Genomic DNA, 62,786 nt, shown 5'->3' with positions numbered 1-62,786 from the left:
TCACTTATATATGGAATCTAAAAAGCAAAACAAATGAACCAACAGAAGGAGACTCATGAATACAGAGAACAAAATGGTGGTTGCCAGAGGGGAGAGGGGTGGGGGAAAGAGCAAAATATGGGAAGGGGATTAAGAGGTACAAACGTCCAGTTATAAAACAAATAAGCCACAGAGATGAAAAGTATAGCATAGGGAATACAGTCAACAATATTATAACACCACTGTATGGTGGCAGATGGTGACCACATTTGTTATGGTAAGTCCTGCATAATGGAAAGAATTGTCAAATCACTATGTTGTACACCTGAAATTAATAAAGCGTTGGACGTCAACTATACTTCAATAAAAAAGAGGAAAAAAGAATGACTAAACATACAAAATGCTTCTGTTAACAGAGGGACTAATGCCAATATAAAAATCCTTAGTCAAAAGAAAGGAAAGAGTGGGGAGTAAAGCTAATATAGAATAGGCAAGAAAAATGGAAAGGGACTAACATGATGGATTTAAACAAAAGTATCAGTTTTTACATTAAACGAATGGGTCTACGTAACAAAGAGAGTCTGCCTCCATTTTTGGAAATTTCAGTGCCGACAGGTCTTAAGTCTCACCCTTCCCTCACCCTCCCCCACATCCAGGAAAACTGATAAGCTGGTGCTCTCTCCTTTGGCACCAGTAGGAGATGCAAACCACGTAAGCCCCCAACCCAATACTCTAACCACAGTCTCCCTTCCTTGCTCTCTCAAGCCATTTCAGACCTCCTCTGGGAGCCTGACGTGTTCTCCCAGACAGCTTCACTTATGTAAGTGATAAACCTTTTCATATCCTCTGGCATATATGTGTGGTGCCAGCAGCCTCAACGTCCAACACATTTTGCGTAGGGACCTATCATGCTTCTTCAGTGTGGCTAAGGCAGTTTACGTATTCTAATTAAAAAAAAAAAAATATTATGACACCTGATTTAACAATACAAACCCCAACTATATACCATTTATAAGAGATGTACCTAAAACATAGGGATCCAGAAAGGTTGAAAGTGAAGGAATGAAAAACGATTAACATGGAAACCTCTAAATATATTTGACTTTGTTAGATTAACATTTAAAGATAAAGGAGACTTTAAGGTAAAGTGTATTACCAGAGATGAACACTTTTTTAAAAATAAGTAGTTCAACTCACTACTATACAATGGAATACTACTCAGCGATCAAAAAGAATGAGATCTTGCCGTTTGCAACAAGATGGATGGAACTAGAGTGTATTATGCTAAGTAAAGTACGTCAGGCAGAGAAACACAAATCTCATATGATTTTGTTCATATGCGGAATTTAAGAAACTCAACAGATTAACATAGGGGAAGGGAAGGAAAAATAAGATAAAAACAGAGAGGGAGGCAAACCATAAGAGACTTAAATACAGAGAACAAACAGGGCTGCTGGAGGGGTGTTGGGTGGGGGGATGGGCTAAACAGGTGACGGGCATTAAGGAGGGCACTTGTTGGGAGGAGCACTGGGTATTACATGTAAGTGAGGAACCACTGGGTTCTACTCCTGAAACCAAAGCTCCACTGTAGGTTAACTAACTTGAATTTAAACAAATTAAAAAAATGTTTCTGAATAGTTCAATTCAGAGGATAATGCAATTATTCTAACACTGTATGCATCCAATAAAATCGCCTCAAAATATAAGTGTGTGAATAAAGTATCAGAGAGGATACAGGCAGGAGATTGTTGTGCACTTATTTCAATAATCAAAAGAGCAAACAGCCAGCCAACTGAAATATAGTAAATGTAGACAACATGATTAGCAAACTAACACAATGGACACATCTTCTACAATCCCAAACACAAAAGATACATTTTTGTTCTCAAGCCTACATGGAATATTTACAAATATGGACCAAGTGGTAGTTGCACGGGGCTTTCTTTTTTGATAAATCATTGTGCTCTATATTTGTATTTTATTTACATTACTGTTTTTATACTATTTCTCCACATTAATCTGGAAATTCTCTGCCTAGGATTATTAAGACCCTCCACTGTGTCAGAGACTGAGGCTCTTTCTATTTCCTGTTTTCACAACACATATATATCTTCCATTTTCAAGGCCACCCCTGGTCCAAAATGACTGCTGAAACTCCAGCTGTTGGAACCACTTTCCAAATATGGGAAGAACAAGATAAGAAAAGGGATTTCACAGCTCATTTAATTAATTAATTAATTAATTTAGAATGTGCAGGCGGGGAGAGGGGCAGAGGGAGAGGGAGAGACAATCTTAAACAGGCTCCATGCTCAGCACGGAGCCTCATGTGAGGCTCAATCTCATGACCGTGAGATCATGACCTAAGCCAAAATCAAGAGCTGGATGCTTAACTGACTGTGCCACCCATTTAAAAACCAAACAAAACATTTTTTTTTTTTTACAAGCTCATTTAAAAATTTTTTTTCAAGAATTTGCAAGTCCTATTTCTGCTTGTATCTCTTTGGCCAACACTTGTTACTTTCACATCTAGCTTCACAGAGGCTGGCAAGGGAACTTTTGTTTTGGTTGGCCACGTAGCCAGCAAAAAAGAAAAAAGAAAGAAAGAAAGAAAGAAAAAGAAAAAGAGGGTTTCAATGCTACACAGGGAAAACTAAAATGATATCCAGACACTGAAATGGAAAGAGAGAAACAAAAGATTCCCATTTTGATCTTATCTTATTAAATAAACAATTTTTTTCCAGCCCCAGCCTATCACCACCACCACTATCAGAAAAAGACAAACGTAGCTCCCTAGGGTCCTCTTTGGCTGTATTCTTTTGGGGTAGTATAAGGTGGGAATGGATGCATCAGGGAGGAATGCATGAGCAAGCAGTTACTAGGTCAAATGAGTTTTGCATCCATACCCTAAACACAGTAGGTTTAACAAATAGCTATGGAAGTTGTGAGTTCCAAGTTAAAATGAGTGAACTGCATGGAAACTGAAGTCATTAATAAATACAGCCTCTATTTCATGTGGGATGTCCAAGGCTAAATCAAATGCAACTGTTGAAAGGCCAGATGTTATTCCCATTGCTACATTTCAGTGTTTTCCTGGAAGTGATCTCACCGTGATGGCAATGCTGTTGTCCAACTGTGCATACTATTTATATCTAGAACCCCAGCTTTCAGGTTTATAATGCAACAAACTGAAAACAGCTATTGCTTTGAATATTGAGCCTGTCAAGGGAATTCAAGCAGAATCCTCGGACTGTGGTGTATTAACTCTGATGGCTGTCCAGAAGGCAAGAACTTATGTAACTTGTAAACACGTGGGGGTTATTGTCATGGGGATCTGATGCACGGCTCAGACAATGCTACCACATTGACCCATGTGGGGAATCAAAGTCTCCACTGTCCTTCACTGTCCTCTTCTGTGAAGAAACAAGTTAACCACAATTATCACCTACACATTACAAAGTGTATGTGGAAAAGGACTTTGGGTCAGAGCCATAAACACAGTGCCAATCCTTAAAAGAAAAAAAACACAACAGAAAAGAAAAAAAGAAAAAACAAAACAAAGAGAGGGGTGCCTGGGTGGCTCAGTCATTTAAGTGTCCAACTCTTGATTTTGACTCAGGTCATGATCTTGCAGCTTGTGGGATTGAGCCTTGCGTTGTGCTCCATGCCAACAGCATGGAGCCTGCTTCGAATCCTCTCCCTTCCTCCCTCTCTGCCTCTTCCTTGCTTGTGCTCTCTCTCTCTCTCTCTCAAAATAAATAAATTTAAAAAGAAAAAAGAAGAAAACAGACTATCAGGAAGAAATGTGGTGATGCCTTTGATCTGGAGTGTTTTCTTATTTTTGTTTTCATCTTTTTATATACTTTTTTTTTTTTTAACATTTATTCATTTTTGAAAGGCAGAGAGAGACAGAGCATGAATGGGGGAGGGGCAGAGAGAGACAGAAACACAGAAACAGAAGCAGGATCCAGGCTCCAAGCTGTCAGCACAGAGTCCGACGCGGGGCTCGAACCCACAAACCATGCGATTGTGACCTGAGCTGAAGTCAGATGCTTAACTGACTGAGCCACCCAGGTGCCCCATGTTTCGACCTTTGTAAATGTGAGGGTGAAGAGATGCATCAGGAGAAAACAAACTGTTTTTGAAGACTAGCATAGAATTTTTTAAGCAGAATTATAGCACTTTGGTTTTATTTGTTCATTTCACAATAACATTATTTATATGAAGGACAAATGATAGAGTTATTAACATACTGATAGCTAAATATACTTTTAATATTTTGCTTACAGTATAAATGGGAACATAGATAGTTCTTGTGTTGTATATCAATATGAAGGAAACTAATGCCTTAGAATGATAGAAACAATAGCTAACATTTTTGGGGTGCTTCCCATGGGCCAGGTTATCTGCTAAGTGGCTTGTATGCTTTATTTCACTGAATAGAAGGAGGTTCTAGTATCATCCCCAGATTCAGCAGAGGAAAATGAGGCACGGGAGGGTATATCACTTGCCCCAGCCCACAAGTCTCTTGAGAAGCAGAGCTGGTATTTGAACGCAGGTTGCTGGCTCCAGAGACTGTCCTTATGAGGCTGGACTGCACAGCCTGGGATTAAATGAGACATAATGCATTTGGGGAGCTTAGCCTAGCACTTGGCATACAATGACCGGCCAATAAGGGCAAAGTGAAGGACATTTATTCAAAAACAGACCAATACAAGCTGCAACTCACATACCTTCCGCATCACTGAAAATGCCAGAGAGGGCAGTTAAGGTAATGAAAGCTACGAGGAACCTTGAGTTGAGGGTCACTTTTTGGGTCGACCTCTGCCTCACAAGTATCCCTGGGTTCCAGCCCTCTGTGGGGCTGGGTGGCTTCCAATCACTTAATCCTCTCTGGATCTTTCTTCTGTAAAACAAGAGGATTTGACTAGAATGACTCCTAAGCTTTCACTCTGCTCTGAACTTTTACAACTTAAGTCATCTCTAAGATTTTGCCTGTGAAAATTAGTCCAGGAGCCCAGGGAGGATGAAGCCTGCCTTGAATATGTAGGAAGAGATTAATTGCCTATTAAGAGAGCAGAGCAATAGAAGGGTCAGCATTTTCCACAAAGGATGAACTGTTTTGATGGCAACAGGCTGTGGTGGCAAAACAGCAAGCTTCCAGTGTGGGCATGACTCAAAACCAGAGAGCCAAGGAAGACCTTCAGAATAGCTGATGGCGTCGAATTATGCCCAATGACTTTCCTAATCCTATGCCATTTCAGACCCAAATGCGTCAGTCAGGATGGGAAATGCTGCAGGCTACTCCAGAGAGCAGAGGCAGAGGCAGTCTCTGAAGTCTGCTCAATGGCACCCACTAGTGGAAAGCCATGATGTGACCATGCAGACTAGCTGGCGGCAGGGGTTCCAACAGCTCTGAATACTGCTTAGGCCAAAAGTCCACTCGTGCATCTCATGGGGGTGGGGGGGGGGGCGGGCAAGGAACTGAAGGAGAAAGAGGGAACACCTTGTCCAAGGTCACCAGCTAATTAGAGGCAGAGTTGGCCTGTTGGCAGTCATTTTGGTCCATGCCGAAAAGTCACCTTCTGTACAATACACTAATCCTTCATCATTCATTTAATATTTATTTGTTGCTAGATACTAGTCACCATGTTACAATAGAGTGCAAAGTTGCTCTACGCTTAATCCAAGGAAATATAAAATATCTGGGAGAGTCTTAGTTCTTTTGATTCTGTCATAATTTAATAAATGTGAAAATAAATGCTTGGGAACCCCTCTCCCATGAACATTTTATTGGAATCAAATGGTTCATAGAGATAAATAATATTGGAAATAAGAATTATTTGACACATATTCTGAACTCCTCATGAGTGACCAGGACAACATATTGCAAATACTCAAATATAAAAAATCTGACAAAACCCACCAGTCTCAAAATAAGTATGTGGCAGTAATGCCATTTACTGGATAATCAACCAATACTTTTTACTTTTATTTTATTTTATTTTATTTTATTTTATTTTATTTTATTTTATTTTTAATGTTTAGTTATTTTTTGAGAGAGAGACAGAGCACGAGTTGGGGAGGGGCAGAGAGAGACAGAGAGACGGAGACACGGAATGTGAAGCAGGGTCCAGGCTCTGAACTGGACCCCATGATCCACAAGATCATCAAGTGAGCTGAAGTTAAACCTTAACCGACAGAGCAACCAAGGGTGCCCCTCAACAAATACATCATAAATTAAGCATAGTTGTGTTCAAATAGCATTTAACCATGTTAGAGAAAGAAAAGTAGCATATGACTCCATTCCTACATCAGGACAGGTTGCAAATCTTCACAAGGAAATAAGATATATATACATATAATAGATACAATATAGGACTATAATTTTGAGGTAATTTAAGTGGCTCAGAAAAAAAGTTCTGAGGGAGTTTTGAGAAAAGGTGCTGACAAATCTAGAAATAGGAGAACTTCGTGGAGCGGGTAGGACAACTTGACCGAACTTTAAGGACAAGAAGGGCATTCGAGTAGAATGGAAGGAAGAAAAAGTGTTCAGGGAAGCAAATTCACAAGGATTCATGGTGGTGGCTGAAGCAGGAATGAGCTCCGTGGATAGAAAGAGAGTATTCAGACTAATCCTGCCATCACTCATCTCATGACTTTAGCTTCTCGAACTTCTTCCAAGTTCCCATCTGGCCTCTTTCTTGTTTCTCTGCCTAGCCTAGAACTCATGGTCAGCACTTTCCCTCAAGCGTGTCAATCCTGGGCTTTAGATACCTTTCAACCTCCCTCTGCTCATCACATCCTCTGTTCCCACTCCTGGGCAGTCAGACACTGCTGGAGACTCGATGCCTGGCTTCCTGGGCCCCAGCTGCTTCTCAATCCTTTTCTTCATTTCTCATTTCTCAGCTGCAGTTCCAACCATACTTCATCTCAAGCTCATGGTTGTTTGTTCACCACCTTCATCTTGTTTAGTTACCCAATCTTAGAAGATTGTGAAGCCATTCTACGTGACTTCCCAACATACCCTGTCACCACTTTAAAATGTTTCTTTGTGGTCACTTACTCTCCATCCATCCTTCAGACCACCCTTCATCTTCCTATAGCACTGCCTTAGGTAACATGATATAATCAGGTTCCCTGACTCTTACATTTTCAGTCTCCCACAGAAGAGAGCACTATTATTACCTTCGGGTATTCTGTGCCTTAGGTGAATGTGAGATATAAAAGGGAAAATCTCTTTCCGACTTATTCACACCCAGAGCTCCCATGGTTCCAAGAGACCAGGAATGAAGAGTCATCCCAGAGAGACCATCCTCAGAGGGCAATGGGTACAGAAGAGAGCTTCCCAGGAATCAAGGCCAGACAGTCATCACTTAACTCATCTGAGCTGCAGTTTTGGCATAAACCAGGACCACAAACGAATGAGTCAGTAAAGGAAAACACAAAAAAGCGCTTTGTTCTTTTAAAAAGAAACACACCAAGAAATGAACTCCTCTGAATTGTTAAATAGAGGATTTTTGCATAACATTCCCCCACCCCTTTTTTTTCTTACACCAAGATTTAGGAAAGAAAGGGACAAACTGTAACTTCTGATAATGAAAAGATGTTTCAAAATATTTGATAATGATCAACAAATGCACTAAGTCACTGACTAGGTGATTTCTGTTTCAAAACCCATGGCCAGAAATCCCTCTTCCAACTGACATTGCTCTTACATGATGAGTTGGAACAGACTGTGCTATTTGCTATAGAAAATGTGGGGCCTCAGGCTAACCTGAATGCCTGCTCCCTTGTGGGATTCTCCGTTTGCTCTAGCACACCACCCACTCTCTGCCCTTCCCGGGCCGCCCTTCTGTTTCTGTACGGTTTGGCACTGGTAAAATACAAAGAGATGTGCAGAGTGCTCACAAAATGCAAAACATGCTAAAGAAACGTGGGAATTAGGGACGTTTCCCTGGCTCAATCATTTTCATTATGTCTTATTTCTCCTCTAACTCCTCATCAAAAGTTTTAAATTGGACAGACCATAAGGAAAGTTTTCAGCGACAATGTAATTAGGTACATAAAGCTTCCATAAATTAAACCAACATAATGAAATTTCCTGAAGTCCTGTGAAGGCTCCCACAGCTGCAAGTCCCCACAGCATGTCAAGTTTTGCCTCTGTTCTAGTTCAACTCTTGAAGTCAAAGCACATAGTTAAATTCTTATTTCCGAAGCAAAGGCGCTAGGCTCGTTAATTTTATGGATTAACTTGGCTAGGCCGTGGTATCCAGATATTTGGCCAACACCAGTTTAAATATCTCTATGAAGGTAGTTTTTGGATTAACATTTAAATCAGTAGACTTTCAGTAAAGCACATTACTCTCTACAATGTTTGTGAGCCTCATTCAACCAGTTGAAGTCTTAAAAGAAAAAAAGATGGAGGTCCCTACAAAGAAGACAGAATTCTGCCTCCAGACTGCCTTTGGAATCCAAGCTCCAACATTAACTCTTCCCTGGGTCTTCATCCTGACTGTTTGCCTTGTAGACTTTGGACTTGCCAGCCTCTACAATTACATGAGCCGATTTCTTAAAATAACTCTTCCCTCACGTTTTTTTTCTCTCTCTAGTATGTAGTCTATAGAGGGTTATTTTGGTATACATGGACTATATACATAAGTAGATAACATAAATATAAAAAATAATAGAGCTATTTTGTATGCACATACATGCAAATACACATACACACACACACACACACACACACACACACCCTACTGGTTCTGTTTCTGGGAAGAACCTTAATTAATACAAATGGATATTCTTTTGTTAACCACAGAAAGAAAACATCTCCAGCAGAAATAAAATTAGAGTTGACCCTGGAACCACATAGGGGTTAGGAGCACTGATCCCCTGAGCAGTCATGTATAATTTTTGACTCCCCCAAAACTTAATTATGAATAGACTGTTTGATCAGAAGCCTGTTTATCAAAATAAAACAGTCAACTAACTGCAACAGACAAGTTTTGTATCTTCTACATATGTTGTATTCTTTAATAAAGTAAGCTAAAGAAAACGTTATTAAGAAAGTCAAGGAAGAGAAAATACATTTACAGTATTGTATTGTATTGTATTGTATTGTATTGACAACCCCCCCCCCCAATCTGCATATAAGTAGACCCACAGAGTTCAAATCCCTATTGTTCAAGGGTCAAAAACATCTGAATTTAGAATTACAAAAGATCCTTCCATCCTAGAACTATTCTATTGTCCCTGAAAACTTCTGTTTACCTTGCTGTCTGGATCAGGTTCAGTTTAGGTAGGGTGATGAACTCTGAATGTCACAATCTCTATCTTTGATGTCCAACAGGTCCAACTACATTTCTTTTCCTGATGGTTTCTATTTAGCAACCACAAAAAAATTGTTTTATATCTCTGATATTACTTCTCATAAAACACTTTAAAAGTAAACTTTGAAGACAGAAACACAAATGTACCTCACCCTTGCACAAATGTATTTACATATCCAACAATTACTTCCTTATCCTCTTTCATAGCATCCAACGCAAATCTTCCTGGAGCAGTTCCAGATCTCCCTCGAGTCAAATGAAATCCAAAAATCCCATCTTTACTCCTGGAAACAAGCAAACAGTAGGATTGGGCTGGATTTATAAGGCGCTCTGAAATCCTTCATGGGCTCAGGGAGCTACAGGACAATCAACACTCCCTTTGCCTGTGTCGTACATTCTGACCCATTGTCATCCTCATTCTCCTGTGCAGGGTTGACCCCTCCCGAGTTCTCAGGCTTTCCTGGCTTATTTGCCTCCCGGCTCCTCTTCCATTCTCACAGTGCTGCACCCAGCGCCTTGCACACACACTGCCCACCAAATGTGGGCTGGCTTGAATTGTGGAACGGTGAAGTAGCACTGTAACTTTCGAAGTCAGTTTCTTTTTCAGGAGGTATCAGTAGCTAGAGAGACATTTTAATCCCTGAACAGAAGAGCATCATTTCTTCCATTGTTGTAATGAATTTATCATACAGTTTAAGAAGTTCAGCTGGTCTGAGTCAATCAGAACAATGGTGCCAAGAATGTGTGTGTTGTAACCTCTGGCAGTGCTCTGACCATGTCTGTGTGTGGTGCAATTTGAGGGTTCAAAGCTCAGTGGGCCCATTACATCTGTTTACCATGGTTTGAGGTAATCTAAGTCTGTGTTTCCCTAGGTGGCCCTGGGCTGTTTGCTCTCTGTTGGTCAAAGTACTAGCAGATGGTGAAACTGGGTGAGGAAATATGCCCACTGTGGGTCTGGAAGTATTTGATAGAGTGAGGGTTGTCTATTGACTGGGGCTTAGTACATTCTAGAATCTTATAATCAAATGGTCAGTGGTGAGACAAAATCCTTAGGCAGGATTTTAAAACCAAGAGTCTCTCATTTGCGAAAAAAGTGGATTTAAATGAAGAGCAGGTATAGAGTCTTTGTTGGTTATATACTTGTGCCCAATGAGATAAAGAAAATTTTTATTGGGAAAAATTCATGTATAATTTAAATCTGGCAGGCTAGAGTGGTCTTGTTTTATTTTATGTCTTTTAGCTATAAGGTTTGCCAGAGATGGAGAATCAGTCAGTTCACAAGAGCTCTTGAGAGCAACCTCAGGTAAAATATTAGTGGCTGTAAGCTGTGAAGGCAGAAAGTGTAAGTTTGATGAGTTGCAAGGAGTAACCTCCTCACTTTTGATCCTTTGTCCTTAGCACACAGTACAAATAAAGAGAGAGGACATTTACATTTTATACAGGTACAAGCACTTCCCATGGGAGTCAAGGCTCTGACAATCAGAAAAAGCCACACAATTTTATATGAGGACTCAGCACAGAGAGCAGCCAATAGATGTTGTCATTAGGAAAAGCAGATGCTGCACAGGCTAGACAAAGATTATAAGTCAGTATTTTAAATATGCTCAAAGAACTAAAAGAAATCATTTATAAAGAACTGAAGGAAAGTATGAAAACAATGTTTCACCAAATAGAGAATTTCAATAAAGTGACAGAAATTTTATATACGTTTATAAAATGTATGCATATATAAAATGCATTCTACAGCTGGAAAACACAATAACTGAAATTTTAAAAAAATCTCTAGAGAGGCTCAACACCTGAAGGGAGAAGAAAGAATCAGCAAACTTGAAGATAGGTCTATTAAGATTACCTAGTCTCAGAAACAATAATAATAATAATAATAAAGACAAATGAACAGAGGCTCAGAGACCTGTGCAGTATCCTCAAGAATACCAATATATGCATAACAGAGTCCCAGAAGGACAGGAGAGAGAAAGAGAAAGGCAGAAAGAATATCTAAAGAAATAATGGCTGGAAACTTCTCAAATCTGATGAAAAACATTAATGTACACAACTAAGGAGCTCAACAAAATCTAGGTAAGGAAAACTCAAAAACTCAAAGACCAGACACATCATACTCAAACAATCAAAAGACAAAGGCAAAAACGGAATCTTGAAAGCAACCATCACATACAAGGAATTCTCAAGGAGGCTAACAGTTGATTTATCATCAGAAACTGTGGAGGCCAAAAGGCATTGGGAGGACATAGTACAGAAAACAAAACAAAAACAAAACAAAACTGAAAGTACCGAAAGAAAAACACCTGCTAAATAAGAATTCTACAACTGGCAAAACTATCCTTCAAAAATGAAGAAGTTAAGATATTTGCAGATAATCAAAACTGGAGAGAATTTGTTGCTAAAAGACCTGCTCTACAGGAAATGCTAAGAAAGTCCTTCAGGCAGAAATGACAGGACACTAAATAATAACTCAAACCCATACAAAAATAAATAAATAAAAAGTACCAGTGAAGTAACTACATAGGTGAATAAAGCAATAATTCTAAATCTGGGTGTTGATGAGTACACAATAGATACAGGTATAATTTGTATGACAAAGCAAAGAAGAGGAGTGACAGAATGGAGCTATATGGGGGAAACTTTTTGTATATTATTGCAGTTCAGTTGGTATTAATCTGAATTAGACTGTTAAAGTTAAGTTTTAATTACCAGGGTAACCATTAAGAACTGAAAAATATATGGTAAAAGAAATGACACGGAAATAAAAGGTACACTAGAAAATATCTACTGCACACAAAAGAAGGTAGTAATGAGGAACAGGGGAATAGAAAGGCCTATTTGCAGATGATATAAGCTTGTATATCAAAAAAAAATCTAAGGAATCCATCAAAAAAATGAAAACTCTTAGAGCTAATAAATTAATTTGGCAAAATTGTACGACAGAAGATATATATACAAAAAGCAGTTGCATTTCCATGCACTAGGAAGGAACAATATGAGAATGCAATTAAGAAAACAATTCCATTTGGGGCACCTGGGTGGCTCAGGCAGTTGAGCATATGACTCTGGCTCAGGCCATAATCTCACAGTTGGTGAGTTCGACCCCACATAGAGCTCTGTGCTGACAGCTCAGAGTCTGGAGCCTGCTTCAGATTCGGTGTCTCTCCCTCTCTCTGTGCCTCCTCCACTCGCGCTCTGTCTCTCTCTGTCTCTCAAAAATGAATAAACATTTAAAACAAAGTTTAAAAAAATTCCATTTGTAAGAGCAGCAAAAACCATAAAATACTTAGTAATACATTTAACAAATGAAGTATAAGATGTATATCTTGAAAACTACAAAACTCACTGAAATAAATTAAAGAGGACCGAAATAAATGTTCAAAACCTGGGGAGGGGAGCCTGGGTGGCTCAGTCGGTTGAGTGTCTGACTTCGGCTCAGGTCATGATCTCATGGTCTGTGAGTTCAAGCCCCACATCAGGCTCTTCTCTGACAGCTCAGAGCCTGGAGGCTGCTTCAGATTCTTTGTCTCCCTCTTTCTACCCTTCCCCCACTCAGGCTCTGTCTCTCTCCCTCTCCTAAAAATAAATAAACATTGGGGCGCCTGGGTGGCTCAGTCGGTTAGGCGTCTGACTTCGGCTCAGGTCATGACCTTGCGGTCTGTGAGTTCAAGCCCCGCGTCAGGTTCTGTGCTGACTGCTCAGAGCCTGGAGCCTGTTTCAGATTCTGTGTCTCCCTCTCTCTGACCCTCCCCCGTTCATGCTCTGTCTCTCTCTGTCTCAAAAATAAACATTAAAAAAAATTAAAAAAATAAATAAATAAATAAACATTTAAAAAATTAAAAAAAAACTTGGGGGGTTAATATCATTAAGATGACAATACTTCCCAGACAGATCTACAGCTTCAACTCAATCTCTATCAAAATTTCAGCCACCTGTCAGTCTTTTTCCAGAAACTGACGAGCTGATTGTAAAATTCATATGAAAATACAAAGAATCCAGAATAACCAAAACAATTTTTGAAAATAAAAAGTTGGAAGACTCATACTTCCTGATTTCAAAATTTACTAGAAAGCATAGCCAAGTCTGTGCATTATTGGCATGGTGCAGACATATAGATCAATGAAACAGAATCAAGAGTACAGAATTCCAACAAGGGTACAGAAAATAAAATTACATGAGGGGTTCCTGGATGGCTCAGTCAGTTAAATGTCTCATTTCAGCACAGGTCATGATCTCACAGTTCGTGGATTCGAGCGTTGCACCAGGCTCTGTGCTGACAGTTCAGAGCCCCTGAGGCTTCCTTCAGATTCTGTGTCTCCCTCTTTCTCTGCCTCTCCCCCACTTGCGTTCTGTGTCTGTCTATCAAAAATGAATAAACGTTAAAAAACTTTTTTAATAAAACAAAATTAAATAAATAAAAATAAATAAAACAAAATTACAGGAGGGAAATGATATGTCTTTTTAACAAATGGTGCTAGAAAAACCAGATAGCTACATACAAAAAGATAAATTTGGAACCCCTACTTCACACCATATATAAAAATTAACTCAAGATGAATCAAAGACCTAAATGTAAAATTTAACACTCTTAGAATAAAATAAAGGCATAAATCTCCATGACCTTGGATCAGAAAATGATTTTTTAGATATGACACCTGCAACACCAGCAGCCAAAGGAAAAAAAACACAGTAAACTTCATTAAAATTAAAAACTTCTGACCTTCAAAGAACACCATCAAGAAAGTGAAAAGACAACACATACGGTGAAACCAAATATTTGGAAATCATATATCTGACAAAGACTAGTACCTAGAAGATAAAAAATAACTCTTACAACTCAACAATAAAAGGTTAAATGACTCAATTGAAAACTTGGCAAAAGATTTAAATAAGACATTTCTCCAAGGAAGATATACAAATGGGCAATAAGCACACATAAAGGTGTTCAACCTCACTGGTTATGAGAGAAATTCAAATCCAAACCACAATTAGATACCACTTTGTATCCCCTAGAATAGCTATAATTAAAAAGAGAGATAATAAGGGGCACCTGGGTGGCTCAGTCAGTTGAGCAACCAACTTCATGTCAGGTCATGACCTCATGGCCCCCTCGGGCTCTGTGCTGACAGCTCAGAGCCTGGAGCCTGCTTCAGATTCTGTGTCTCCCTCTCTCTCTGGCCCTCCCCCACTTGCACTCTGTCTCTCTCTCAGAAATAAACATTAAAAAAACAAAAAGAGATAATAACAAGCATTGGTAAAGACATGGAGAAGATGGAACTTTCATGCATTGTTGGTGCAAATGTAAACTGATGCACCTGTTTTGGATACACAGCAATTCCACTCCTAGGGACAGACCCAAGGGAACTGAAGACACATGGCCACACAAAAGCTTGTAGCTGATTGTTTATAACAGCATTATTCATAATAGCCAAAAGTGGAGACCTTCCAAATACCCATCAACTAAACAATGTAGTATGTTCATGCACTGGACTATTATCCAATCATAAAAAGGAATAAAGTTCTGATACATATTACAACATGGATGAACCCTGAACACATTATGTTAAGTGAAAGAAACCAGACAGGAAAGGCCACATATTGAAGGATTTCATTTATATGAAATGTCCAGAATAGGCAAATTCAAAAAGAGGAAAAGTAGATCAACAGGTGCCAGGAGCTGGGGATAGTAGGAATGGGAAGTGGTTACTAACGTGTATGGTTTTTCACTTGGGGGTGACAAAAGTTCTGGTAATATTTGTGTGATTTTTGTAAACAGACTAAAAAAGGGTTTTATTTAATTTAAAATAAATTTTACAAAATTTAAAAGGGTAAATTTTATAATATATAAATTAAATATTAATTTAAAAAAGATTTAATATGTCAGCAGATATAAAAAAAAACACACACTTACTATAGTAAATAAATAATGGTTATTCCTCTTCTTCTCGCCCCACTCCCAAAACCTAAAAAAATAGATATCAAGTGTCACTGCTTTTGTGTTACCTGGCCTACATCCAGGTACTCCCAGTTGAAAAACATGGGCTTAGGGTGCCAGAAAGGGAATCAAAGAGACAGAGGTTCATGGGTGCATTTGGTGTCACTCAAGAGGGACATGTTTTCTAGTCCATTTAATCAAGAGGAAAAAATTTAAAAGATTCCACATAGTTGGTTGGAAAAGCCCTTAAAATTCTTTATCTCTTACTGTTCTCATTCCAAATTGATCAAACCACTTCTCCGAGGGCTCCAACATCAAGAAGGGAGTACAACCCCTCAGTAGAGAGGAATCACCTCCAATGAAAGTAATACCTACTTATCTATCTACCTCTGTGTTCATTTATCTTCCAGTAACTTGATGAATTTGAGTCACTCACCCTGCCTGTGTCTGAGTCTGGGATACTGAAAAAAAATACAAATACAATTAAAAAATAAATAAATAAATAAATAAAGTAAAATAAAATAAAATAAATAAGAGCAGACTCTGGATTAAGATAAATTTACCTCAATCAAGAATGACAAGTAGATTTTATTTTATTTTTATTTGTAATTTTTTTAATGTTTATTTTTGAGAGAGCGCGCGCACATGAGCACGTGAGCAGGGGAGGGGTGGAGAGAGAGGGAGACACAGAATCTGAAGCAGGCTCCAGGCTCTGAGCTGTCACCACGGAGCCCAAGGAGGGCTTGAACTCACGAACTGTGAAATTATGACCTGTGCCAAAGTTGGACGCATAACCGACTGAGCCACCCAGGTGCCCTGAGAAGTAGATATTAATCAAGATGCTTTCCCAGTTGGGAAAGACTCTGTGAGGAGCAAGATCATGAGGACACATCTGAGTAGAGTTTGACAGATGACCGTGCTTGATGAGTAATGTCTGCCTTGGATGTAGGCAGGAAAGTAATGGTACCTGCACTTCACAGTTGCCACTCTGACACAATGTTCCCTCAGAAGCCTCTAGTCAGCAAACCTCCTGGCCACATCCCTCTAACCTTGAAATACTGTGTTAGACATGACACAAAGTTGTGTTGTATGTCTACATTTCATAAAGAGAATTTTCCCTTTTCAGTAGTTTACAACTTATTTTAAAGCAAATAAAATCCAGGGCGCCTGGGTGGTTCAGTCGGTTGAGCGTCCGACTTCCGCTTAGGTCATGATCTCGTGGTGTGTGTGTTCGAGTCCCACATTGGGCTCTGTGCTGACAGCTCAGAGCCTGGAGCCTGGTTCAGATTCTGTGTCTCCCTCTCTCTCTGCCCCTCCCTCGCTTATGCTCTCTCTCTCTGTCAAAAATAAATAAAACATTAAAAAAAAAAAGCAAATAAAATCTAATGCCGGTTTTAGGAATCACAATCTGTCCCCTCCCCCCCCCCCATTATCCTATGAGTGAAAAAGTAAATGGCTTATTAGAAAATGCTTCAAGTTCCTGTTTTCTAGGATAAGTCAACTGCCCCATAGATTGGAAAACTTAGGAATGATTCTCCATATTAAAATTATTTTGGGGGGGATCCTGGGTGGTTCAGTCGGTTAAGTGTCCAACTTTGGCTCAGGTCATGATCACATGGTTTGTGGGTCTGAGCCCCAAGTCGGGCTCTGTGCTAACACTTCAGAGCTTGGAGCCTGCTTCGGATTCTGTGTCTCCGTCTCTTTCTGCCCCTCTTCCACACTCGTATGCGCACTCTCTCTCTCTCAAAAATAAACATTAAAAGTAAATTTAAAAAGAAAAATAAAAAGAAATAAAATAAATACATAAATAAAAATAAAATGATTTTTGAAATCAAACCCCTCCCCTTTGCTAACTGCACTTCCCAAACCTGTGGTGACTAATGTGTCATACTTGCAATTGTTACCGTTGTCTGTCCGCACAGAGGATTTGTGGGGGGTGGCAGGAGTGAGGGGAAGGGGGTAGGAGAAGGAAGAATGGATTTAAATGTTCATTCGGCATTCTAAAATCAGAGATGGAAAGTGACACACAAGGCCTCATCATGAGGCTAAGGCTCTACTGGCCACAACTTGTATTTAATGCCTTCTTCATTCTTATCATGACTAGGACAGACTTTAGCAGAGCAGTTCTGGACTAATTTCAGATTTCTGAAGGCATTTGTTTAATAAATCAGTAGCTTAACACAGCATGCTATTTCTAGGTAGGTTCATTTTAGTGAAACACAGAAGGAAGGAGCCAGTGCGTTTGGTCAGGTCCCCAGGCCAACAACCCTTTGCAAAGCACGCTGGCCTCCTCTCTTTCACAAAGGCCTCCAAACTGCAGAGCAAATCAAAGATCAAAGCTACCAAAGAAATTATATCTTCACCCTCTAGCCCACTATTCCCACAGTTAAGGAAAACCAAAAAGGTTTCATGTAAATTGTTCCCAAATGGAAGCACTCAGACATACCCAAAACTTCAACTCTTCTGTGATTTAGTGTTCTGTAATATAGCTACTTCTTAAAAATCAATTAAGAAACTATTAACAAAAGGATACAATAGCCCTGAGAGAAGAAAATCAAGTGCTTTCTTTGGCTAATCAGAGAAAAGCATACGATTCAGTGGTTTTTATCATAAGCAATTTGTTCATTGGCTCCTGGAATACAGCCAACCCTCTCACTCTGGTATTGAACTACCCATCTCAGAGGAAGCAGGAGACAGGTACAGAGAAGCCGGGGCAAGAGGAAGAAACAATCTGAGTCTTGCAATTGCATGAGCTCTCATGTAATTTTACCTCAAACTCTTCTAACTAGATGGGAGAATGATGTGGTGAAAGAGGCAAGTAACTTTTAGTTAATCTCGATGCCGGAAGTAGACTTTAGCACCACTGCCCTCAAAGCTAAATTATAGCCAGTTTGAATTTCTCCTCTTCCTCCAGGTTCCCTCTGGCTTTGGTGAAAGTGCTAAGAAAAGTAAAACAGTCAAAGCATGGGGGAGAAATGAGAGGTCAATTTAATGCTGATAGTTGAGCTTGTCTTGCAAAAGTTAAATGCCCTTCAGTAACTGTAGCCCAACAAGTCACCTTACTTCCACACACATTTCCTTATGAGGAAGTAGAGCTCAGAGAAGATAAAGGTCTTATGCAAAACTGTGAATAGGTCAGAGTTTCTCATCGCAAGATCTCTAGCAAGCGGCAACCACCTCAACACTCCTTACAGTCACGGACGATACACAAGAGAACAGTGACAGTGCCTCCTACCACTTCAAAAGGGGCATTAGCCAGCCTTTCAAACAACTGTTGGGTTAGTTAGCTTATATTTGCTTCAACTCCTGTAGTATTTCTTTGAACACCATGGCGTTTACTCTGTTCAATAATTGTGAGAGCTGATGATTTTCTACTATAAATTAAGGGGTGTGCTAGGCTGGCTTCAGTTAGTGTGGCTTGGCTACAGTGACTCTGTTCCACGGGACTTTTACTCTCTTCCTGGGGCCAGCAGGTTAGTCTGGGAGGGCTCTCTGCATGGCCAAGGCAGAACACAAGAAGGCGAAAGACACGACACCCCGTAGGGCTCAGGCTGTACTCACGAACTGTCACTTGTGTCTCCTTTGATCGGTCACAGCATGTCATATAGCTGAAACACATACCAAAAGTTTGAAAGGCCTTCTGCCTCCTTAGAGTCATGGGAAGGGTGTGGATTCAGGGAAGGGTAAAAAGAACTGGGGTCACAATCTCAGTCTCCCACAGCTACTGACAAATTATTTAAAGGGGGATGTTTCTGTAGAAAATCCCAAGGCCTCATATAATATTAAGCATAACAAGAAAGAGATGCTAATACACAGAAATAGTGTCTATTTGTTGAAAAATATAGAAAAGCACAGAGACTCATATAACAAATAGCCATGTATCTACCTCTAATAATTAACAAATACTTTCACATGTTTCCTTCTCACATTTTTACTAAGTATTTTAGAGTTTAAGCACTCTGTAGAGTCCTCCACAATTCTATTTCCCTCCTTCCTGAGAGGTACCTATTATCTTAAAATTAATCTGTGCATATTTTTGTATTTTTCCTATGTACGCAGCCATTCATGAAGTTGCAGCCCAGAAGACAGTCAGCTACCTTATCACTTTCTGTTAATGTTTAGTCAGCATTTCCAATAAAATTAACTCCTTCTTCAGATCAAACAATTTTACATAGGCCCTACATGTGAACCAAATAGCTACCCAGGGAATATTTGACTTTGACTTGCTTCATTCTTGTTTTTGTGTGTGTCTCACAGTAAACGAAAGACCTGAATGATGCAGAATTCCAAGGCTACATAATTCAACCTTGGCTATTCTTCAAAGAGTGTGGGGGCAATTCCAATTATCAGAGAAAGAAACATCACAAGGAAAGCAAAAGCCAAATGTTTTCCACAGAAGTCCTCCTTTTTGCTGTCTTCATTTCGACTGGTAAGTCCAAAAAACAATTTGAGAATCTCGGCTAATTTTAAAAAATGGATTTCAGTAATAGATTCAAAAGTCAGGAATATCACAACCACAAGAGAAATGTGTGTGTTTGACTACTGAAAATGGACTAGGAAGAAGAATACAGGGGAAAGGGGGACTTCTCCTGACTTCCACCTGAATGCTGTCCTTCTTGAACAAGGGAATCATAAAAGTGGAATAGAGGACTTTAAGGAAAGTCTATTAATCTTGGCCTAGGGTTTAATTGGAACATAATTAGAAAATAAGAAGTTTGTATAAGAATTTGATTTGGAGAATTCCTTATGCAGCGACTGGCGTGGATTATGGCAAAGGGAACTCTCGCTCTCTTAACCATCACAGCAGGAGAGGAAAAATGAATATGCTAATAAATCACCTAATATCTGCCTCAATTCCCCAGGATAAATACTAGCTGCCAAAGTGATGGTATTGTATCTTGATCAAGATGTTGACTTGAAGTGTGGCTCAAAGGTATAAGACATTTGAAGCCCATCTTCTAAAAAATATATTAAAGAATATACTTAAACAGCCATATAAACTTAAATGGCCATATTCTGTTGTTCCTCTCACAGCACATATATTAATGAATAGTAAAATATCTTTGACGAAAATCAACAATCAAATTAGCTGGTTCTTGCTTTTGCTTCTGTTTTGTTAGTTTATTCTGAAGTGAAAGGATGAGTTGGCTAACTACACCTCTCTGTGAACGTTAACATTGGAAATCTGGGAAATTTAATTCAATTGAGCATTTATCTCAATTTAGCATATACTAAAGAGAAGATGCACCTAAAACAAGTGTGCACAAAATACACTGAGAGAGCCAGCCCTTCCTCCATGTTTTACTACTTCACAATTTTTCATATAATTATTTCTACTCCCTTCCCTTGTCTTCTCCCTCCACTCTAGGCTAAATTGGTCCAACATGTTCTTATTTCTAAGAATCTCCCTCTTCCATGTTTGCAGACAGAAAAGAGATCTATTTAGTTCAGAGTCTGCTTTGCTAGTTCAGAGTTTGCTTCTTCAGTTCATACATTTTCTTGGATTTGATTTTTAGGACTAACGATAAAGGAACATCTCAAAGTTACTTTAAAATTTCTTGAATTATTTCTTGGCACCATGCTGTTTGATTATTTTTGCTTAACCTAAACACAGCAGTCCCAAGTAATAAGCAAAGAAAGTTTGAGAATCATAACTTAGGGCATTTATTAGTTGATAATATGAAACAAACTGTAATGATGGAGATTAATGCTTATAAATAAACACATTTACAAATACGGTGTATGTCATAAGACAGAATTTTATGGTAAGGGAAAAAGCGAACTTTACACCCGAATCAGGAATTAAAGGAACACCTGCCCATAAAATATAGAAAGTTAGAGAAAAACTATAGTGAAAACAGAAGCGTTGAAGCTACCAGGAGACTGACAAGGTAAAAAGAGACTGGAAATATGTGAGGTCAGGAAATCTGCTTGTCATGTTTCTCTTTTTTAGCTCTGGCTGGACCATGGGCTAGTATCTGTGCTGGCAAGTCTTCCAATGAGATCAGGACATGTGACAGGCATGGTTGTGGCCAGTATACTGCTCAAAGGTATGGGGTTTCACAAATAACCATAAATTCTTTTGGTTCTTAACCTCTTTGCTTAGTGTCCTTGCCTCAAACACTCACGGTCATCTCCCTTTAACAGCAGGACACAATGATGAAACCAGCTGGACTACTATCTTTAGAGCAACTTTCGAGACCTCTGTTTCAAGGATAGCCTCTGAATTGGGGATAAAGCATGTAATAAAGAGAAAGGGGAGCAAATGCAGTGTTTTCCTTCTCAGTGTTACCCACCTGGTTTTTCCAAGGTGAAAATCAACATTACTATCACATTTTATTCAAGAGGGACTTGAACTGAGGTATGAAGGGTTAAGGCACCTGTCCACCACAGCTGGAGGTGGGAAAAGCTGCATAACGATTCACACTTTTGGTTCCTCTTGCCATCACACCATGATGTTACTGACCCAGGATGTGGGAGTTCAACATCAGAGGCTGGCCCTCGACAGGCCATTTCTTCTAAACAATAAGGGACACATTTGTGAATTTTCAATAATGCACAGCACCACCTTAGGGGTGCCACTCTCTGATGAAATAGCCATGTGTCCAATTGCATCATCGATCTCCATCCTAATTATAGTGGAGCTCTCACTTAAACAAATGCTACTTACAAAGCAGCCTCAAATACCTGGAGCAGCAGGGTTGAGGTGGGAAATATGGAAAAATGGCCGCTCAATTGCCAGAATTAAGACTTAATTTGTTCATACCCGAAAGTGTGTATGCACCTGACTTCTACAATAATTTACTGGTTTTTCACTTGGAATCCCACTCAGTGTTGCTTTATACACAATTCTAACAATCCTCACAAATTGGATTTTTCAGGTGCTAGCCTATTAGAAGGGAGAGGGGGCTGGAAAGAGTGAATGTAAACAACAGTGAGGATTTTCAGAGACAACTTCAAGAAATCTCACAATCTGGGATAATTTTGTGTTTGTTCTTGACCCACTTTAATAAACTCAGGAGGTATCACTCACTGTATTAAAATACCATATACAAAAAATGTTGTTTATGACAACTTCTGGTCACTGAGACAAAAATAAGATGAGGGTAACATATGATTCTTTTACGATAGGTTTCCACAAAGAGATAACTCTTTTACAACTGGTCTTGAAGGGGTGAAGAGTCACATATCTATAAAATTTACTTACATATGGGGGCACCTGGGTGGCTCAGTCGGTTAAGTGTCTGACTTCAGCTCAGGTCATGATCTCACGGTTTGTGAGTTTGAGCCCCAAGTCGGGCTCTGTGCTGACAGCTCGGAGCCTGGAGCCCGCTTCGGATTTGTGTCTTCCTCTCTCTTTGCCCCTCCCATGCTCATGCTCTGTCTCTCTCTGTTTCTCAATAATAAATAGACGTTAAAAAAATCTTTTAAACATTTACTTACATATGGACCCCTGGGTGGCTCAGTCAGGTAACTGTCTGACTCTTGATTTCAGCTCAGGTCATGATCTCACAGTTCAGGGGATCAAGTCCTGGATCAGGCTCTGTACTGACAGCATGGAGCCTGCTTGGGATTCTCTCTCCCTCTCTCTCTGCCCCTCCCCTGAGCTCTCTCTCTCTCTCAAAATAAATAAACTTCAAAAGAATAAATAGGTTTTAAAAATTTACTTACATAGATTGTCTCATTTCCCCAAAATGCCATGTAACAATAATAGCTAATGAATTCTTAAAGGCTCTCCATATACCAAATACTATCCTAAAGACTTTAATCTTTACAATATGGTTATTACTACCTGTAGGAAAGGAGGTTAAAATTGTGCTAAAGAGAGTGAGGAAACCTGGGACCTCCCAATATGGTGTGGCAGTTTCAGGGTTTGATATCCTAGTCTGGGAACAGTGGGCTAACACCACGTTTCTGGGCAATAAAGTTCCTAGGACAGTTTCCTCAGTCTGTTCATTCTTATTTACATTTTAGAAATCATAGGCCTCACCAGGGTGTGGACGTCTTGTGCTCTGATGGATCGACTGTGTATGCGCCTTTCACTGGAACGATTGTAGGCCAGGAGAAACCTTATAAGAACAAAAATGCCATTAATAATGGAGTTCGGATATCTGGAAGAGGTGAGAGGTGCTGTCTATACCTGGGGCACATGCTGGAAATGTTTGATGCTTATTTATTTAATGCACATGCCATATGCCGAAGTGTCATACGTCCTTCAAAATAGTAACATCTAGAATACAAAGGCCATAGGGTACCAAACTAAAACAGCTAGATGCATTTTCAAATACATTCCACCTCTTCCTCTGAAATCATTTTCTTTATGGACACACTCTACCTAACCCCACAGCTGACTGAAGGGCTTTCTTCTTGTGGCCCATGTGGTTTTGCCTAATAGTCTACAAACAAGGTCACTTTCAACAGTATCTACTATAATAAATAAATACTTTCATTCATCAAAATCCTACAATTCAAAGATGTTGGCATTCCTGCAAAAGTTGGCTGGAAAATATTTTCAAAGGCTTCTATGTTCTAGGTTAAGCTGGGTCACCCAGTACTCCAGGTATTGGGCTTACTGTTTACTTGTATGTGTCGTTCTAGTTCCTTCATTCTCGTTGATGTAGAGGGCTTGATTCTCTGCATAGATCTTCATCTACGTAATCATTCTTCTCTAAATGGACATCTGGGTAGTGTTGAGTTTCAGGCAATTATGAAAATTCCATGAACTTTCCTGCATGTGTCTTTTAATGAACACAAATGTGCATTCCTGTCAGAAACGGGCCCTGAGGACACTCCCCTCACCACCATAAGAAACACTTTGTGAGGGAGCTCACATCCTCAAGGGCTCCATGGTGGCTATTCTCTATAGGACCCAAATGACAAGAGAAACTGCTGCCACTGGATGGAGTCCACTTAGTAAGCAAGGCCAAGGTTGGCATGGTTACCTAACAGGCTGCAGAGCTGAAGAGGCCATCAGATTCATCTGAAGGACAGAGATCTGTGGCATTGTCTAGTTAATCATGGTGACCCAAGAACTGAACAAACGGGCAGCCTACTAAAGCCTGATTTGATTTGTATAAATGGAAACACTCTAGGTCTGATGAACAAAATCGTGACTTCAATCATCACCATACTGGGTCACAAAACTGCCTCCCACCCCCAGACTTGCACCAGTTCACAAGCTCAGGGCCCCTTGAAAGAAACCAAGGCTCAGCCCCTTTGAGGAAGGGCTCCGTCACACAGCCTAAAATTTTTTATTTTTTTTTAAATTTTATTTATTTATTTTTTTCAATATATGAAATTTATTGTCAAATTGGTTTCCATACAACACCCAGTGCTCATCCCAAAAGGTGCCCTCCTCAATACCCATCACCCACCCTCCCCTCCCTCCCACCCCCCATCAACCCTCAGTTTGTTCTCAGTTTTTAAGAGTCTCTTATGCTTTGGCTCTCTCCCACTCTCACCTCTTTTTTTTTTTTTTCCTTCCCCTCCCCCGTGGGTTTCTGTTAAGTTTCTCAGGATCCACATAAGAGTGAAAACATATGGTATCTGTCTTTCTCTGTATGGCTTATTTCACTTAGCATCACACTCTCCAGTTCCATCCACGTTGTTACAAAGGGCCATATTTCGTTCTTTCTCATTGCCACGTAGTACTCCATTGTGTATATAAACCACAATTTCTTTATCCATTCATCAGTTGATGGACATTTAGGCTCTTTCCATAATTTGGCTATTGTTGAGAATGCTGCTATAAACATTGGGGTACAAGTGCCCCTATGCATCAGTACTCCTGTATCCCTTGGGTAAATTCCTAGCAGTGCTATTGCTGGGTCATAGGGTAGGTCTATTTTTAATTTTCTGAGGAACCTCCACACTGCTTTCCAGAGTGGCTGCACCAATTTGCATTCCCACCAACAGTGCAAGAGGGTTCCCGTTTCTCCACATCCTCTCCAGCATCTATAGTCTCCTGATTTGTTCATTTTGGCCACTCTGACTGGCGTGAGGTGATATCTGAGTGTGGTTTTGATTTGTATTTCCCTGATAAGGAGCGACGTTGAACATCTTTTCATGTGCCTGTTGGCCATCCGGATGTCTTCTTTAGAGAAGTGTCTATTCATGTTTTCTGCCCATTTCTTCACTGGGTTATTTGTTTTTTGTGTGTGGAGTTTGGTGAGCTCTTTATAGATTTTGGATACTAGCCCTTTGTCCGATATGTCATTTGCAAATATCTTTTCCCATTCCGTTGGTTGCCTTTTAGTTTTGTTGGTTGTTTCCTTTGCTGTGCAGAAGCTTTTTATCTTCATAAGGTCCCAGTAATTCACTTTTGCTTTTAATTCCCTTGCCTTTGGGGATGTGTCGAGTAAGAGATTGCTGCGGCTGAGGTCAGAGAGGTCTTTTCCTGCTTTCTCCTCTAGGGTTTTGATGGTTTCCTGTCTCACATTCAGGTCCTTTATCCATGTTGAGTTTATTTTTGTGAATGGTGTGAGAAAGTGGTCTAGTTTCAACCTTCTGCATGTTGCTGTCCAGTTCTCCCAGCACCATTTGTTAAAGAGACTGTCTTTTTTCCATCGGATGTTCTTTCCTGCTTTGTCAAAGATTAGTTCACACAGCCTAAAATTTATACCATAAACCTTACTTCTAGCTGTCCTCAAAGGGAACTGCCACCATTAAGCAGGATGGCTGTACACTGGGGAAGAAGAAAGAATTGCGCTTCGCAGAGACTACTGGACACTTGCTCAACAACTGAGACTTAATTCTTGGACACTCAAAAGGCCAATGTGGCCAATCAGTCAGAATAGAGGCTTCTAGGGTCAGGTGATCAACGTAGATTTTCATTAGGGTCCATCTGACAGTGGTCCCAGTGTGTCCACAAATCCACTCTCTGGTAATTTCCCCAGTTTCAGAATGCATAATTGGAATCAGCACACTCACTGATGGCAGAATGTTGTACAAGTGGAAGAGCTGGATCACTTGGTACATATGTACCTTCTGCTCTAACAGCTACTGTGTTTTCCAAAGCAGTGCTTCCAATTTACACTCCAACGAGGAGTGTGTAACAGTTCCAGTTGCTCCATACACAATACTTGGTGCTATCTTCCAACTTTCCACTTCAGCAATTCTTTTTTTTTTAAGTTTATTTATTTTGAGAGAAAGAGAGAGAGTGCAAGCAGGGAAGGGGCAGAGAGAGGGAGAGAAAGAATCCCAAGCAGGCTCCACACTGTCAGTGCAGAGCCCAACACGAGACTCAAACTCATGAGTCATGAGATCATGACCTGAGTCAAGATCAAGAGTTGAACACTTAACTGACTGAGCCACCCAAGTGCCCCCCCCCCATTTCAGCCATTGTGATGAGTATATAGTGGCATCTCATTGGCTTTATTTATTTTTATTTAGATCCAAGTTAATTAACATATAGTGTAGTATTGGTTTCAGGAGTAGAATTCAGTGACTCATCACTTACATAAAACACTCAGTGCTCATCACAAGTACCCTCTTTAATACCCATCACCTATTTAGCCCAACCCCCACCCACCTCCTTCCATCAACCCTGTTTTTCTTTATAGTTAAGAGCTTCTTATGGTTTGCCTCCCTGTTTTTATCTTTACTTTTTCTTCCCTTCCCCTATATTCACCTGTTTTAGTTCTTAAATTCCACATATAAGTGAAATCATATGGTATTTGTCTTTCTCTGATGGACTTATTTAGCTTAGCATAATACACTCTGCTTCCATCCATATTATTGCAAATGGCAAGATTTCATTGTTTCTGATGACTGAATATTCCATTATATATATACCACATCTTCTTTATCCATTCATCAGTCAATAGACATTTGTACTCTTTCAAAAGTTTAACTGTTCTTAATAGCATTGTTATGAACATTGGGGTGCATGTGCCTCTTTGAATCTGCATTTTTGTATCCTTTGGATAAATAAATACCTAGTAGTGCAACTTCTGGGTCATAGGGTAGTCCTACTTTTAATTTTTTGAGGAACCTCCATTCTGTTTTCCAGAGTGGCTACTCCAGTTTGCATTCCCATCAACAGTGCAAAAGGGTTCCCCTTTCTCCACATCCTCTTCAACATGTTGTTTCCTGAGTTGTTAATTTTAGCTATTCTGACAGGTATGAGGAAGTATTTCATTGTGGTTTTGTTTTTTATTTCCTTGATGATGAGTGATGTTGACCATATTTTTCACAAGTCTGTTAGCCATCTAATTTCTTTGGAAAAGTGTCTATTCATGTCCTCCACCCATTTCTTCACTGGATTGTTTTTGGGTTTTGAATTTGAGAAGTTCTTTATAGATTTTGGATATTAACCCTTTACCTGACATGTCATTATTGGCTTTAACTTGCATTTTCCTGATGGCTAATGCAACGGAGCACCTTTTTGTATTTATTGATAGCATGGATGTTATCTTTTGTGAGGTGCCTATTCAAGTATTTCTCCCTGTGTTTTCTGCATTTTTCTTATTGGCACGTAGGAGCTTTTTGTATATTGTAGATGAGTCGTCTGTCAGATCTATGTATTGTAAATATCTTCTCCCACTTCATGGGTTACCTTTACACTTTATTTTTGCTGTCTTTTAATAAACAAAAATTCTTATTTTTGTTTTAGTCCAATTTGGTAGTATTTTCCTTTATTGATAACATGTTTTTACCTGTTTAAGACACATTTGCTCATCATAAAGTCATAAAAGTATTTTTTTCTTCTGTAAGTTTTATTGCTTCATCTTTCATATTTAGATTTATAATCCACTTGGAATTGGGTTTTGTGTAAGGAATGAGATACGGTTCAAGATCTTTTTTTCTCACATTAGTTTCTGACTCAGTACCATTAAGCTGAAAAGACTATTTTTTCCCCCTACTCTAATGCAGTATAGTCTTTTGTGGTAAGTCATGGTCTGAATAAACATGGGTTTGTTTCTGATTTTTCTATTGTATTTCATTGGTCAATGTGTCGATCTTACACAAATATCCAACTGTCTTAATTACTGTAGCTTTAAAATATCTTGGGAGCGCCTGGGTGGCTCAGTTGGTTAAGCGTCCAACTCTTGATTTTGGCTCAGGTCATGGTCTCATGGTTCATGAGATTGAACCCCACGTGGGGCTCTGCACTGACAGTGCGGAGCCTTCTTGGGATTTTCTTTCTCTCTCTCTCTGCCCCTACCCCACTTGCACTCCCTCTCTCTAAAAATAAATATTAAAAACCAAAAACACATCTTGATATAACATAAATCTTTCAAATTTATTCTTTCAGATTGCCTTGACAATTCTTCCTCATGTGTATTTCCAAATATATTACAAAATCAGTTTATCAGGGGCATCTAGTTGGCTCAGTCAGTTAAGCTTCTGACTCTTGATCTCAGCTCAATGATCTAGAGTGCCTCATGATCACATGGTTGATGAGTTTGAGCTCTTCATCAGGCTGACAGCGTGGAGCCTGCTTGGGATTCTCTCTCTCCCACTCTCTATGACCCTCCTCCACTTACACACACACACACACACACTCTCTCTCTCTCAAAATAAATAAACTTTAAAAAGTACATTAAAAAAACAATCAGTTTATCAATTTCCACCAAAAATTCTGCTGGGACTTTGGGTTTGCATTGACTACACAGATGAAATCGAGAACTGATATCTTAAAAGTAATGAGTCTTCTAATTAATTAACATGTTATATTCTCCATTTATTTAGTTCTTCCTGTACTGTTATATTAGTTGTCACATTGGCTTGCAGGGTTGAAATTGTGCACATATTGTTTAACATGCATGTAAGACACATTATATTGGTTTTGTTTAGATCTTCTAAATCATCAATGTTCAACAGAAATACAAGTCACCATAGATAATTTAAAATTTTCTAGTTACATTAAGAAAGTTAAAAAATAGGTAAAATTAATTTTAATAATATATTTTATTTAATTCAGTGTCTATAATATTATTTTAAAATGCAACATAAAAATTACTAATATTTTACTTTTGTTGTACTGTCTTCAAAATCCAGCATGCATCTTATACTCAAAGTGCATTTAATTCAGATGAGCTACATTTCAAGTGCAGACTGGCCACTTGTGGCTAGTGGCTACCATGTCAGACAGCACAATTCTGTCTACTTGACTGTTTTCACTGATATGTGTATTAAAATCTTCTAGTGTGTTTCTATTTCTCCCTGTTTCTCCAGTAGTCTCTGCCTTATATAGATGGTTTGTGTTTAGTGCGCAGGGGGTTGTAAATGCTGTATCTTCATTGGATTTAGCATTACAAATTGTCCTCCTTTGTTACGTTTCAATGCTTTTTGTCCTGAATCCGAATCTCTGATAACAGAATCATAACCCTTGCTTTCCTTATTGTTTCCATTTGCTTGACAAATCTTTTTCCAGCCCCTTATTTTTTGCCTTTTTCAACTGTTGTGTTTTACTGTATATAAGATATAATTGGGTTTTGCTTTTTAAGCTAGTAGGAACATTTTTTTAACAGATGAGTTAACATTTATAGATATAACTCATATATGTGGTCTCAACATTGTCATATTACATTATGATGATAGTATTACAATAACTCCACCTATCTATTTGGTGGGTCTTTGTCTTTAAAATTATTTTCTTTGGGTATTTAGTAAGAGTTTCAATCTTGTGCCAATTATGTCCATTTTTATTTGTCTTTAAAGTCTCATCATTTTATAAGAATATGTCTTAGAGTTGAAATTGTTCTGGGTGAGAACAAGAAAATATGTTAATAGTCTCAATTTTCTCAGCTAGCGTTTTTCTGTTATTCCTCAATGTCTTTATTAAATTTTCATATGAATCTGTTTTCCCTTCGGCATCTTGTAATTTTAGTCATTTCTGGTATGATTCTGTCATCTTCCTCAATTTCCTCATTGAGTTCAATCAACTCATTTTTTTGGTCTTTTCTTCCATTTCTGTTATTTTTTGAATTCCTGATTCAAGGCTACTAAAACCCAGATAAAAACTAATTTAATTTCTTTTCTTTTAGGTTTTTGTATAAAAATGCTCCATATTAAGCCAATTAAATATAAAGGTTCCATCAAGAAGGGAGAAAAACTGGGAACTGTATTGCCCTTGCAGAAAGTTCATCCTGGCATACAATCCCATATACATATTGAAAACTGTGACTTGAGTGATCCTACTGCATATCTCTAAGTAGAAGACAGATGACCTGATCTTCTAAATAGAAAACCATCTTCTTAAAAACGTGGATGCATATCCTACTTTTCAAGAAATTTGTGTCCAAATAAAAACATGATGAGTGCAAAATAGAAAATAGTGTTTTATTTCAACTCATTGCCACTCTGATTTTTGATTGTCAACTAATTTCTGAGGGTTCTCTGATTTTTCTGTTACATATGGGATCTGAGGGGTTTTGCTTGTTTGTTTAAATTTCCTTAGTCTTCAATACATAGGATTAACAAACATGACTTCCAGCTATCCAGGCTGCATTTTTGTTACTTCTAAAACTAGCTACCTTTCTGCTTGAAAATAAGAAAAAGCCTGAAGTTATTTTCTTGGTACAAGAAGAGAATGTTGCACAATGGTAGACACACATGCACAAATATTGAGTGAACAAATGAGAGTTAAACTTTAGTTAAGGTATTAAAAAGTTTCAGCAAAGCAATATCCTCAGGTATGTCAAACTGGTCACAGGGTGAGGAGCTTGCATGGATTAAGACAGAGTTTGCTGGTCTGCACAACCACACTTCCCCACACTATATCAACAAGATTTTCTAAATCATAAATGATGGCACTCCAAGAAAATACATTAGTAGTCTCAATTTCAGTAAGAGCACATTATAGGAAGCACTGGAATGAGAAAGAGGTCTATCTTAACCTGAAGTATCTCCTGGAACCAAGTCAGTCAGCCTCATCTAGCCATAGGCATATCGTAGCCACTTATTTCTATACATTATTTTTTTTTAAGTAGGCTTCATGCCCAGCAAGGTGTCTAACGTGGGGCTTGAACTCACAACCCTGAGATCACAACCTGAGCCAAGATCAAGAGTCAGATGCTTAACCCACTGAGCCACCCTGGTGCCCCTCTACACATCACTTTACATCTAGATCATTCTTCCTTAGTTATGTTGACAACAGGTAGGAAGGGGAAAAAAGACCATACAACTATTCAAAGGACCAGAAATAACTGGCTCCCTGGATTTTAGTTAGTGAGAAATGAGTAGGTTGATTTATCATTCTGGAAACTTTTCACGAATTTTTGCTTAAATCCTTTTGGAATTCCAGTGAGAAGATTCCATTCTTACAACAGATGTACTAATGGAAAATGTAATTAACTGAACTTTACTAATGGAGAAGTAGCTGCATCTGTATGCTAGGACATACACATACAAATGTTCATAATATAACTATTTGTCATGGCAAAACCTGAACAACTCACATCCCCATGGACAGCTGATATGAAAAATGAACTGTGTGGTTTAGCACAGAATGGAATAGTGTCTATAAGTCATAATCAATGAGCCTCGGCTAGACATGACAAAATGGATGAATCACAACAATATAATTTTGAGTAAAAACAAGTACTTAAGGTTACATATAATATGATACTCTTTTTAGAAAGTCAAAATAATTAAAACCAAAACATAATTTTTAGGAACACATACAAGTGTGGTAAGAACATACAAAAAGGAAATCAAGCAAATAATGAAGACTAATTATCTCAGAAGTGAATAAGGGAAACCACACAGAAAAATTTAAGTTCTTGTTATGTCATTGTTGTCATTTTAGAGCTGGGGGGTGATTTCATGAGTATTTATTCTGATATGTTATACTGGTAACAAGACGTGAAGGTGGGTGGTCAAGAAGAACGAGTTAATGAAGACTCAGTTCAGAGTCTCTACTACACAACTGGTTTATCCTCACATCCAGGTAGATATTATTCTTTACCGTATCATGACACTTCATACAAGGCTAACAAGAGTTTGATTCTTAGTTAAAACAAAACCTATAACCAACACTCTCTGGTTTGATCATCTACCTTATTGATCCCTTATGGCCAAATAACTTTAGGTTGTTTCCGGAAATTAAATTTGCTTTCAAAGGACAAAGACTGTGTTCCCACTGAGAACACAAAATAGGCAATAGCATGGAGACTTCAAAGACAGTTTTTAAAGGAGCCCTAAAATGTTTGAACAATAAATAATCAACCTTCTTAAGCGATTGTTTAAAAGACCAAACTCATTGCCCGGAACTGAGAGCTTCCCCAAGAACGCTGCCTTCTGCCTAGAACTGGATAAGCACTCTCATATCTGTTGAATGGAAATGCAAACTTTAGACCCAAGGATTACTCTTATGAAGAACCAGAATACAGCGCCCTCTGGTGCATCAGAGGGTTTTGTTTTTTAATTTCCTTTTCCTTTTAGATCTGGGTGTCAACATCTTCAAAGTATTGTTAAGGTTCAAATGACAGGAAAGTGATAGTACTAAATAACTTATTTTTCCTTTGTGAAATGATAGCAAAATATACTTCAAAAATGGTGTCAGGTTTGATGACTAAATTAGTAACGGAAACAAAATTACTTTTTACTTACAAAATGTTCTGAGTTTTCTGCAGGAAGGTAATTTAATGGAAGGACAAGATAAGTGGCCATTTTAATCTAGAATCCTCTAATCTTAAGTAAACAGTACTTTTCATAAGCTTCCAAAGTAAATGGAGACATCTTCATTAGATAAAGCATCAAAAATACTCTGTATTTTCTTGTCTTGATTTTGGCTATCCTAAAAATGTTTGCTATTCAATTTATAAAGCCAATAAAAGTCAGACCAACCAGGGTCATGTAATTGAGCTGATCAATTTTACTGAGTTGTCTTTGTAAGGGTTATTTTATTGTCTAGTTCACTACGTCTGACTATTGGGTCCCTAAAAACCACCAATTAGAGCAGCAACTGTAAAAGAGGCCACTGGTACTCATTATCGCTCTGCATTAGTAGGTAACAGGGAGAAACTCCATCTTGATCTCCCTTCTTTAGTCCCTCTCTTTGCTCTCTGGTGAAACCACCACTGGCATCCCACCACCTTACCATTCAGGTATATATACTCCTCCCTGACTCCTCCACCATGCCATGTTAGAGTAATACCCGGTGAGACCGAAAGTTTACCTCTTCACTATTTCCACCATCACTCTGATCTTCAACCAGCCCGACCCTCCATCTTGGTTATCCTATTTCCTTTATGTTTGTCCCGTTATCCTAACCAGACTTTGAGTGCCTTCTTATATGCCGCTTCTGTAGTCTCCTGGAATCTTAAGGTATAAAGGACATGCTCTGCAATAGTAACAACTGTCTTTAAGAAACTGGTTTTATTTTTTAACCAGTATATGAGCTCCACTCCCACTTACTGAGGGTATACTAATGTACCACACACCAGTCTGAGAGTCTCAAACACAAAAGTAAATGAGGTAAGATGCCCGCTCTTACACAGCTTGCCCTGAGAAAGAACACGGGGGCAGGGCTGAGAATGCTTGCACAAATACACGCTCTAAAAAAGGCAGATCTAAAATATGCTCTTTTAAAAAAAACTACCACGTACAAACCACAATGTATTCTATTCTAATTTCTTTAACAGGTGAGAATATTTAAAATTTTTTCCTAATTAAAAAATGTTCAGAACTGTAAAGTAATAAACATTTCTTTTTTCTTTTTACTTTAAGTTTAGATGAAGCAACTTTTTAAGTTGCTTTCTGAGAAAGAAACAAGATATTAAGGGAAGGCATAAGGGAACAAGTCTGGAAATGCAAGTACCTAAGTAAAATTTACTAAGAGTCTACTATTTGCTAAGTATTATGCTACATGCTAGCATGCAACAGTGAGCAAAACCCAACAGTGATCTTGCACTGATAAAGCTTACAGTGCAGTAGAATTAACAGATAATAATCATAGAAGCAAATGGCAAATTTCAATAACGCTGAGTGCCACAAACAGAAGTCACAGAGTGTGGGAAGTCAGAAGCTTCCCTGAAGGAATGACATCTAAAGAAAAGATCTGAGGGAGCAAAGACAGTAATCTAAGCAGAAAGAAGAACACATCCTCACGCCCTCTGACTAGAGAGTGCATGGCAGTCTTAAGGAAGTGAAAGACAATGGAGAAGAGCCAAGGGGAAGTTTGGTACAATTAGGGAAATGCCACACTAGGTAGGGTCTTGTAGGTCATTTTAAGCATATATCTTCACCCTCAAGTCAATACATAACTACTAAAGAGTTTTAGTTGTGTCACTAATGAAATTAGAAGATCACTTCTGCAAAGGACCTCTGGGACAATTTTAGATACAGAGGATTAGGTCAGTAAATGCTGATTCCCTCCCAAAGACACTCTGCAAAATTTACTTTTTAAATTTTTCAGAAGCATATTTAATCAGTGAACAATTAGAATATTTTTATTAACAATTAGTATTAATTTTAATCTAATGCGCATTTTCTCTCAAGCTAATGTAATAAAGAATTCAAAGTGTATTAGAAATTAGAAATCGTTTACTGAATTATAATATGATCTTATATAGTGCTAAAAATTAAGTACAATTAAGTCAGCCTCTGTAACTATACTTTTATTTTACTCTTAGTTTTTAATACTACATATCTTGTAAAACACACTAATACCAAGATAAAAGAGAAGTAATTAAAGCAATATAAAGTTATAAACATCATAATTTAGGGATCCGAAGCTCAATATTATAAATTTATTTAGCAAGCTAAAATATCCCTTCGAGGAAGGCTGAGGAACTCATCTACAAACCACTGATAGCGTTTAGCATATCAGCTACCTAATCCACAATACAGGATCTAAGCCCTGTTTATGGATATTTCTCGCTCTTAAAATTTCTCCTACTTTTTTTTCAAATGTTTTTGCTGCAATCCATTAAGACAGTTTGCAAATGTTAATATACCTTACCTAAAATATTTCAACAATGCATCTTAAAATTTACATTTGCATAGACAGAAAGAAGCTTATCTTACCAATAGAAAAAAAAATTAAGAATCTTTGGTAGCTAATTACCAGATAGGCAGGACATCAGGGAACCATATTCTTCCCAAGTATTTGGAGACTTCAGTGTGAATTTCATCTAGGTTATAATTACCATCAGGGATCAAAACGTCTTCCATTATGGAGAGGTGGGTCAGCCTTTTCCCACACCGTCTTACAAAATCAACGAATGCACTGCAACTCACTTCACATTCACTGAGGCCCAAGGCTGTTAAGTTTTTACAGCATTCAGCAATGCAAATAAGTTCATCGTCAAGAGTCTGAAGACCATTAGCACATACCACTAACTCAATTAGTCGTGGACAGTTAAGACCTATCCGGCCTAGAGCTGCTTTGCTTACCGAACGACCAAAATAAAGGTTAGTAACAGGGGTTTCTTCTCTGAAGAATGCCTCAAATTCTTCTTCATATAAAAAGAAATACATAACAACATTAACTCCAGGGGAGTGTTTAATAAGTGCATCCCAACTTTGTTTTTTAATAGTGTGAAATTCAACCTGTCCAGGATTTTCACTCACAACATCAATTCGAAGATGTTCAAGGCGAACATGAGTTTCATTTGAAAGGGCTAGGAGAAGTTCATCACTTAGAATGTAATAATTCAATGCCAATTCTCTAAGGCCTTGACAATGGTCAGCTATACAAAGGATTCCTGCAGGAAACAGGGAAAAACTTTTAAGAACCAAGAATTACTGATACTAATACAACATTTCATAAATCTAAATTTGACATTAGTTATTATTTGCCAAAATAGACATGAAATGATTTCTGAGATGGATGCCAAGATACAGGCATATAATTATATGTAGTAATAAAAAATATATGTATAATAAAATATACCTACGACTAAAATACTTTTAGATGCAATTTAAACTATGCCTAGTTTACAGATTGACTTCTTTTGAAAAAATATTACTTTTTCAATTGTTTCATAAGCATGTACTTTTCAGTATGAAATTACATTGTGACTATTAGTATAATAAAAAAAAAACATCAAAAAAGCTTAAAAAGATATAGTGTACCATCAGATGAAACATGAGGACAGCTACTCATTTTTAGGAGTCTTAGAGTGTCACTATTATTGGCCACGAGAATCTTCAGTGAAGGATCATCCACTGGTGTATCTTCAATTTTGACCGATGATAATGATTTTGAGTTGACAAAAACAACTGTAAGTGCTGACACAAAATGAGACTTCCGCGGCAATAAGGAAAGAATTGTGGAAACATTATTCAAACATCTAAAGCTTCAATCAAATAGGCCATTAAAACTACTTATATCAACACTAACAAAAACACAGTAAAAGCAATCAACATGTTAGTGTTTTTCATGACACCATTAGTCAGTAGAAGACAAAGTATACTTTCATACTTTTACAATTGATAAATGGAATGGTAAGAAAGGAAGAAGGTTTCCAAAATTTCATACACACATCTTCCAATTATTTTCCATCTTAAGAATGTGATTGCCAATATTAAAAGGATATAATTATATTTATTTCCTAGAAGAGGGGCTAGCAACTTATGATCTGCTGGCCAAATCCAACCTAGTATGTTACTGTATGTCTCTTGAGTTCAGAATGGTTTTTATATTTTTAAGCGGCTGAAAAAAGTTTTGTAAAGAATAATATTTTGTGACATGTGGAAATTATATGAAACTTCCAGTGCTCACAATTAAAGTGTGGCTGGCACACAGCTGTGCTCCTTCACTTACATGCTGTCCGTGTCTGCTTTCACACTACCATGCTGGAGATGAGGAGCTGCAGAACTACAGCCTGTGGAGCCTAAACTACTGACTGTCTGAATCTTTTCAACCCCTGCCATAGAATAAACAAATTTTTCATCTGTTTTATTCACTCCTGTATTTCTAGTACCTAAAATAATATCTGGCACATAGTAGGAGATCAATAAATATTTGTTGATGAATGAGTAAATAAATAAATAAATAATCTTATTCTTTAGTGATATGCCTTTTGTAGAAAATTAAATAAAGACTCCAAAGTGCATACAATTTCAAAATTTTTGACAGATAGCCTGAAAACCAAATCCATGCATGATCATTTTCCCTTTTTCAAAGTCCATCCAGATTCTGCCAAAGGTTCTATTACTCCTATTAGAACGACCAAATTGGAGGGGCCCCTGGGTGGCTCAGTTGGTTAAGCAACAGGCTTAAGACTTTGGCTCAGGTAATGATCTCATAGCTGGTGAGTTTGAGCACCATGTCAGGCATGTCAGGCTCTCTGCTGAGAACTCAGAGCCTCGAGCCTGCTTCAGATTCTTTGTCTCTCTCACTCTGTCCCTCCCCCGCTTGTGCTCTCTCTCAAAAATAAATAAACATTACAAAAATTTTTAAAAAAAGAATGACCAAACTGGTTATGTCTCAGTTCATTTATAATCAAGCACACTGGTTTATACTAATTGTAAATTGATGTATATAAATTTTTAAACAGTGGATAGCTAGATCTCTTTACCAAATTTTATTGTGCCAAAAATTATTAGAGAAATACATCACGTTTTCCTTAAGAAATTTAAGGTTTACTTTCCCTTTCATCAACTCTCAATGGACCCTTATGGTCCTGAAGGATGTTTTTAAGCATTGGAGTACACACTTCATTATCGTATCCATATATTCCTTCAGCAAGCACTCTCTACGCCTATGCCTAACAAAATACTGTCCTTGTATTTTATATTTCCTCAGTTTACAAGTGAAAAAAATTGACACTCAAGAGAGATACACAACTTTACCGGAAGCCACTCAACTCATTTAACTGTAAAGGCAGAGCTTGAAAGGAAGTCTGCTAATCACTGTTGCCTCACCCTCGTGACTGCATCAGCTTACCCAGAAAAGAAGCTGATGGGCTGCATTTGAGACAGCTTAGAATCTAACAATTTCAGGCTAATCTGATTCCATCATTCATATACAAGGAAATAACTGTTTAGAAGTAGTAAGTTTCCATCGGATGGCTTATATTACTCTAATCCCCAAATGACCCATTTTCCCTGTCTCTTAAAAAGGTAAACAAGCTAGTGGAAATGCTTGAGAGCCATGACCCAGTTTATGAGAGAGAAGATGCTACTATTCCTCGGTCCTCTTCAACAGGAAGGTTTCCATCAGCCGGTTTTACTGGCACCCGTAATTTAGTGTTTATTACATACCAGGCACTACTTAACTCTAGGTTTACAGTGGTAAATAAACAAAATAGAACCCTTGCCCTCAAAAAACTTACATTTTGTTCTAGGAGAAGAGAATGAACATGCTAAATAAATAAGGTAATTTCAGGCACTGATGAATGTTATAAAGAAAATATTGACATATAGTGGAGTGTAACTGGGGGAGGGGGCACTGTTTTAGCAAAATTGGTCAAGGAATGCTTGTCTGAAGAGATGGCATCCAAGCTGAAGCCTGAATGAAGACAGTTACTAGTTTATGCAGCAGAGACTGCTGACTGCTTCCTAACAACCATTCATCCCTTCTTTTTTGGTAATCCAGTCTCAAGTTTTAGCTGGGCACATTACCAGTGAGCTAAGAAATATTCCTCGTCAAACAGAAACCTGATGTGGCCCCACAGCTAAGTGCTGGCCCCTGACATACCAACAGAAGCATTATGTGGTGCTCATGGCTAGCGTCCTTGAAAAGCAGGGGGCGTACCCTTCTTTCCCCACTTCTTCCACCTGGCTGCCTAGAACAGGATGTGATGGCTGGAGCTCAGAAAGCCATCTTGGACGGTGAAAATGAAGAAAATGCCTTAAAGAAAATGGAATGCATGGAAGGGGCTCGAGATCCCAACAGCTTCACCCAGCTATGCTCATGCATAGATTTCTTTAATGTAAGAGAAATAAACTTCAGCCATGTTGTGTAAGCTACTATCGTTTTAGAGTTTCTATTTTATAGAAACCAATATCATCCTAATTGGTATAGTTCATTTAGAATTATGCTGTTCTACCTCCAATGCAGAAGCTATAGAATTACAAGAAAAACATCCACTATTGGCCATACACACTCTATATTCAAAGAAACTAAGTAAGGCACTTGAAAATCCTAAGCACATCTGAATTTTACATTAACGATAGCTACTGTAGAAACAATTATTAAAATTACAAAATATATGTAAAGAATGAAACCATGCATAAGCTATTTCAGCAAAAATACGTGCTAGTCAAGAGAAAACTGCCTCAATTAACTCTCTGAATATAAGGAAGACACCATCTACTTCTAGTAAAAGAATCCTTTTTGCCTAGATTGAAATATTTAAGAACTTTTGTTTATCTCACAAAAAAGCCTGGCATCTTTACCTTTGACACATTCATAAAACTTGGTTTGGCTGTCGAAATCAAGCCCAAGGTCTGGAGAGAGCAGTTTACCAGCTGAGAAAGTATATCACAGGCAGCTTCTGCTGATTCAGTACTACTGTCAACCTACAAAGACAATTTTAAATCTTAATCTCCTGAAGGTAAGTTATCAGAAAATTATTGGCAATATAACTATTTAACAGAATTCAATTGCAAAACTGTATTTATCCCGTCAAGCTATAAAACAAATTAGTATTTTTTCTTTATACAAAAGGTCTCAGACAAAAAGTGAGAAATAGAGCTAGTGACACAGTAACTTTTTAGGTGCTCCATGCTTTCAAATCCTCTACAATGACCTGAATTTTAGTAGTACAATCCAGAGGAAGCAAAATGAAGTTTAAGTTATAGCTCAAGTTCTTTACCTCAATCTATGCAAATAACTACAGAAAAACAGGAAATTGTTCAGAATAAAAATCCTGCAAACTTCATCGACCGCTTCAATATTGGGATCTAGATCTACAAAAAAAATGACATTAACAAAATGCAAGTCGTTCTATTTAACACTTTTCTTACCTTCAAGCTGACATACTGGAGATGGGTAGCATGCTTTTTAATGATCTGCTGAATGAGATCAGGATGTGTAGACTTAAAATATGAAGTTGCTGATTGGTTCAGTTCAAATTCAAACTTTCTCCAAAGGTCAGGAATATGAAAAACTTCATTCCATTTCCTACATACTGAAGATGCCCGGGCCCGATCTATTAAAGGAAGATACTGAAAAATGCGTAATACTACGTGGTGAGGCAAACTCCCCCAGTCTAGAAGAACAGTGTGCATGTGGGTGTGGCTGAGAGAAGAGTAGAACCCAACTTTTGGTTGTTTCACTGCTGGTGAAGACTCGACAATTTTATTCACAACAGATACACTGTTCCTCTTCATTCTGTAAACATCAAAAGATGTTAAGTGATAACACTTTCCTCATTTCCTAGACATGTGTCTTCTAATTGTATGGATTAACATTAGAAAATGAAAAACAGTTTAACAAATTTTAATAGCAATCTACTTTCCTGCATTGATAGGTACTGCGACATGCTAGGGATATAGAGGTAAGAGAGAACTTGCTCTCAAAGAGCTATGGTCAAATCGTGAAATAGCATGAGAAATGCCATCCCTGAAATTGGGACAAGTTGCACTGGAAGAATAAAGCAATGGTATGTGATTGAGTTTGTGAATGGGAGGGAGTGGTTGGGGAGGCTTCTAAAAGGAAACGTCTATGGAAGCAGTGTGTGTCCCAGGCTCATTCCTGGTCAATTACTGTACTCTTACTAACTTCTACAGAGAAGAAAGCATCACAGTGCAATTGTGCTAACAACTCCTGGGGGTTCTGAAAGACAGTAAAACATAATCAAAAGCATAGGCCTGGAAAAGTCCCAGCCGGGCCATTTACTAACCATGCAATCTTGTCTGAGCAAATTTAAGCCTCAGTTTCCTCATCTGAAGAGCAGGGAGAATAGCAGTACCTCATCTCATAAGGCTGTTGTGAGGATTAGAGTACCCTAAGTACTGGAACATAGTAAAGGCTTAATCATTGTTGCAGTCATTGTTGTTATATTAAATTGTCCAGTGCCTTCTTCTGAACTAATTTCATTTCTTAAATTGAAGCACAATTTTCAGGTGACACCCAGGACAAAGGAGCTCTACTGAAGCTGGACACACCAGGGACAGAGCCTTGTAAGCAATGCACCTGATGCTCAATAGCAAAGGAATGAGTAGTCTTCTCCAACAAAAAGACATGATGAATCTCTAGGTATTAGCCAGCTTGAGACACAACTAAGTTCCAGCAAATTTCAGGTCCAGATATACCCAAGTATATAAGGTTATCTTGTGTGTACGTACATTCTACGTAAGAATCCAAAGTGTTTAAGCACACAATTATTTCAGAGGCAAAATAATGCTAAGAGTGGTTCTGAACTTTATTTAACTTTGGTAGACTATTTAACCCTCTTTTCATCCCTGAACATTAGAAATATATATATCTCTGTATGATGTGAAACATTTCTTAATTACAGGAGAAAGTTGGATCCCAAAAGCAGGACAGACCTATTAAGTTGCTACAAAAATGAAATGTCATCTTTAGGGTTTGGAAAACTAAAATGAAAAGCAAAAATAGTTGCAAAGGTATATCTCAAGAGCTACCACACACATTTTAGTATGAATCAACCAGTTATGCGCATGACTGAGAAACGGTCCAGTGACATAACATAAAATATATCAAACTGCTGACATCAATAATTCAAAGCTTATTCAAAATATGCTTATTTTTGTTTTCTTTTTCCAAAATACACTTATTTTGAAAGGGCTGACCTACTCTTTAATTTTAATGCCCTAAAATGAAATCCAATGGCCCAAGTAAGGTAAAAGAATGTACAGTGGATCCTAAATTGAGAGCACATTTATAAACATTTTGCCTGTACGTGTTTTATTCGGTAAGCTTACAGAATGTATTGTTAAAATCTTACAAATTATCACCAAGAAAGTTGTCGCTAATATAATCCCTCACTGGAAAAGCAGTGAAACCGAAAGCCAAATGAAAATTTCATCTAAGTATCAGGTTAGAAAACTGCCTTGCAGTTGTAAACAAAGGGATTGTGCTACACATTAAATCTGATTCTACATAACATGGATTGTTTTGTTTATTCAGTAAAATATTAAATTGCCAATTCACTGATAAAATCACCAGAAATAACAGATATTAGATGAATACCAGTAATTCTGTTAAAAATAACATTTCATTTCCCTTTTCCTTGTGTACATTTATTTTCAGAGTATAAAACCCATCCACAAAGTTGGGGTTTTTTTTGTTTTTTTTTTTTTTAAGTAGGCTTCATACCCAGCATGGAGCCCAACACAGGGCCTGAACTCATGACCCTGAGATCAAGACCTAAGCTGAGATCAAGAGTTGGACGTTTAAGTGAATGAGCCATCCAGTGCCCCCACAAATCATAAATTTTATACAATCTAGTTCCAGGAAGCACCATTAAAATATATGTTAGAAGGCAAGACAAATTAATCTTTATTAGCTTGAAAACCATGACATAAAAATTCTAACCTAAACATACATGATCATTGAAAAGAATTGGTGATTTCTCTTTCAAACTCCAACTTTCTTACCTAAAGGAGGCTTCCAAGTTATAGTTCACTCCGAACGAACCACATGAAGTAACAGCTGCCATGGGGTACTCACCAACATCCATGTGATTTCACTTCCTAGCTTGGCAAAATACCACAAAAATACATTCATCAGAATATATAAGGAAAAATCCAATAATTCTTATGCTTAGGATATTTAGATACGATCGCATTACGTTGAAGGATTTTGTTTAGCAATTATTGATTCCCAAACAATTATTTTCTACTTGGGAGGAAACCAGTCCATAAAAACAACTCAGCTGGTTAGTGGGAACGTCACCACTCAAAATGAGACTGGAGGTTCTACTCAGAAGGCTGCGATCAATCAGAGAGTTCTGAAAATTCATATTTTAATGAGCATGTATGGAGAGATATTACAGAAAGTTTAAGTAGTCCAAGATTTTATGTAGTTGCTTATGGGCTGTGTTAAATCTTTCAGTTCCAGTTTTTAGGAGCACATAATGCCACTAGAGTAATGATAATTAAATAAGAAGACATAAATTTTTATCAAATATCATTTGACTAGTCTCCTATTAACACATGCTTTTGTGGTTTTTTAAGTTTTTCACTGATGTTGATAGATATAACTGATTCATTCATAATCAATTCATTCCTAACATCTTTGAGGTCTGACCAATTTTAGGCACAGTGACCTACCAGAGTTGGAGGCATTCTATGCACATAGAAGAAAACAGTAACAGGTCTACATCGGGATAAAATTCACTGCCTTGGCATCATGAATAAATGTCGTAAAGTAAAAAATAAATAAATAAATAAATAAATAAATAAATAAATAAATGCATTCTTACTACTTTCATAAGCCAAATTCAACTATACAGAGGAGGTGGTGGGGGGCAATCTATTAATCCACTAAAAATTTCTAATAGCTGCTATCTACTACCTGCCAGCTCTCAATTTCTCTCTGAATCCAACTCCTAACACAGAGCTTTGGAGCACAGATAGGGAAAACGTATTTGAGTTTAACATCCACAATTTCATTTCCCCACCACTACCCGTTGTTCTACTACTATCTGAACTACTATTTACAAGCTAATGGCAAGGCTGGTTCTCCCACTTTGTATTCCACTCCGGAAGTAGGCAGAAAGGAGCTACTGGCACATTTTCAAAGGAATATCACAAAAATAAGGGAAAGGTAAATGACCTGTAGTCCCCTCATCAGATGTCACACAATTTTATTTACTGCAGAAAATTTTCTGCTGAGGTATCAAGTTGACTAATTCTGTGTTTGCAGGCCGTTGTGTATGCTGGAGAATACAGCAGTAATCTAGCAAGGGTACCACAACAGTGAATTACTATCTAAAACCCCTAAGAAGATGGTAAGTAAGTACCTATCACCGATCAATTCACTGGAGTCTTCAGAATCAGATGAACTACTTCCCTGGGTACTGAGGACACTTGTTTGCTGTTTCAGAGTGACTATGTGGAATTGTGAGCCACAGAAGAACATAAAATCAGACTATGGGACCCCATCAAGTGATAAACCAAACTTCCAAAAAAGGATAGCTTGACACTGATCTTTAGTGCAAGTCTAGAGTTTGAAAAGATTTATTAGCATTCAGCAAAGAATGTAACAATGACTCAAAATCCACTTAGTGGCCTAATCACCCTAACCCAATTTCCTTTTTTGTTATCTTTACTAATTTGGCGGAACAGGTGAACATGTGAATTGGATCCTCTAAGAGTATTTAAGAAATCTCCAACAGTATTCTTGAGAAGAACATTCTCAAAGACATTAAATGAACATCTTGAAGCCAATCTGGTGGCAGCAATGGAAACAACTATCTTTTGCATCATCACTTCTTCCAGAATTGGTTAAATGAATACACAGGAAGTATTTTAGAAAGTTTCAAGTTTTCAGTCATCACAATGCTAGAAATACTGTGTGAATATTACAGATAACAGAAGATTCAAAACTACCTAAAACCCTAGACAAAGTTGTTGGAAGCAGCAACATGAAAATGAACAGAAATTATTATCAAATGTCCTTTATTTAAGCTGCTTTCTAAAACAGCAAACTAGAAATCTCATTGCTGCTACCACAGATTAAAAGGCATCTGCTAAGGGGTCTGAAATCCTAATCATGGGTGCAATGACAAGAAAGGTGGGGCCTGGACAGATGGGCTGAAGATCAGCTTTAAAACACATAGCTTTCTTTTTTTGTTTATTTTTTTATTGTTTTAATGTTTATTTGTTTTTTTTTTGGGGGGGGGGGGAGGAGGAGAGGGAGACACAGAATGGGAAGCAGGCTCCAGACTCTGTCTGAGCTCTCAGCACACAGAACCTGATGGTGGGGCTCAAACCCACATCGTGAGATCATGACCTGAGATGAAGTCAGATGCTTAACTGACTGAGCCACCCAGACACCCCAAAAAACACATGGCTTTCTAATGGAAGAGTCAATTATGCTAAGGGCCAACATTTCTTCCCCAGAGTTTATCATCCAGGTAGAAAACAAAACATAATTTTTTTAGAAATATTGTAAAAAATATTTACAGTCTTTGCAATCCACATGACCTCAGCTGCCTTCTAAATCTAAAAACTGCAATTTCAAAAAAATATGAAAATCAATTACAGTATCATCGAGGGTTCAATAAGACAAAAAGAAGTATTATGTCAAATAAAATCTTTCCTAAAGCAGTGATTCCAGCATTTTGGTGTTCTCACCACTGATTTAGCAATTTTTTACACTCTCTCAAAAGTCTCTCTGTGCCCTTAAGATATGCTTATTGAAAAAAAAACTTTAAATTTTAAAATAGGCATGTTTCCTTTTAATGACTCATAGGAAAACTGAAATTTTCCAAATATGTGTAGATTGAAAACACCTTTTGAGATGCAAGGAGAGGGTTATATAGAACCTGAACTGGGCAATCTGTTAGAATCCCTGGATGGAGGAGGGCTGTGTAAGCTTTTTACTCTCCTTCCCCATCCCCAACCTCTGCAGCCAGACTCTGAAAGAGAAAAGGCAGGCCAGGTCCCAGACCAGGAGAAGCCTTCGGAACTGGGGAGGGTCCAAGACCTAACAGTTAAAACAAAGGATTCAAGAAAGCATTTTGCAACATTTTTTTTTTTTTTTTTCCTGAGAAAAGCCTCCTAATCCATTCAACTTCACATTTTGGGAAAAGTTTCCGGGCACACGGGCCAAGACAAAACGAGTCCCCTTTGAGTGCAGAATGTCCCAAGTCGCGGGAAAGGTCTAAGTCTACCTCTGTCTCGGACATCTCTTTATGGCAAACATAAACTCCGCCGCTACCCTCCCGGAACCTCCCCCCCTCCCCTCCACCCACCCCCCCCCCCCGGCAGTCGCGCAAAAGCGAACACGCGGACCCGTGACCACTGCGCATTTTCCGCAACTACCGTAAAAACAATATCCCCGAGTGCGCGCCCGACGGCCGCGGGAGGCTGCGGACGGCCCTCTCAAAGCTTACCCTCCACAGAGGAAGAAAATTACTGAATTCGCGCACGCGGGTCCTGCGCAGGGCCCTGTGGAAAGACACACACGTGAGGAGCGAACCACCCGAGGCTGTAAAACCCGCCAGACGACCCCACCTCGGGGCAAATCAAATGCCGGGTTTGCGAGGCGCCTGGGGGCCGGGATCCGGGGTGCGGCCGCTCCTCGGGGCTCCCGCCACCCCCCAGCCTCGGGCGACCCCCGCGGGGATGCCAGGTCACGCCTCCTCATGCCCGGAATAAAGCGCGGGGACCGCCGGCGCCTCCGGGTCTCCACCCGCCGGAAGCAGGACCCGGCCTCCGGCCCGCGTCTCCTTCTAAGCAGGAGGAGGCGCACTCCTCGAAGACCACCGCGACCCCCACAAGGAAATGCTACCTTCACGCACGTAACCTCGGGGCTTGCAGCGCGCGCGACTCGGCGGCGTCCCCGGGCCGTGCTGCTCGACAGGACCCGCCCACCCCGACGGCGCTCCGGTGTCCCTCCCCCACCCAGAGCTGGCGGCGCCGGGTAGCGGACCGAGACCCCTGAAGCAGCCGGTGTCCTCCACCCTAGCCCCGCCCAGGCCCCGCGTCCGCCCCTCCTCGCATGCGCCCAGCCCCGCCTTTCTCGAGAGGGGGACGCGCCCGAGTGCGCACCTGCTCCGTGATCCCCGGGGCGCCTCCCTAGGCGATGAGTGGGAGGTCATCTGCCTGCTGCTCTTTAGCTACACCTCTGTGACCACAAACGCCGTAAAACTGACGCCCAACCAAATAGTTCCAGTTTCTAGAAAAAAACCTCCCAGAAAAGAGCACACCTTTATTAATATACAAATACCTGAAACTTAAAATATCAAAAGTGGTAACCGCTGGGTGTTAAATATGTGTATATTACCTCCCTGTCCTATGCCACATCTCATTCCCTGGGGCTAACCACTGCAATCCATTGTGTAAACTACCTGAGCTTCAATACATACACCAAAAAAGGACACAAAAAAGGTGAGGATTTTATTACTTTTTCTTAATCATTAGTTGTGTTTTTTTTAAGTCTGAGGTCAGACTATACATAATATTCTGGAACTTCCATTGTTGCTTATCATGGACATAGTTCCAAATTGACACAAATTGTTTCCCCAGATTTTTTTTTCCCAACAGCTTTATTGAGGTGTAATGGACAAACCACATATACTTAAAGCATGGAATCTGGTAAGTTTTGACATCCTTGAAACAATCACTACAATCAAGATAATGAATACATGCATATCTTCCAAAAGTTTCTTTATGCCTCTCTGTAATCCCTCCTTCATCTCCTCCCCCATCAGCTTTCTGACACTATACATTAGTTTGCATTTTCTCAAATTTCTCAAAAATCATTTCTCAAAAAATCATTTCTCAAGTGATTTCTCAAATCGAGTCATAGAGTATGTACTTATTTTTACCTGGCTGTTTTCACTCAGCATAATTGTATTGAGACTTATCCATGTTACTGGATGTATCATAGGTAATTTTTCTTTTTGTTGCTGAGTAGTATTCCATTGTGTGGGTATACCACAATTTGGGTATCCATTCACCTGAAGATGGATATTTGGATTATTTCTAGTTTGTGACTGTTACAAAACAAAGCTGCTGTGAGCATTATTGTACGTATTTTTGTATATGGTTATGCTTTCATTTCTCTTCGGTAGATACCCAGGAGTGGAATAGCTGCGCTGTATATAAGGCATATGTTAATCTTCTAAAGATTGGCAGTATGTTTTCCAAGGAGGCTATTTTACATTCCTGCCTACAGTTTATTGGAGATCTATTTCTATCACATCCAAACCCACACTTAAAAATTTTTTTTTAATGTTTATTCATTTTTGAGAGAGAGGGAGACACAGAATCTGAAGCAGACTCCAAGCTCTGAGCCTGTCATAGGGCTCGAACTCATGAATCGTAACATCTTGACCTGAGAGGAAGTCAGATGCTCAACTGACTGAGCCACCCAGGCCACCCAATGTTGATTTTTTCATGTAGTTATTTACTATCTTTACATTTCCTTTGGTGAAGAGTTTATTCAAATCTTTTGCCTAATTTTAATACGTTGGCTTTTCTCATTATTGAGTTTGGAAAATTGTTTATATATTCTAGGTACAACTCCTCTATAAGATATATGACTGTTAGAAGCTAGGGGAGGGAGTAGAAAGTATTGCCCAAACCAAGAATGCATTTTGAGACTGAAAAATGAAGGAGGCCGCACCATACAGTTAACACAGAGGTTTTTTCAGGGTAACTTACAGACAAGGAAGATCTGCTGGGCAACAGTCCAGCTGTGCAATTATTCTCCATAAAGTCTGGACTGTAGACCTTAGTCTACAGATTTTATAGTGCAAGGGAACTGGCAGAAGGGCACTGTAGTGAGATAGAAGGGTTCATGTGTATTTCAGGGGGTTTATGTGCATTTAATGGGCATCAAAAATTCTATTAGATCTCGTGGCACCATCTGTATGACAGGAAGGGGACAGACTATCTCCAACAAATTCAGGAAAGGGAGAGACAAATTCAAGGAGAGCCAAAGCAAGCTTCCCCCCATCCTGGCCTTGGTGGGCATTTCTAAGGTAAGTATATTAATCTCCAAGGGGTCCCAGGACATGAAGCCCAACATTTGGGGGAGAGAGGAGTCATCAATGGGACATGAACAAACAAATAGAGCACTAAAGGTGGAGTTAATACTGCTGACTCTCTTACATAGGACTTGTAACTACTTTTCTTCCCAGTCTGTGGCTTGACTTTTTCCTCTTTTGAAGAGCGTAAGTTTTAATTTTGATAAAGTTCAGTTTATCAGTTTGTTCTTTTATGGCTCATGATGTCAAAACTAAGAAATCTTTTCCTAAGCCAAATTCACAAAGATTTTCTCCTAAACTTGGTCTGCGAGTGTTCCTCAAAATGAGCAAACATTCGGGGACACCTGGGTGGCTCAGTCGGTTGAGCTTCTGACTTCGGCTCAGGTCACAATCTCACAGTTCGTGGGTTCGAGCCCCACATCGGGCTCTGTGCTGACCGCTTGCTCAGAGCCTGGAACCTGCTTCAGATTCTGTGTCTCCTCTCTCTGCCCCTCCCCCGCTCACACTTTGTCTCACTGTGTTTCTCAAAAATAAATAAATGTAAAAAAATTTTTTTCTAAATAAAAAGAAAGATGAGCAAACATTTCTGATAAAATTTTACTTGATAAACAAGGGATGTCTTGCAATACCAGTGGTATGTGATCCCAAATGTCACATGATCACAACTGAGCCAATAGTTCTTGAAATTCACTTTGATATACACATGCTTTGGATGACAAGGATGTTTGGGGCAGGAATTATGCTCATAAACCAAGGTTTTACTGTACTTCATTTCAAACTAAGGAGCACAGAATTATGCTAGGAATAATTTTTTTTTTTTAAACAGCAGTTTTGTGTAGTAATTTTGTCACGCTTTGAGCAGATAGTGATTCTAGCAGTGGGAATCAGTATAGTCTAGGTTATTCTGCAGGAACAAACAACCGCAAATCACAGGGATTTAACACCACAGAGGTTTAATTCTCAGTAATACGACATTTCTTTCACAATTCAGCTGAAAGCTCTGGGCCCTGTTGTCTTCTTTCCAGGATCAGGGAGGATGGAGTGGTTCGTACCTAGCAAGTTGTCATTTTGTCACAAAGGGAAAGAGAGAGTGGGATGAATATACTGCAATTTCTGCTTCTAACCATATGTCAATTCCACTCTTATTGGCAAAAGCTAGTCAAAATGGCCATGCCTACCTTTAAGTGGGTAAGAAAATGTAACCTTACCACATGCCTAGGAAGGAGAAACCTGTAATGTTTGGGAACAGCCAGAATGACTGTCACATTGGTAAAAATGTACAACCCAAATCTCACCAAAAATATTCTCATGTATAAAAAGATATCTCATTTTGGGGAGTTTTATAATGTTTGGGGAGGGGTTTGGGTGCCTGGGTGGCTCAGTGGGTTGGGCATCTGACTTTGGCTCAGGTCATGATCTTGTACTCCATGAGTTCAAGTTCCATGTCGGGCTCTGCGCTGACAGCTCGGAGCCTGAAGCCTGCTTCAGATTCTGTCTCCCTCTCTCTCTCTGCCCCTACCCCGCTTGCACTCTCTCTCTCAAAAAAAAAAAAAAAAAATTTAAGTTTGGGGAGGGGTAGTTCCTAAGACAGCAGTCACTCCTGATACCGACAGTAGATATCAGGGCTCTCCAAGACCACCCTGCTTCTGACACCAATTACAAGCTCAGGGGTCCCCAAGACCACCCTCAGACTGAAAATTCAATATATTCAATATAAGGACTAACACAAATCAATGAAAGCTGTTATACTGTTATGATTTATTACAACAAAAGGCTACAGATTAAAGTCAATGAAGGAAAGAGATGCATGGGGCAGAATCCAGGAGAGTTCCAGATGTGAGCTACCAGTTGTCATTTCCTGGTGGAGTCGTGGACTGTACTGACTTCTCCGGGCAACAATGTATGACGATATGCATGGAGTACTGCCAGGCAGGGAAGCTCACCTGAGCCTTATTGTCCACAGATTTTACTGGGGCTGGGTCACGTAGACATGGTTGACTGTGTGGCTGACCTTTATTTAGTCCATAGCCCCTCCAGATGTTGAGATGAGACCTCCCGGCCCAAAACCCTCACCATAAATCACATTGTTAGACTATTTGGTGTGGCCCAAAGCTCCAGATACACAAAGATACTCTTATCAGGCCGAACATTCCAAGGACTTGGATCATACCATAGGAGCTGAGGATAAAGCCCAGGCCTCTCTTTGGGTAAGGATAATTCTTAACTACACAGAGTTAAATCATATTAGATTAAACATGATTTCAGAACTCTGCAATGAAATTGCCTATGTACCCCATTGGGAAGAAAAATGCATTTGAATTATGTCAGTAATATTTGCTACCTAATAAAAAGTCTTTATTTTTGACTATGTGACAGGGAAAAAATGCCTAATTTAATTAATTTGTCCACTTCGCAGAGAAAAATTCAGATACATTTCCCACTTTTTTCCTCTCACACATTGCCAAACACAATACCTACATAAAAAGATACTTGCTTTGTTATGCCTGAGTGGCTCAGTCAGTCAAGCGTCTGACTTCAGCTCAGGTCATGATCTCACGGTTAGTGAGTTCAAGCCCCGTGTCGGGCTCTATGCTGATAGCACAGAGCCTGCTTCAGATCCTCTCCCTGCCCCTCCTCTGCTTGCTCTTTCTCTCTCTCTCAAAAATAAATAAACATTAAAAGAAAATGAGATTTGCTTTGTTACAGTTTGTCTCAGTTGAGTACAAACATGCTCTGAAGATCCATCCTGCCTTTCTTTTAAGAATTCAGATTTTCAATATTTAAAAAGATAATCTATTTTCCAAATATTCTAAATATTTTCTAAAGATTCAGCTTTCACTTCATATTCTTTTAGATTAAGTTTCCCCAAAGGAAGTAAAGGAACCATTTAACTTTACCGAAAAGGTAAGGCTATTCATTTTAAGCCACAAATGCCAGCGGCGTCTCTGTAAATGTGGCAGAATTTGCTGCTGTTTTCACGGTATTCAGACATGGCACGAAGCCCCTGTAAGTAGGGGGAATTATGAAATGAGCACTTCTAAATGGGTCAGGGTTAGTCATCACTGACAACATTCATTCAAAGCCATTGCCTGTTTTGAAGGGTGAATAAAATCATGAGGATTAAGTGGATCTCACGATTTCCTTAATCCCACATTTTATCAGGTGTGAAGTAGCCTTGTATTCTTCTGGTCTCATGGGTCTGAACTTTTCATTTCTTTTTTTTTTTTTTTTAATGTTTATTTATTTTTGAGAGAGACAGAGACAGGATGCGAATGGGTTAGGGGCAGAGAGAGAGGGAGACACAGAATCCAAACCAGGCTCCAGGCCTTGAGCTGTCGGCACAGCGCCCGATGCAGGGCTCGAACTCATGAGCCGTGAGATCATGACCTGAGCTGAAGTCAGTCACTGAAGTCAGTCGCTCAACCGACTGAGCCACCCAGGCGCCCCTGAACTTTTCATTTCTTAAAACAAAGAAGCAAAGTTATTTTTTAAGCTGTTGCTTTTCACTTATGCTTTTCTAGTCAAGCCTTTACACTGCAAAGTCTTTAAAATGAAATGTACTGAATTAGGTTTTCCAACTTTGTAGATTACCTGGTTTTAAAAGCTGTAATTCAAGTAAAAAATTCTGCAAATACATTTTGTTTTAAAAAGCAATGAATGCAATTATTGTCTGGTTTTGTTTAACTAACATTTCATGTAAATACTTTGTCAATCTAGAGGTCATTTTTTGCAGCCATTTTATTTATGAAAGGTAAAACCTGTATTGTTAATTTGATTGTCAGCACAAATCTGGGATCACTGAGAGAAACAGGGACAGTCATTCCAAATAATTTAATAAAAGTAGGTTAGTAGGTCATGTTTTCTAGCTGTTCTGGTGGCCAGCCATTTTTGAGGGCATTTCAAAAAGTAGTCATTAATAAAAATGAAAATTTCTTAGTATTTTTAACAAACGGAACATTCTAACACTGAGCTGTTTTTCTTATTAAAAAACAGTAAACCCTTTCAAAATACTAAATTTAAATTTCTTCATTTATGGCAAGCTTTCCTGGGCTAATTCAAAATCTTTTAAAAACGACATATCTAAAATTAAAAATTAAGTACACAGCAGTTTAATTTGACTTTGTTTTCCCTAATGATTATTGTTCACTAACATAAGGAATATACTGCATTGCCAGTCAATTGCAATGAGATCATAAATTAGAAATGTCAGAGGAAATAGAAAAATACCGCGATATTTAATAGAAGTAACATTTAAAATGCCATAGGATAGCAGTAAACCGCGGGCAAACAAACTAATCAAGTACTCGAACAGAAATAGGGCAGCTCTTTACTACCAAAGAGCTCTTTGCTACCAAGTTATTAAGGAGACACTGAAAAACAGGCTCACAAACATGGACAAAGTTTCCCAATCAGCAATGATGGTAACCAATCCAGGAGAGAAGAGCAGTACAAAATAACAAACTGTGAGCCACAGTCATTTGTGCAACACAGGTAGGTGCTCACAATGATAAAGGAAACTCACATCACCGCTGCACGCACGCACACACACACACACACACACACCTCCCACACGGCTGCTTGACAGTGGTGGTAATCACATTAATTACAACAGTAGAAATTAAAACAGAGCACAGCAAGGCTGATTTTTCCATTTCTCTGTAAGGACTCCCTGTATGGAGTAAAAGTATAAAGCTCAACATTTTACAGGGAGAGTTATATCTTCAAATCTTTTCTATGAGTATTCCTATTTGCGCCTTTCAAAAATAGGATGAGGTATGCAGAACATGTACAGATAAAAATCTAAGCAAAACCACTTTCCTGACCACATGTATATCCTGTACTTAGAATGGCATGGGATCTAAGATGGGCTTTGGGGGAAAGCCCAGGCTTTTGAGAATGCACACAGCTCTGGGTTTAGGGGGAATGACTTTCCTCTCAAAGGAGGGAGCAGATCTCCTGTGCGAGAGCTGAAGCTATTTTCTTCCCACAGTGATGATTCAAAGCATATGTACCCATTTGGGTTGAATCATAGTAAAAGAGTGTGTTTAGATCCTCAAACTCTTGTTAAGCATCTTTGCTCTTATGCTTCATAAAAAGGGTTTTCTCTTCGGAGAAAATTTTGTTACCCATCTTCCTTTCTCAACGTCAATCATACCTTCTTACCTTTAGGGAACTTTTCCAATCTCTGAGAGGAAATCACGACATCGTCCACTAGTGAGTGAAGTGTGTTTCATTAAGAGCAAATTGCTGTTGAGTCATATCCTGAAAGCGAGTCGTTACTTTTAGCAGGATTATTATACAGGGGCTTCAGAAGAGAACCCAGTCAAGCTCTTATTATATTGATGTATTTCCCTTTGGAACAGAGTTTTCATTTTCAATCCAGAAAAATTCACAAACATGAAACTTGTAGAATGACGTACGTAGGTTGCTTTAACAAGTGGTATTGATGATGCATCTACTTCATTGACTCTTAAATATAATTTAGTTGCACTTCCTTAAATTAATTACAGGCATACCTTAGAGATAGTGCAGGTACAGTTCTGGACCACAGTGATAAAGCAAATATCACAATAAATTGAATCAAATGAACTTCTTGGTTTCCCAGTGCAAGTTACTGGGGGACACTGAAAAACTGGGCTCACAAACCTGAACATGAAGGTGTGTCAATCAACCATGATGGTAACCAATTCAGGACAAGCAACAGTACAAAGGAACAAACCGTGAGCCACCAAGTCATCTGTTGTGCAACACAGCTAGGTGTTCACAATAATCATGTTCACTACAGCTCACATTGTTTAAAAGTTGTGTTTACACTATACTGTGGTCTATTAAGTGTGCAACAGCATTGTGTCTAAAAAATGTATATGCCTTAACTTAAAATACTTTGTTATTGGGGCGCCTGGCAGTTTAGTTGGTTAAGCATCCAACTCGACTTCAGCTCAGGTCATGAGTTTGAGCCCCGCATCAGGCTCTGTGCTGACAGCACGGAGACTGCTTGGGAATCTCTGTCTCCTCTCTCTCTCTCTCTGCACCCCACCCCAACTCGTGCAGGCTCTCTCTCTTGCTCTCTCTCTCTGTCTCTCTCAAAAAGAAATAAACTTTAAAAATAATTAAATAAATAAAAACACTTCATTGCTAAAAAATGCTAACCATCATTGAGCCTTCAGTGAGTTGGCATCATTTTGCTGGTGGAGGGTCCAACCGCAATGCTGATGGCTGCTGACTGATCAGGCTGGCGGTTGGTTGCTGAATGCTGGGGTGGTTGTGGCAGGTTCTTAAAGTAAGACAACAATGATGTTTGCCACACTGATGAACTCTTCTTTTTATGAACAATTTATTTCTAGCATGTGATGCTGTCTGACAGCATTATACCCTCAGCAGAAGTTCTTTTGAAACTGAAGCCAATCCTCTCAAACCCTGCCACAGCTTTATCGACTACGGGTATGGAATATTCTAAATCCTTTGTTGTCATTTCAACAATCTTCACAGCATCTTCACCAGGAGTAGATTCCACCTCAGGAAACCACTTTCTTTGTTCATCCATGAGAAGCCACTCCTCATTCATTCAGGTTGTCTCACGAGATGACAGCAATTCAGTCACATCTTCAGGCTCCACTTCTAATTCTGTTCTCTTGCTGTTTCCACCACATCTGCAGTGACTTTCTCCACTGAAGTCTGAAACCCCTCACAGTCATCCAGGAGGGCTGGAATCAACTTCTTCCAAACTCCTGTGAATGTTGATAGTTTAACCTCTTCACATGAATCGCCAATATTCTTAATGGCATCTAGAATACTGAATCCTTTCCAGAAGGTTTTCAATGTGCTTTGCACAGATCCAGCTATGGGGGAATCACTATCTATGGCACCTAGGGCTTTACAACATATATTTATTTTTTTTATTTTTTTTAATCTTTATTTTTGAGAGAGAGAAAGAGAGAGACAGAGCATTAGTGGGGGAGGGGCACAGACAGAGGGAGACACAGAATCTGCAGCAGGATCCAGGCTCTGAGCTGTCAGCACAGAGCCCGACGCGGGGCTCGAACCCACGAACCGTGAGATCATGACCTGAGCTGACGTCAGACGCCCAACTGACTACACCACCCAGGTGCCCCTACCACATGTATTTCTTAAAGAATAGGACTTGAAAGTCAAAATGACTCCTTGATCCACGGACTGCAGAATGGATGTGGTGTTAGCAGGCAGGAAAACAACATTAATCTCATTCTACATCTCCATCGGAGCTCTTGATTACCCAGGTGCACTGTCAATGCACAATAATATTTTGCAGGGAGTCCTTCTTTTCTGAGTGGTAGGTCTCAACAGGAAGCTTAAAACATGCAGTGAACCATGTGGTAAACAGACGTGCTGTCACCCAGGCTTTGTTGTTCCATTTAGAGAGCACAGGCAGAGTCAATTTAGCATGACTCGAGGGCCCTACGATACGTGGAATGGTACACGAGCATTAGCTGCAACTCAAAGTCACCAGCTGCATTCGCTCCTAACAAGTGAGTCAGCCTGTCCTTTGAAGCCAGGCATGGACTTCTCTCTAGCTATGAAAATCCTAGATGGTATCTTTTTCCAAGAGAAGGCTATTTTATCTACTTTTGGTAAAACCACCTTCACAAACTGCCTCAGTTAGATCCCCCGGAGAAAACCTGTTGTAGTTTCCGTATCAGCATACGCTGCCTCACCTGCACTTTCATGCCATGGAGCTTGCTTCTTTCCTTAAACCTAATAGCATCAGACTTTTCTTCTGCAGCTTCCTCACCTCTGTCAGCCTTCATAGAATTGAATAGAGTTAGGGCCTTACTCTGGATTAGGCTTCGGCTTAGTGGAATGTTGTGGCTGGTTTGATCTTCTATCCAGATGACTTCAACTTTCTCCATACCAGCAATAAGACTGTTTTGCTTTCATATCATTTGTTCAGTGAAGTAGCACTTTAAATTTCCTTCAGCAACAAGGGGCGCCTGGGTGGCTCAGTCGGTTAAGCGACCCGCTTTGGCTCAGGTCATGATCTCACGGATTGTGAGTTCGAGTCCCGAGTTGGGCTCTGTGCTGACAGCTCAGAGCCTGTAACCTGCTTCAGATTCTGGGTCTCCCTCTCTCTCTGCCCCACCCCGCTCACTCTCTCTTTCTCAAAAATGAATAAACATTTAAAAAAATTTTAAAAATATACTTTTATGACTTTGAGCAGAGACTATCAACCAAAAAAGTAAGCTCAGAGTCAAAAGGGTAGGGTGCTGGTTACTTGATTTGTGGTGTGACCACTGAGTTCCATCAGCCATAGAACAGAGTTCACACCTGTCTCTCTCCCCTCTCTCTCTCTCAAAAAAAAAAATAAACATTAAAAAAAATTGAATTCCCTTCAGCAACTTTTCCCATGCATTCACAATTAGGCTAACCGTATGGTGCAAGAGGCCTAGTGTTTGGCCTCTCTGAGAATTCAACATGCTTTCCTCACTAAGCGTAATAATTTCTAGCTTTTGATTTAACGTGAGAGATGTGTGACTCTTCCCTTCACTTGAATGTCAAGGCCCCTACAGGGTTATTAATTGGCCTAAACTGCAACATTGTTGTGCCTTAGGGAATAGGGCAGCTTGAGGACAGGGAGACAGATAGGAGAATGGTCAGTTGGAGCAGCTTGAACGCACACATTTATTGATCAAGTTTGCCATCTTAGGTGGGCACTGTTCATGGCACCCCAAAAATCTATTTGTTACTAATAGATTACTAAATAGATTACTAAAAATCTAATAGTTACTACTATTAACGATAGTAACATCAAAGATCACCACTCACAGACTACCACAACAAATATCATAACAATGAAAAAGGTTGAAATATTGCCAGAATTACCAAAAAGAGAGACATGAAATGAGCGAATGCTGCCTGGAAAATGTTGCCAAGAGACTTGCTTGACACAGGGTTGCCACAAACCAGTTTGTAAAACAACAACAACAAAAAACCCCACCAGATCTGCAAAGAGTAACAAAGCAAAGCACAATAAAGCAAGGTATGTCTGTACCTAGAAAACTGTGCTAAAAACATTAATAAATCACAGACTTTCTTATCCAACATTGATAGCCTCTCTAGCACTTTTCCTGATTTTTCTCAGTATAGAACTAGCTAGAACATTATCCAACCACAGAAGATAATGAATTTGACTATGAGGTCAATGGATTTGACCAAAGGTCATTTTCACAAACTCAGATTCTCCTATGTTCTGGAAGTGGTAATAAAACCTATTTTCAAATAGCCTAAATTTAATTTACTTGTTTTTGCTATTATTCCACAGAAATATCTCAAGGATGGTAATGACTTCTCCCGAATTACGCAGAAAAATATACCCAAATAATTTTTAAATCAAATGTTTCCACTTCTAAAATCTCAGAGTGCAGTCTCTTATAAAGTAGGAAGAATAATGGGAAGGCATCTCTAGTTGGATTTCTCTGACCAGATGACCTCATATTATCTTATTTTTTTAGCTTTAGTTTGTCTGACTCCCAGCCCAAATCCCAGACAGTTTTTCCAGAAAGAGGATAACAACATACAATGAATTTTGGAGTACACTATTTAATTACGTCCTCTTCCGTGGTGAAAGACCATGAACACAACCCCTAGTCTTTCCCAGTTGCTCTGGCCTCTCTTCTCCTTGGCTGCTTCCCCAACATCTCCTCACCCTCTCAGCACTAGAGTGCCCCCAGCTCAGTTGTAGAAGCACTTCTCCTCTCTGCCCATGGTGATTCTTGGGGCGATACCATCCCATCTCATGGCTTTAAGCTCCATCTCTATGTTCCTGACTCCTAAATCTGTATCTCTAGTCCTGACTTCTCTCTCGAACTCCAGACTTTTACATTTAGTTCTCTATTTGACTTCCCTTGGACTTCCAAAAGCCACCTCAAACTTATATTCACAGTGACTTGCAGCTCGTCTCCTTCAAAACCTGCTTGTTCTACTGTTTCCCCACCTCGGTAAACAGCAGCACCACGTTTTCAGTTGTTCGGGCACACTCTGGAATCATCTTTGACTCCTGAATTTTCTTTCCTATTCTATGCACAGTCTGTCAGCAAATCCTCTCCATTCTATTTTCAAAACATGTCCAGAATCTGAATACTTTTTTTTTAGTTAGTTAATTTAGTTATTTGAGAGAGAGAGAGAGAGAGAGAGAGGCCAAGTGGGGCAAGGGCAGAGAGAGAAGAAACAGAGAATTCCAAGCAGGCTCCACCCTGTCAGCACAGAGCCCTATGTGGGGCTCGAACTCACAAACCATGAGATCATGACCTGAGCCTAAATCAAGAGTTGGCCGCTTAACCGATTGAGCCACCCAGGTGCTCCCAGAACCTGAATACTTCTGACCACCTCAACTACTACCATCTGGTCCAAGGCACCATCATCTCTCACCCGGAGTGTGCGGTGGCCTCCCAGCTGGCCTCCCCATCTCCACTCTTACTCCTATAATACGATCTTAATGCAGAGTCACCCTGTTAGAATGTCAGCTCATGTCACCCCTTTGATCAAAAACAGCCAGTGGCATCCTTGCCCTCGGTGTAAAAACCAATCCTTACGGCACATATGAAATTTCCCCCAATCCATTCTTCCCACCCCATCTCTTCAACTTCATCTCCTGCTACCTGCCCTCTCCCTCCACCCCTCTGCTCTAGTCACAGGGGCCTCTTCCTCCCTGCTCCCCAAACCTTTCAGGTACTCTCCTGTCTTGGAGCCTTTACATTCACTTTTCCCTCTGTCTACGGTGCTCTTTCCATAGATCTTGACAAGACTCACTCCCTATTCTCCTTGAGGGCTTTACTCAAATGCTGTTTTATTTATTCACTAACCACTGCCTAATAAGCTATATGTTTTGCTTATCTGTCACTCCCACTAAACTATAAGCTCCAGACAGGCAGAGACCTTTGTCTCTGTCACAGACCTTTGCCTGTCTTGCTTTCTGGTGTATCAGCATTACCTAGAGCAGTGCCTGTCACGTAGTGGGTACTTAACGCACAGTTGAGGAGGGGATGAGTAAATGAATATCTTGTCATCTAACATTACATCATGTCCCAGCAGACAGAAGACGGATGGATCTGGATGGATAGATAGATAAAATGAGTCTGTAGACAGGCTCATAGGACCTATCACTACCGTGCCTTAGCCTCCTCCAGGTAAAGCAGCACAAGTACCGAGGCAGAATTACAGAGAGAAATCTCCCATGTTTGGCTACGGACAGCATATAATCATTATACATTTTATACTTCTCAGAAATTGAGTATTAAATAAACCTTTCATCGGAACACCTTAAAATGTGTTACAACCCCCCCCCCCATAATTACCTGCACTTATGTATCACTATTATACACCAGGTAGCAGTGGAAGCCTTAATGGATCTCTCAGCTTTTGACACCCCTGTATTGGAACAGAAAATGTAAGGTGGGCCCAAGAAGTAGTTTGACATTTATAAAATGTCATTTAAGCTTTAGAAAGTCTATTATTGCCTGGCTTATTAGCATAAGAAAAAAGTGAAATGACTTATAGACTGTCAACAGAGTGCCATGGTGACCCCGGGCCGGTCAGTTACCTCGGCTAACCTCAGCCGGTTCTTCCAGTCTGTGTGGGCACGACACGGTTGAACAAATTAGTCAGGGACGGCTCTGAGAAGGAAGCAGGGCTCACTCTTGGCGGTTAACCAAAAGTGTTTTTCTGAGGTCAAAGTGTGATTGCCACATGTCCTCTGTGTTGACCACACCTACAGTGAAAAGACAAGTGTTCCTCATGAGACTGAGCCCCTACAAGCATGCCGACTGTCTAGAATGTGGCTGTGGTACCCTGGCGTCCTGATGGCATGCCCCTAGGACTGTTAATCGCCTCTTTGGAAACCCGGAACCTTGACTCTTCTTCCTTTCAAAACTATCACATAGGAAAGCCTCTGATCACAGCTCAAACAAGCTGCCTCTTCCACGGTTGTTATGTGTCCTTTCGGAGAGAAGCAAAGTGAATGCAGTGCCAGGGGTGAAGCATCAGAAATCAACAAGCCAGGCCCAGCCTCTGCTTTAGGGGGCAGGATTTGCCAGTGTCTTAGAGATAAAGCCACATATACAGACACTCACAGCCCCTATGCCCCAAGCATGTCCCTGCTCTGATTATTAAAGTTAGGAATTAACATTAAAATTAAAATTACTTAAAAGTATTATCTCTGCTCAAGGGTCTAATCTCTGAAAGAAATCCATCAGGCATTAAAGCATGTACTCGCAGACTTCAGGAGGACCTTAGAAACCACTTTGTCTAACTTTCTCACTTTATAGATAAGGAAATCAAGGTTCCAAAGAGTTAACTGCTGGCCTGTGATCTCCTCCACACACATTCCTATCTTGCTTTTATGAATGCTTGGAAATGACTGGACTGCATTTCTTGCAAAAGGCTCTGTAATTCAGCATAGTCATTCTGCACATCTTCTGTGTCTGAAATAGTAATATTTGACAGAGCTTGTCAACCAGGATGCTCTAAAATGCCCATGTTCTAGGAATATAAATTGTACAATAAGAAGTTTTCAGGGGCACCTGGGTGGCTCGGTCGGTTAAGCATCCGCCTCTTGGTTTCAGCTTGGGTCATGATCTCACGATTCATGTGTTCGAGTCCTGCATCAAGCTCTGCACTGTCAGCGTGGAGCCTGCTTGGGATTCTCTCTCTCTCTCTCTCTCTCTCTCTCTCTCTCTCTCTCTCCCCTCCCCACTCTGCCCCTTTCCTGCTCTATCTCAAAATAAATAAATACACATTAACAAAAAGAGAAGTTTCCAAGGGGGAGCCAGGAGGAACTAACTTGTCATCTGACTCTAAACTAGATTAATCCCATGGCCATAGGCATAGGTGGTAGGTCGCTATTACATGAATGACCAAAGGAAAAGCCTGTGAAGAGGTGTGAAGAGGACAGTGGATGGGAGAATACAGATGTGAGTTTGGGCCCAGATTTCACTTTGGACAAGCACTTCATCGCTTTGGGGATGAGAAACCCTCCTGGTAAGTATCCAAACTTACTATCATCTGGTAGGACAGGATAGATTAATGGGCAAAGCAAACGGGCAATAGTTTTGCTTCAAAGGTGAAATACCGCTCTGGTTCAGTATCTCCTTATCTAGCAGAGACTTGGAGAAACAGATTGTCTGGAAAGTCTGAGAGTACACTCGTGCTATCCCAAGACTTTCTAGCTCCTTTCTTTGGCCAGAGAATGGACACCAGGGCAGGAAACAAGAAGACCTTTCCCCAACCCAGTTGCAGGGATAGACATGTGACCCATACTTGGCCAATGATGGTACCTACTCCCCTAGCAACAGAGATAGGTCCAAAAGATAGATATAGGATCAAAGCAGACCCAATCTAAGTTCTTCCCTCAGATTGACATACTGATATTGGGAAATAAAATTCCTTTTCTCTAGAGTTAACAAGCTGGAATGATGCAGGCTTAAAGTTACAGTGGCTCCTTCCCTTGGGCCCATAGCAGAAGCCCCTCTATATAGGAGGGGAGATGAGGCCAACACAGAGATAAACAGAGCTGAGAGAAAGACAATGTTTCACTTATACTGTCTGGTACCTGATGATGCCTGAAGATGATTGAGTCAAAAAATTCTCTTTTTTTCCTGAAATAGTTTTGGCTGGGTTTCTGTCACTTTTGATTAAAAGAATCCTCTAATTTTTTAAATGAGGAAAGTGAGGTTCATACCAAGGGAGTAATGGACTCAAGTTACATAGCACACGGAGGACAAAATTGGGACTTGAAATCCAGTCTAATGGTTTCCAGTCCAATGCATTTTCTACTACACTGTGCTTTATATATTCTAGCTTGTGAATTGTTCAACATTTTCTGAGTGATACTACAGGTCTCTTTTCACACCATATTATATCATGGCAAAATCTATTCATTCATTTAAACAAAAGATGGAGAATCATTCACTAAGGATCCTTTGATACGAGGTGGCTGGGTGACTCAATTGATTAAGTGTCCGACTCCTGATTTTGGCTCAGGTC

General features: G+C 39.4%; 2 protein-coding genes across 3 annotated transcripts; one reads left to right on the top strand and one right to left on the bottom strand.

The window, feature by feature from the left end:
• The first annotated feature begins 19,468 nt into the window (after nt 1-19,468).
• Nucleotides 19,469-30,509, top strand: LECT2 (leukocyte cell derived chemotaxin 2). Its single transcript, XM_007077836.3, has 4 exons — nt 19,469-19,675; nt 21,200-21,296; nt 23,221-23,366; nt 30,237-30,509. The coding sequence occupies exons 1-4, from the start codon at nt 19,630-19,632 to the stop codon at nt 30,401-30,403; spliced, it is 456 nt and encodes a 151-aa protein (XP_007077898.1). The 5' UTR covers nt 19,469-19,629; the 3' UTR covers nt 30,404-30,509.
• Nucleotides 30,510-34,777: 4,268 nt separating this feature from the next.
• Nucleotides 34,778-46,674, bottom strand: LOC102961923 (F-box/LRR-repeat protein 21). Of its 2 annotated transcripts, none has more exons than XM_042958999.1 (7): nt 46,571-46,674; nt 46,173-46,227; nt 42,709-42,808; nt 40,111-40,477; nt 39,541-39,663; nt 36,271-36,442; nt 34,778-35,900 (listed from the first exon to the last, which is right to left on the bottom strand). In XM_042958999.1, the coding sequence occupies exons 3-7, from the start codon at nt 42,789-42,791 to the stop codon at nt 35,257-35,259; spliced, it is 1,389 nt and encodes a 462-aa protein (XP_042814933.1). In that variant the 5' UTR covers nt 42,792-42,808; nt 46,173-46,227; nt 46,571-46,674; the 3' UTR covers nt 34,778-35,256. The 2 variants fall into 2 exon arrangements, with proteins under 2 accessions (XP_042814933.1, XP_042814927.1); XM_042958993.1 differs by having other exon boundaries at nt 42,709-42,804.
• Nucleotides 46,675-62,786: the final 16,112 nt, after the last annotated feature.

This window comes from Panthera tigris, chromosome A1, assembly GCF_018350195.1.
Source record: "Panthera tigris isolate Pti1 chromosome A1, P.tigris_Pti1_mat1.1, whole genome shotgun sequence".
Taxonomy (NCBI): Eukaryota; Metazoa; Chordata; class Mammalia; order Carnivora; family Felidae; genus Panthera; species Panthera tigris.
Note: the sequence above shows the minus strand (reverse complement) of the source record. Positions and strands in the feature narration are given on the sequence as shown.

What these genes read in the sequence shown, in the direction of transcription:
- LECT2 (XM_007077836.3), top strand. Translation starts at nt 19,630, where the DNA reads ATGTTTTCCACAGAAGTCCTCCTTTTTGCTGTCTTCATTTCGACTG. An exon ending in TGCTGTCTTCATTTCGACTG is followed by an intron (nt 19,676 to 21,199) that starts GTAAGTCCAAAA and finishes TCTCTTTTTTAG; the next exon opens with CTCTGGCTGGACCATGGGCT. An exon ending in GGCCAGTATACTGCTCAAAG is followed by an intron (nt 21,297 to 23,220) that starts GTATGGGGTTTC and finishes TTTACATTTTAG; the next exon opens with AAATCATAGGCCTCACCAGG.
- LOC102961923 (XM_042958999.1), bottom strand. Translation starts at nt 42,791, where the DNA reads ATGGATGTTGGTGAGTACCCCATGGCAGCTGTTACTTCATGTGGTTCG. An exon ending in TCCAGTATGTCAGCTTGAAG is followed by an intron (nt 39,664 to 40,110) that starts GTAAGAAAAGTG and finishes TTGTCTTTGTAG; the next exon opens with GTTGACAGTAGTACTGAATC. An exon ending in TCCTCATGTTTCATCTGATG is followed by an intron (nt 35,901 to 36,270) that starts GTACACTATATC and finishes TGTTTCCTGCAG; the next exon opens with GAATCCTTTGTATAGCTGAC.